The sequence below is a fragment of the Saccopteryx bilineata genome, chromosome 1 (genome assembly GCF_036850765.1).
Source record: "Saccopteryx bilineata isolate mSacBil1 chromosome 1, mSacBil1_pri_phased_curated, whole genome shotgun sequence".
NCBI classification, from domain to species: domain Eukaryota; kingdom Metazoa; phylum Chordata; class Mammalia; order Chiroptera; family Emballonuridae; genus Saccopteryx; species Saccopteryx bilineata.
In genome coordinates, this window is record NC_089490.1 from 143,369,650 (window position 1) to 143,441,738 (window position 72,089).

The following is a 72,089-nucleotide window of genomic DNA, read 5'->3' on the forward strand; positions in this document are numbered from 1 at the left end:
GTAAATGAGGATGTAACCTCCCAGTTCTAAGTTAGGACAGGTTTCAGTCCTAATATAAGAGTTGTCACAGACAGCAGGAACATAGTGGGCAGCTCACTCTGTGGCTTTTCCTTGAAATGCAGAGTGCACGAGAGGCCTCTGACAGCAATGGCTGCTAGACTCTGGTTATGAATTTGTGCCCAGTTAACCACAGGAGTCCTTCTTGGCAGATATTCCTTCTTGAGCTTTACATTGTAAAACATTCTCTGCATTTTACCATGGTGGACTTTGCCTGGGATCGTAAGCCTCTGGCCTTACCTTACCCATGGTCAGTGGTCTCTGTCCCCCAATGTGCTCCTATGGAGCTGGGTATAATGCTTTTCTAGGGCTGCATGACGAAGTACCACAGAACGGTAGCTTAAACAGCAGAAATTAATTGCCTCATAGTTTAGGAGACTGGAAGTCTGAGATCCAGGTCTCAGTAGGGCTGATTTCTTCTAAGGCTTCTCTCCTTAGCTGGTAGGTGGCTGTCTTCTCCCTGTGTTTTCATATGGTCAATGGATTTTTATATATTTATTTTCTATTCGTTAACTTTAATTTTACATAACCTCAGAAATCATCTTGTAAATGACTTTTGCAGGGCAACACTTCCAAATAGGTTCACATCCCATCACTTCCAAGGATATATTTTATTTATCTTTTATTTTGACAGAGACAGAGCAGAGAGAGGAACAGAGAGACAGACAAGAAGGGGGAGAGATGAGAAGCATCAATTCTTCGTTGCAGCACCTTACTTGTTCATTGATTGCTTTCTCATATAAGCCCTGACCAGAGGGCTACAGCAGAGCGAGTGACCCCTTGCTCAAGCCAAGAACCTTAGGCTTAAGCCAGCGACCTTGGGCTTCAAGCCAGCGACCTTTGGGCCCAAGCCAGCAACCATGGGGTCATGTATATGATCCCACACTCAAGCCAGCAACCCCACGCTCAAGTTGGCAACCTCGGGATTTAGGAACCTGGGTTGTCTGTGTCCCAGTCCGATGCTCTATCCACTGTGTCACTGCCTGGTCAGGCCTGAGGGTATATTTAAAAAGCATAAGACTTATTATTTTCTTGAGAACTCTATTTTGTCTTTCCTGGTTAATTGATGTCAATTCCAATTTAACCCTAATAACGCTCACAAACTCTTATCAAAAGCAATGTCAGAGGAAAAAGGTTTATCATTACCTCCTTTAATCTTTCAAGGAAAAGAATCTTAAAAGTTAACAAATTTTAAAAAATGTAATCTTACATTTCACTTTGGAAAATCTAAATGTTGGCTACAAGGAGACATGTGGGGAACATGATACATGTAATGAAATGAGGCTTTCTTAACAAGCTACCTGGCAACCAAGGGAACCTAGACATTACAACTGGAGGTTAACGAAGCTGTCCCAGGAGTGATCCTGGCTCGACAGGCACGGCCCTGGGTACAAGCCAGACTCTGTCCCCACCTCCATAACCCTGAACTGCTGTGACCAAGGCAGATCAGAGTCTCCATCTAGGAGATACACTAATAAATCCACGAGACATTTTTTTTTAATCTAAACCATTACTGCGGATAACTGGGAAAACACCAGGTTCTATTCATGTTAAGTTAAAATGACTGGTTATAAAATGAAAAAGAGACTCAGGATATGACCTGAAGAAAAATGGTGAGAGAACAGGGAAGACTCAAGGAAAATTTTGCTTTAAAACATATAAAATTTGGAAAATGAAAGATACTGGACAAAGGAGGCCAGGATTTCTGGTCCTCAGTATTGTGTGTCCAGCTACTCACAGGAATTCTGTCACTGCTTTACCCCTGACAGTTACTGCCCTGAGGATGAGTTCCCCCAAGGCCCTCTTCATGTCCCTGTTCCTCAGACTATATAGATGAAGCATGGAGGTGGCCATGGTGTACATCACTGAGGCCACCAGGCTTGTCCCAGAAGGATGACATAGCTGCAGAACTGAGGTAGACCCCCAAGGCCTGTGCCATAGAACAAGAACACCACTGACAGGTGAGGGCCACAGGTGGAGAAGGTTTTGTACTTGCCCCCTGCTGAGGAAACCCTCAGGATGGAGAAGAAAATCTGAGCATAAGAATAGAGGATCCCAGAGGGAGGGAAACACCTAGAACAATAGTCACAAAATACAACACCATGCTATTGATGAGGGGGTTAGAATAGGTGAGTTTCAGGATTTCAGAAATATCACACACACAAAAATTGTGGGATTTCTATGTTTGTGCAGAAAGACATTCTCAAGGCAGTCAAAGTTTCAAGTGGGGAGCCATGACACAGATGCACCAGAACCCAAGAACAAGCAGTCCACAGAGCCAAGGGTTCATGATGGCCATGTACAATAGCACAAGGCAGGACAGATGGCCACAAAGCAGTCATAGGCCATTAGAGTCAGGAGTAAATTGTCCAAGCATCCAAACACAATGAAACAAATATCTGGGTGATGCATCCTTCATAGGTGATAACTTTCCTGCATCTGCATGTTCAGCAGCATCTTTGGGACGGTGGTGGAGGTGGAGCAGATGTCCACCAGGGACAGGTTGCAGAGGAAGAAGTACATGGGCGTGTGGAGGTGGGAGTCTGAGCTGACGGCCAGGATGATGAGCAGGTTCCTGGTGAATGTGACCAGGTACAAGGACAGAAACAGCCCAGAGAGGAAAGGCTGCAGGTCCAGCTTCTCTGTAAATCCCAGGAGGAGAAAGTTTCTGACTCTTGTTTGGTTTACTCCTTCCATGGAGTTGTTGGGTTTGCCCAGAAGGGAGAACAAAAAAGCAACACAATAATCTGACCTGTGGTGGTGCAGTGGATAAAGCATCAACCTGGAATGCTGAGGTCACTGGTTCAAAACCCTGGGCTTGCCTGGTCAAGGCACATATGGGAGTTGATGCTTCCTTCTCCTCACTTCTCTCTCTTTCCTCTCTAAAATGAATAAATAAAATCTTTAAAAAAATGTTAAAAGCAGCACAAATTTCACTTCAAGTTAAAAATCCTTGTAATGAAGGAAATCATAAAGTCATTCATTTTGGGCAACAGTTGGCCACCTTTGCTGACAAACTGTGGTTACCATTGTTTTCTGGGAAAATGGTTTGTCTCCAGGTTTTGTGGTTCTCAAATTGTGGTCCCTGACCAGCATCGCTTGGGAACCTGTTAGCAATGCACATGTTGGGTCCCACTAGGCTTAGTGAAGCAGATATTCTGGTCATGGAGCCAGTGTCTGTGCTCTAACATGCCCTTTCAGGACTCTGAAGCTCAAAGTTGAGGACTCCTTGCGTAGTGGTTGCCTGCATCCCTACACAGTCATTCCTTTCCCCGCATTCCTCATGGTTGCTCTTGTACTTCTTGCTCAGCACTTGTGGGAAAGGGGGTTTTCCTAACTCTAGGCAGACCTTCCAATAACTGAAAGTTTCCTATATTGTGCTGTGGTTCTTGTATATTAGATCTTTTGGACCTTGAGTTCTTTTTCTGCTAACAAAAATAATAACCAATGTTATTCTTAATCATGGTTTACATTTCATTTATATTACCAATGTTCCAAAATGAAATAAAATAAATTGAATTTCTAAATATAATGTCCTAATATTTCTAAATATTGAGTTTTTATTCACATTAGTTTATCTTTTCTTTTTACCTTTATTGAAGTATAATAGATTTATCAAAAATTGTACCTATTTTTTTTTTGTTTTTTTGTTTTTTTTTTTTCATTTTTCTGAAGCTGGAAACAGGGAGAGACAGTCAGACAGACTCCCGCATGCGCCCGACCGGGATCCACCTGGCACGCCCACCAGGGGCGACGCTCTGCCCACCAGGGGGCGATGCTCTGCCCATCCTGGGCGTCGCCATGGTGTGACCAGAGCCACTCCAGCGCCTGAGGCAGAGGCCACAGAGCCATCCCCAGCGCCCGGGCCATCTTTGCTCCAATGGAGCCTTGGCTGCGGGAGGGGAAGAGAGAGACAGAGAGGAAATAGGGGGTTGGGGGTGGAGAAGCAAATGGGCGCTTCTCCTGTGTGCCCTGGCCGGGAATCGAACCCTGGTCCTCCGCACGCTAGGCCGACGCTCTACCGCTGAGCCAACCGGCCAGGGCCAAAAATTGTACCTATTTAATGTATGTATCTTGACAAGTTTAAACATATGCATACACCCATCGCTGCAATCAAGGTAATAAACATAACCATCACCTTCAAAAATTTTCTTGTATTCTGTGTGTGTGTGTTTGTGTTTGAGTAAGTGGTAAGAACACTTATGATCTATCCTCTTGACATTTTAAGTGCACAATACCATACTAGGTTGAACAACAGATTTCTAGAACTTATCTTGTATATCAGAAGTTTTTATTTATTAAGCAACAATTTCTCATTTCTCCTCCCCCCAGCCCCTGACAATCACCACTCTATTTTTTGTGTCTATGAGTTTGATGATTTTAACTGACTGTAAACAATCAGTTGAGATAACTCACTACCTTTGGACCGGCCAAGTTTGATGATTTTAGATTCCTCATATCAGTGGAACAATGCAGTATTTATTCTTTTTTATTAATTGAGAGGTGGGCAGGCAGAGAGACAGATTCCTGCATGCACCCCAACTGGGATCCACCTGGCAACCTGCTACCAAGGGATGCTCTGCCCATCTAGGGTTGCTGCTCCATTGCTCGGTAATCAAGCTACTTTTAGCACCGAGGTGAGGCCATGGAGCCATCCTCAGTGCCTGGGGCCAACTTGCTTGAACCATTTGAGCCATGGCTGCAGGAAATGAGGAGAAGAAAAAGAGAGAGAGATAGAGGGAGGAAAGGGTGGAGAAATAGATGGTTGCTTCTCCTGTGTGCTGTGACTGGGAATCAAACCATGGACATCTACATGCCAGGCTGATGCTCTACCACTGAGCCAACCAACCAGCCAGGGCCAGTATTTATTCTTTTGTTTCTGGCTTATATCACTTAGTATAGTGTACTCCAGGCTCATCCATGGTTTTGCAAGTGGCAGGATTTCTACGCAGTATTTTCATGCATATTAAGTTTAATGTGATTAAGAATAATGCTCCTCTACATTATATCTCTGATATTACTATTTTAGGCAAGTTTTTAATTTTTCTGCATTTGTAAGGTGTCATGTTTATTTTCTGAATTTTCTTATTAATTTTAAGATTTAAAAAATTTTAAAATTTTTCAATTACAATTTACATTTAATATTATTTTGTATTAGTTTTAGGTGTACAGCATAGTGATTAGATAATCATGTACTTTACAGAGTGTCACCCCTAATATTTCCAGTACCCACTGACATCACACATAGTTATTACAATATTATTGCTATATTTCCTATGCTGTTCTTTAAAGATTTTTCCCTAATATTGAATATTTATCTACTTTCTCTAAATAATATTAATTTACAACACCTATTTATCTTTAGGTCTTATCACATTGATATGAAATCTTAGAGCACTTCAAATTTATGGTAAGAGTTGGAATTCTTATTCTTTCTTTCATGAAAATAATCTTAGAGTTTTGTGATTTAATATCACATTCACCATAATTTAGGATATGTAATTTTTAAAATCAAGTCAATGTGTAATTTTTTTTGGCTTTATGAATTGCTACATTTATTTCTATGGAATAAATTACCAACAGTGAATTTGATCAGTTGAAGGGTTTACAAATCTCTTATTTTAGTAGGTGCTGTTAGATTACCTTCTAAAGAAGCTAACACTTCACATTTCTTTCATCAATATAGGCAAATACCTGTAAGAGTCTGAGTAGACTCAATCTTGCTGCAGCAACTAACAGTCCCAAAATTCCAGGAGTTAATATGATAAACGTTTTTCTTTTTCTTTTTTTTTTCACTTATGCAAAATCAGATTTAAGCACAGGCAATTCTCCTAGCCAATTGACCTTTGGGAAGAAACTCAGACTTCTTTGAATTTTGGGCTGTCATCTCAACAGCCATCTGGAAGCCTTAATCATGTGAAGTTTCATCCATAGCATTAGAGCAGGTGAAAAAGGGAAACAGGCTCAGCAATGACACACACTTTGACAGAATTCACACATATTTTGATTGCCCATTCATTAGCCAGAGCTAGTGACATCGCCACATCTAATCGCAAAGGGGCGAGGGAGTGCAATCCTGCGTGTCTAGCATCAACTTGCAATTTTTATCCCTAGATAAGGTATCTAGGGTTACCTTAGCAACTTTTAAAGGTAAAAATAGCCTGACCGGGAGGTGGTACAGTGGGTAGAGCATTGACCTGGGACATTAAGGACCCAGGTTCAAAACCTTGAGGTTTCTGGCTTCAGTGTAGGACCATAGACACGACCCTATGGTTGCTTGCTTGAAACCCAAGGTCATTGGTTTGAGCCCAAGGTCGTTGGCTTGAGCAAGGGGTCACTGGCTCAGTTGGAGCCCCACCCCCAGTCAATGAATGTATGAGAAAGCAATCAATGAACAAATAAAGTGCTGCAACTATGAGTTGATGCTCTTCATCTTTCTTACTTCCTGTCTGTATGTCTCTTGCTTAAACAAACAAACAAACAAATTTAAAAGTGGGTGTAAGAGAAAAAAAATCAGTAGTGTTAATGTCATGTTAAATCTCTCAGAAAATAGATTATAATTATTTCCCATATTAACAAAAATATAAATGTCTTGAAACAGGGCCTGAAAACTTGAAAATCCACAAAAATATGAGTGATAAATTTTCTAAATTAGTTAAAGTTTCTTGAGAATCTATACATGTTGAGTACTTCTGCTATATTTTATTTATTCATTTTTTTTTTTTTTTTTAGAGAAGAGAGACAGACAGACAGAGAGAGAGAGATGGAGAGAAAAGGAGGGAGATGAGCAGGAAGCATCAACTCCCATATGTGCCTTGACTGGGCAAGCCCAGGGTTTTGAACCGGTAACCTCAGCATTCCAGGTCGATGCTTGATCCACTGTGCGACTACAGGTCAGACACTTCTGCAATATTTTATATGTCTTGGCTTATTTTATCATTACTATTTAAATTTTTTTTTCTTTTTTAATTATAATTTTATTTTTTTAATGGGGCGACATCAATAAATCAGGATACATATATTCAAAGATCAACAAGTCCAGGTTATCTTGTCTTTCAATTATGTTGCATACCCATCACCCAAAGTCAGATTGTCCTCTGTCACCTTCTATCTAGTTTTCTTTGTGCCCCTCCCCCTCCCCCTTTCCCTTTCCCTTTCCCCCCTCCCCCTGTAACCACCACACTCTTATCAATGTCCCTTAGTTTCACTTTTATGTCCCACCTACGTATGGAATAATGCAGTTCCTGTTTTTTTCTGATTTACTTATTTCACTTCGTATAATGTTATCAAGATCCCACCATTTTGCTGTAAATGATCCGATGTCATCATTTTTTTTTAATATTAATATTTTTTATTAAATTTAATGCAGTGACATTGATAAATCAGGGTACATATGTTGAGAGAAAATATCTCTAGATTATTTTGACATTTGATTGTGCTGTATACCCCTCCCGCAAAGTTAAATTGTCTTCTGTCACCTTCTATCTGGTTTTCTTTGTGCCCCTCCCCTCCCCTAACCCCTCTCTCCTTCTTCACCCCCTCCCCCCTCCCCCAACCCCCCCGCCCCTGTTGCCATCACATTCTTGTTCATGTCTCTGAGTCTCATTTTTATGTCCCTTCTATGTATGGATTCATCTCAGTTTTTTTTCTGATTTACTTATTTCACTTCGTATAATGTTATCAAGATCCCACCATTTTGCTGTAAATGATCCGATGTCATCATTTCTTATGGCTGAGTAGTATTCCATAGTGTATATGTGCCACATCTTCTTTATCCAGTCGTCTATTGACGGGCTTTTTGGTTGTTTCCATGTCCTGGCCACTGTGAACAATGCTGCAATAAACATGGGGCTGCATGTGTCTTTACGTATCAATGATTCTGAGTTTTGGGGGTATATACCCAGTAGAGGGATTGCTGGGTCGTAAGGTAATTCTATTTTCAGTTTTTTGAGGAACCACCATACTTTCTTTCATAATGGTTGTACTACTTTACATTCCCACCAACAGTGTATGAGAGTTCCTTTTTCTCCACAACCTCTCCAACATTTGCTATTACCTGTCTTGTTAATAATAGCTAATCTAACAGGTGTGAGGTGGTATCTCATTGCAGTTTTGATTTGCATTTCTCTAATAACTAAAGAAGATGAGCATCTTTTCATATATCTGTTGGCCATTTGTACTTCCTCCTGGGAGAAGTGTCTGTTCATGTCCTTTTCCCATTTTTTTATTGGATTGCTTGTTTGTTTGTTGTTGAGTTTTATGAGTTCTTTGTATATTTTGGATATTAGGCCCTTATCTGAGCTGTTGTTTGAAAATATCATTTCCCATTTAGTTGGCTTTCTGTTTATTTTGTTATCAGTTTCTCTTGCTGAGCAAAAACTTCTTAGTCTGATGTAGTCCCATTCATTAATTTTTGCTTTCACTTCTCTTGCCATTGGAGTCAAATTCATAAAATGCTCTTTAAAACCCAGGTCCATGAGTTTAGTACCTATGTCTTCTTCTATGTACTTAATTGTTTCAGGTCTTATGTTTAGATCTTTGATCCATTTTGAGTTAATTTTAGTACAGGGGGACAAACTGTAATCCAGTTTCATTCTTTTGCATGTGGCTTTCCAGTTTTCCCAGCACCATTTATTGAAGAGGCTTTCTTTTCTCCATTGTATGTTCTTGGCCCCTTTATCAAAAATTATTTGACTATATATATGTGGTTTTATTTCTGGACTTTCTATTCTGTTCCATTGGTCTGAGTGTCTATTTTTCTGCCAATACCATGCTGTTTTGATTGTCGTGGCCCTATAATAGAGTTTGAAGTCAGGTATTGTTATGCCCCCAGCTTCATTCTTTTTCTTTAGGATTGCTTTGGCTATTCGGGGTTTTTTATAGTTCCATATAAATCTGATGATTTTTTGCTCTATTTCTTTAAAAAATGTCATTGGAATTTTGATGGGAATTGCATTAAATTTGTATATTGCTTTGGGTAATATAGCCATCTTGATTATATTTATTCTTCCTAACCAAGAACAAGGAATATTCTTCCATCTCATTATATCTTTCTCGATTTCTCTTAACAATGGTTTATAGTTTTCATTATATAAGTCCTTTACATTCTTTGTTATGTTTATTCCTAAGTATTTTTTTTTTGTTGTTGCAATCGTGAAGGGGATTATTCTTTTGAGTTCCTTCTCAGTTGTTTCATTGTTGGCATATAGAAAGGCTATTGACTTCTGTATGTTAATTTTGTATCCTGCGACCTTACTGTATTGGCTTATTGTTTCTAGTAGTCTTTTTGTGGACTCTTTGGGGTTTTCGATGTATAGGATCATATCATCTGCAAAAAGTGATACCTTTACTTCTTCTTTTCCGATATGGATGCCTTTTATTTCTTTGTCTTGTCTGATTGCTCTGGCTAGAACCTCTAGTACCACATTAAATAAGAGTGGAGAGAGTGGACAACCCTGTCTTGTTCCTGATTTAAGGGGGAAAGCCTTCAGTTTAGTGCCATTTAATATGATGTTAGCTGATGGTTTATCATATATGGCCTTTATCATATTGCGATATTTTCCTTCTATACCCATTTTGTTGAGAGTCTTAAACATAAAGTTGTGTTGTATTTTATCGAATACAACACAATAGATGCCTTTTCTGCATCTATTGATAAGATCATGTGGTTTTTGTTTTTTGTTTTGTTGATATGGTGTATTACGTTAACTGTTTTACATATGTTGAACCATCCTTGAGATTCTGTGATGAATCCCACTTGATTATGATGTATTATTTTTTTAATATGCTGTTGTATTCGATTTGCTAGTATTTTGTTTAGTATTTTAGCATCTGTATTCATTAGAGATATTGGTCTGTAGTTTTATTTTTTTGTGCCATCCTTGCCTGGTTTTGGTATGAGGGTTATGTTGGCCTCATAAAATGCGTTTGCAAGTATTGCTTCTTCTTCAATTTTTTGGAAGACTTTGAGTAGAATAGGAACCAAGTCTTCTTTGAATGTTTGATAAAATTCGCTGGTATAGCCATCAGGGCCTGGACTTTTATTTTTGGGGAGGTTTTTAATGGTTTTTTCTATTTCTTCTCTACTAATAGGTCTGTTTAGGCTTTCTGCTTCTTCTTGATTCAGTCTAGGAAGGTTGTATTGTTCTAGGAATTTATCCATTTCTTCTAGATTGTTGAATTTAGTGGCATAAAGTTTTTCACAGTATTCTACAATAATTCTTTGTATATCTATGGTGTCCGTGGTGATTTCTCCTCTTTCATTTTGGATTTTGTTTATATGAGTTCTTTCTCTTTTTTCCTTGGTAAGTCTTGCCAAGGGTTTGTCAATTTTGTTGATCTTTTCAAAGAACCAGCTCTTTGTTCTATTAACTTTTTCTATAGTTTTACTGTTCTCTATTTCATTTATTTCTGCTATGATTTTTATTATCTCCTTTCTTCGGCAGGTTTTGTGTTGTCTTTGTTCTTCTTTTTCTAGTTCCTTAAGGTGGGAAGTTAAGTGGTTCACTTGGGCTCTCTCTTGTTTGTTCATATATGCCTGAAGTGATATGAACTTCCCTCTTATCACTGCTTTTGCTGCATCCCATAGATTCTGGTATGTCGTATTGTCATTTTCATTAGTCTGTATATATCTTTTGATCTCTGCACTTATTTCTTCTTTGACCCATTCATTTTTTAAAAGTATGTTGTTTAGTTTCCACATTTTTGTGGGATTTTTTCCCTCCTTTTTGCAGTTGAATTCTAGTTTCAAGGCTTTATGATCAGAAAATATGCTTGGTACAACTTCGATTTTTCTGAATTTGCTGATGTTGTTTTTGTGGCCCAACATATGGTCAATTCTTGAGAATGATCCATGTACACTGGAGAAAAATGTATACTCAGTCGCTTTGGGATGAAATGTCCTGTAGATGTTTATCATATCCAGGTGCTCTAGTGTTTTGTTTAAGGCCACTATATCTTTGTTGATTCTCTGTTTGGATGACCGATCTAGAGCCGTCAGCAGTGTATTGAGGTCTCCAAGTATGATTGTATTTTTGTCAGTTTTTGTTTTAAGGTCAATAAGTAGCTGTCTTATATATTTTGGTGCTCCTTGGTTTGGTGCATATATATTAAGAATTGTTATGTCTTCTTGATTCAGTGTCTCCTTAGCCATTATGAAATGGCCATTTTTGTCTCTGAGTACTTTTGTTGTCTTGTAGTCAGCATTATCAGATATGAATATTGCTACGCCTGCTTTTTTTTGGATGTTATTTGCTTAGAGTATTGTTTTCCAGCCTTTCACTTTGAATTTGTTTTTATCCTTGTTACTTAGATGAGTTTTCTGTAGGCAGCATACAGTGTGATTTTCTTTTTTAATCCATTCTGCTACTCTGTGTCTTTTTATTGGTGAGTTTAATCCATTTACATTTAGTGTAATTATTGACACTTGTGAGTTCCCTATTGCTATTTTATAGATTGCTTTCTGTTAGTTTTGTGTCTTGTTTGATCCTTCTCTTTCGTTTTTCTATCTTTTGTTTTTATTTGGTTGTATTCCATACATCTTTCCTCTGTTGCTATCTTTTTTATCTCATGTGCTTCTGTGGTGGTTTTTTCAATGGTGGTTACCTTTAAGTAATGAAAAGGGTTCCTACCCTGTTCATTGTAGCACACTATTTTGTGAGTACTTTTGCACTCCATCGTCCTTTGCTACTGTTAATCTCCATCCTCTCCTCCCTTTCTTTTTGTTGTCACAGTTTAAATTTGGTTTTATTGTGTTCTTCTTGGAGCTTTTACTTGTGGCTTTATTTTTTTTTTTGTTCTTTGTATCTGATTGGAGAACCCCCTTTAGTAATTCCTGGAGTGGGGGTTTTCTGATGATAAATTCCCTCATCTTTTCTGTATCTGTGAATGTTTTTATTTCTCCTTCATATTTGAAAGATAGCTTTGATGGGTATAGTATTCGTGGCTGAAAGTTCCTCTCTTTCAGGACTTTAAATATTGGGTCCACTCTCTTCTAGCTTATAGAGTTTCTGCTGAGAAATCTGATGATAATCTAATGGGCCTTCCTTTATATGTTGTATTCTTCTTTTCCCTGGCTGCCTTGAGAATTTTTTCTTTGTCATTGGTTTGTGCCAATTTCATTATGATGTGCCTTGGAGTACGTTTGTTGGGGTTAAGAAAACTTGGAGTTCTGTTTGCTTCATGAATTTGAGGCTTTAGTTCTTTCCACAGGCTTGGGAAGTTCTCATCTATTATTTGTTTGAGTATGTTCTCCATTCCATTTTCTCTCTCTTCTCCCTCTGATATACCTATTATTCTTATGTTATTCTTTCTGATGGAGTCAGATAATTCTTGTAGGGCTATCTCATTTTTTTAAATTTTTGAGTCTCTTTCTTCTTCTCTTTGTTGTGCCTCAAGTTGCTTGTCTTCTATTTCACTAATCCTCTCTTCTATCTGGCCTGTTCTATTAGCTAAGCTTGTTATCTCGTTTTTCAGCTCGTGAATTGAGTTTTTCATCTCTGTTTGATTTGTTTTTATAGTTTCAATTTCCTTTGACATATATTCTTTGTGTTCATTGAGTTGTTTTCTGAGCTCCCTAAATTGCCTTTCTGTGTTTTCTTGTATATCTCTGAGTATTTTTAGGATTTCCATCTTGAATTCTCTGTCATTTAGCTCCAAGGTTTCCAATATATTAAATTTTTTCTCCATAGATATTTCCTCATCTATCTGTGTTACCTCTCTTTCTTTTGTATCCATGATATTCGATGTTCTCTTCCTTAATGGCATCTGAGGGTGGTTTTGTTGATAGTATTAATGAGATTTAATAAAGAATAAAAAGTTAAAAAAATAAAAAATCGAAAAAAGTTGTGTTTTTTATAAAATTAATAATGAAATAAAGAAAAATAAAGTAAAATAAAAATTACAAAAAAAATTAAAATAAAGGAAATTATCCCCCCCCTCCTTTTTTCCTCTCCTCTCCTCTCCCCTCTTTCTTGAGAAAATCTTGTGGTGAACTGTGAGTTATATTGTATTTAATAGAACAAACAATGCCTGTAATGGAGGGCCTGAATTGGGGAAAAGTAATAAAGGGGCAAGAAAAAAAATAAAATAAATAAAATAAAATAAAAAATTTTAAAAAAGGGGGGGTATGGACCCACAAAAAGCAAATAATAAAAAAATTTGAATCAAGAATAAAATGATTTGCGTTTAGGTGTTGGTTGACTAAGAGTTATGATGAGAGGAATAAGAGGGAAACAGGAAAATGGGGGGACAAATTAAAAAATTACTATTGTATTTAGTGGAACAAGAGCTTGATAAAATGGAGAGCCAGGGATGGGAGCACTGCTAGTGATTTAAAAAGGTGAAGTAAAAACCCCCCAAAATGCCACAAACATAAGTTTGAGTCCCAGATAAGATAATTTGTTCATTATTGAGGTTTGAATGAGAGGAGACGTAAAGGAGAAAGGAAGAAACTAATATAGAGGGAGAAAAGAAAGAGAGAGAGAGAGAGAAAAAGAGGAAACCACTAAAAGAAGAAAAAAGAAAAAAGAGGAGAGAGAGAGTTACGGGTTTTGGAGTGGAACCCTCATAGAGAGAAAGGACGAGGAAAGAAAAGATAATGGGAGTGTTACCCATTATGTAACACTTATGGGTAGTGTAGTTCAAGGAGAGGAGAGATTAAGACCGGTAGAGAGTTAAACGACCAAATTGGAGGGGGAGAAAAAAAATCAAGGATGAAGATAAGAGAAACAAACGAACAAATATAATAAAATGGGATAGGTTATAAAGTCTGCGGATTATTCTTGATTTTGAGAGGTTATCTTCTTGCTTTTTCTGTTCTCTCCCTCTTCCTGGTTGGTGACTCTGTACCCCGGGTTCTGCCCCTTTGGCACGCTCAGGTAGAGGTTTGCAGTTGATAAGTCTCTATGGCGATGTATGTATTGTGCTTCAGTCTTGTTGGCAGTCGAGGCTCATTAGCATTTATAGGCTCCAACAGTGAGAGAGTCTGTGTTCCTGGAGCCTCTCTCCTAGTCTTTCCTTCCTCAATTAGTAGCCTGATAATCCAGCTATGGGGTTGCTGCTGCCTCTGCCTGGATAGTAAGAGGCTCAAAGAGCTGGCAACTCCCCACTCTATTCCCACTCAGCGCAGGGCTCTGGGTAAGGCTCAGTCAGTCAGAGCCGCTAGCATAATCAGGCGGGGCTTCTGCCCACTCAAAGACCTCTGGCTCTGCCACTCTGTCCGGTAACACGGGCGGGCACCCACTTCCAGGGCACTTGGAGGAAACTCTCGCTCACTATCTGCGTGCGCAGACCAGGATGTCAGTCCAGAAGTCTCGCCCTCTGAGTGAAACTGCCCGCCCACACTGAAAGGTTCCAGCGTTGGAATTGGCTCTTGCTCCGTCCCCGTGCATGGCTTTTTCAAGGCGCTGGGGTGGCCCGAGATTCCGCTTTTTGGCCCACACAAAGGCCCCTGACTCTGCCCTTCTGTGGGATAACACGGGCAGGCAATGCCGAGGCACTTGGAGGAATCTCTCGCTCACTATCTGCACACGCAGACCAGGATATCAGACCAGAAGTCTTGCACTTTGAATGAAACTGCCCGCCCGCACTGAAAGGTTCCAGCGTTGGAATTAGTTCTCGCTCCCTCCCCGTGTGCGGCTCTCCCAGGGCGCTGGGGCGGCCCAGAGGCTTTCAGCCCACACAAAGGCCTCTGACTCTGCCTCTCTGTGGAGTAACACGGGTGCACCCTCCTGGGGCTTTGGAAGGAATCTCTCGCCCACTATCTGCGCGCGCCGACCAGGGGATCAGGTAAAATGGCTGCCCCGCTTTTCTTTCTTTGTCTGGGTTTGGCACGAGTGTTAGCTGTATTGCCTGGGTTGCCACAGGAACAGTTTTTCCTCGGCTTGGATCTCCGTGCCACAGCCTGGTTCGGCCGTTTGTGCCGCGGCCTGGATCTATTCACCTCCTTTGCCCGCCTTAGTTTCTATATTCTCAGTTTCCAGTGAAAGCCGCCCTGTTTAGGTTAGTGAGGAAGGCGGAGCATTTCTTACTCCCTATTTCCTTCGGGGTTTGGTTATATATTTAGCCAATTTTTCGCTCGATCATACCTTTGGGTGTATTGCGAAACATCTGGAGGCTCCAAGGATAGGTTTTTCTGTTTCTGGTTGAAGATCTTGTTGAGTTTTGAGGGAGATTTATCAGTATCGCTTCCTACCCCACCATTACTCTGACGTCATCGCCCTTAAAATTTTTTTTAAAATTTTTTTATTTAGATGATTAAATTTAACAGGATGACATTGATCAACTAGAGTACATAGATTTTGTGTAAATATCTCCATATCATTTGAACAGTAGATTATGTTGTATACCTGTCACCAAAGTCAAATCATTCTTCGTTACTTAATATTTGTCCCTCTTTATGTCCCTCCCCCTCCCCCCCTCCCCTTCCTTTTCCCCACTTCCCTCTCCCCCTGGTAACCACTGCACTACTATTTATGTCCATGAGTGTCAATTTTGTGTCCCACCTATGTATGGAATCATACAGTTCTTAGCTTTTTCTGATTTACTTATTTCACTCAGTATAATGTTGTCAAGGTCCATCCATGTTGTTGTAAATAATATTATGTCATTGTTTCTTATGACTGAGTAGTAGTATTCCATTATATATATGTACCACATCTTATTTATCCAATCCTCCATTGAAGGGCACTTTGGTTGTTTCCATGTCTTGGCTACTGAATAATGCTGTGATGAACATGGAGGTGCATGTGTCTTTCCAAACCATTTTTTAATTAATTTTAATTTATTGTGTTTACATGAATTCACGAGTCCCACTGAATAAATTACCCTCACCCCCCACCCTTGTATCCCTGTTTATACTCCTTTGTTTTCTCCCCTTTACTTCCTCCCCCTTCCCTCTGGGATTTGCTGTCCTGTTGTCTGTATTTCTGTGTTATGTATATATTATATAATTTCACTAATCCCTTCACCTTCTCTGATACCACCCCTTCACCCCCCTTTTTTCTGACAACTGTCCCTCTGTCCCTTTGACCCTGTCTCTGCCTCTCTTCCATTTCACAGTTCACTTTGTTCATTAGATTCCACATATAAGTGAAATTATATAATATTTTTCTTCCGCTGCCTGGTTTATTTCACTTAGCATAATAATCTCCAGGTCCATCCATGCTGTTGCAAAAGATAAGATTTTCTTTTTTTTTCACGGCCACGTAGTATTCCATCATGTATATGTAGCACAGTTTTTTATACACTTGTTCACTGATGGACACTTGGACTGTTTCCAGATCTTGACTATTGTAAAAAATGATGCAATAAACATGGAAATTAAAATCTTCTTTTGAATCAGTGATTTGGTATTCTTAGGATATATTCCTAAAATTGAGATAGTTGGGTCAAGAGACAGTTCCAGTTTTAATATTTTGAGGAAACTCCATACTGTTCTCCATAGTGGCTGTACAAGTCTGCATTCCCACCAGCAGTGCAGGAGGGTTCCCTTTTCTCCACACCCTTGCCGGCACTTCCTGTGTGTTGATTTGTTAATTAACACCATTCTGACAGATGTGAGGTGGTATCTCATTGTGGTTTTAATTTGCATTTTTCTGATAAGTAGTGATGTTGAACATTTTTTCATGTGACCATTGGCCATCTGTATGTCTTCTTTGGAGAAGTGTCTATTCAGTTCTTTTGCCCATTTTTAAATTGGATTGTTTACTGTCCTGGTGTTGAGTTTTAGAAATTCTTTATAAATTTTGGTTATTAACCCCTTATCAGATATATTGGTGACTATGTTCTCCCATTGTGTGGGTTGTCTTTTTATTTTGTTAATAGTGTCTTTTGCTGTGCAAAAGCTTTTTAGTTTGATATAGTCCCATTTGTTTATCCTGTCCTTTATTTCACTTGCCCATGGAGAAAAATCAGCAAAAATATTGAGATATTGGAGAGTTTACTGCCTATGTTTTCTTCTAAGATGCTTATGGTTTCATGACTTACATTTAAGTCGTTTATCCACTTTGAGTTTATTTTTGTGAATGGTGTAAGTTGGTGGTCTAGTTTCACTTTTTTGCGTGTACCTGTCCAATTTTCCCAACACCATTTATTAAAGAGACTGTCTTTACTCCATTGTATGCTCTTACCTCCTTTGTTAAATATCAGTTGTCCATAAATGCATGGGATTATTTCTGGGTTCTCTGTTCTGTTCCATTGATCTGTATGCCTGTTATTATGCCAATACAAAGCTATTTTGATTACAATGGCCTTGTAGTATAACTTAATATCAGGAAGTGTGATATCTCCCACTTTATTCTTCATTTTCAAGATTGCTGAGGCTATTTGTGTTCTTTTCTGGTTCCATATAAATTTTTGGAATATTTGTTCTATCTCTTTAAAGTATGCCATTGGTATTTTAATAGGAATTGCATTGAATTTATAGATTGCTTTAGGTAATATAGACATTTTAATGATGTTTATTCTTCCTATCCATGAACATGGTGTATTTTTCCACTTGTTTGTATTTTCCTTGATTTCTTTTTTCAATGTCTTATAATTTCCTGACTTTTACCTCCTTGGTTAAATTTGTACCTAGCTACTTTATTATTTTTTTATTGCAATAGTGAAGGGAATTGTTTTCTTAATTTCTCTTTCAGACAGTTTGCATTTGATGTATAAAAATGCCACTGATTTATGAATATTAATTTTATATCCTCCCACTTTGCCAAATTTATTTATCAGGTCTAGTAATATTTTGACTGAGACTTTAGGATTTTCTGTGTACAATAGCATGTCATTAGCAAATAATGATAGTTTTACTTCTTCTTTTCCAATTTGGATGCCTTTTATTTCTTCTTGTCTGATTGCTATGGCTAGGACTTCCAGAACTATGTTGAATAAGAGTGGTGAAAGGGGGCACCCCTGCCTTGTTCCTGATCTTAAGGGGATTGCTTTTAATTTTTGCCCATTGAATATGATGTTGGCTGTAGGTTTGTCATAGATGGTCTTTATTATGGTGAGGTATGTTCCCTGTATTCCCACTTTGCTGAGAGTTTTGATAAAAAATGGATACTAGATTTTATCAAATGATTTTTCTGCATCTATTGATATTATCATGTAATTTTTATCCTTCCCTTTTTTTTAATGTGATGAATAACATTTATTGATTTGTGAATAGTGTACCAGCCTTGCCTTCCCAAAATAAACCCCACTTGATCATGATGTATGATTTTTTTATGTATTGCTGGATCTGGTTTGCTAATATGTTGTTGAGAATTTTAACATTTAAGTTCATCAGGGATATTGGCCTATAGTTATCTTTCTTTGTAGTGTCTTTACTTGGTTTTGGAATAAGGTTTATGCTTGCCTCTTAAAAGGAGCTTGGAAGTCTTTCCTCTTAAATTTTTTGAAATAGCTTGAAAAAGATAGGTGTTAGCTCTTTTTGGAATATTTGGTAAAATTCACCTGTGAAGCTATCTGATCCAGAACTTTTGTTTGGTGGAAGTTTTTTTTGTTGTTGTTGTTTTTTTGTTTGTTTGTTTTTTTTGACAGAGACAGAGAGAGGTACAAATAGGGAAAGATAAACAGGAAGGAACAAAAAGGGAGAGAGATGAGAAGCATCAATTCTTTGGTGCAGCACCTTAGTTGTTCATTAATTGCTTTCTCATATGTGCCTTGACTGAAGGGCTACAGCAGACTGAGTGACCACTTGCTCAAGCCAGCGACCTTGGACTCATGCTGGTGAGCCTTGTTCAAACTAGATGATCCCACACTCAAGCTGGTAACCTTGAGGTTTTGAACCTGGGTCCTCCATGTTCCAGTCCAATGCTCTATCCACTGCATCACCACTTGGTCATGCTGGATGTTTTGTAATAACTGTATCAATTTCATTTGTTGTAATTGGTCTGTTTAGGTTTTCTGATTCTTCCAGATTGAGTTTTGGAAGATTGTATGTTTCTAAAAATTTATCCATTTCGCCTAGGTTGTCCAACTTTTTAGCATACAGATTTTCATAGTATTTTTTTTACAATCCTTAGTATTTCTGCAATGTCAGTTGTTACTGCTCCACTTTCATTACTAATTTTATTTATTTGAGTTCTCTCTTTGTTTCTTGATGAGTCAGGTTAAAGGTTTGTCAATCTTGTTTACCTTTTCAAAGAGCCAGCTCTTGGTTTCATTGATCTCTTGTATTTTTTTTATAGCCTCTATGTCATTTATTTCCACTCTGATCTTTATTATTTCCTTCCTTCTACTTCCTCTGGGCTTTATTTGTTGTTCTTTTTCTAGATCTTTTAAATGCAGGGTTAGGTTGTTTATTTGAGCTTTTTCTTGCCCAAAGTTCTAAACCAAATAAAGGGTGGAGTTTTCATCGGAATTCTGTCAGGATGCTTTCAGTTCTCAACCTTGGGACATGCATCTCAAACAGAAACAATAGCCCGGGGATATTTGGCAAAATCTGAAGGGATGCTGCAAAATCTAAAGGGTAGCACCCAGTCGAAAGAATTATCTAGGCTCAAATGTGAATAGTGAGAAAGTGAGAAGATCTAGTTTAGACAAGCACTTCTCCCACGTCAGTGTACCTAGGAATTCAGAAGGATCCTTCCAGAAATGCAACATCTGACTCAGCAGGTCCTGGTGGGCTCAGAGACCCTGCATTTCTGACACACTCTCAGGAGGGGGCGGTGCTGCAGTTCCTGGTCTGTGGACCAGTCTGTGCAGCAAGGCTGTGGCCCTATGCTAGAGTCAGGTGTAGGTAGTTTGAGGTCTTCTGAACCGATTATCATCTTTGCATGGAGTTTTGAAGGAATAGTGTATCCATTGACTCATTCCAGAAGCTGTAATAAACTCTGTTTGTTTCTTTACTATAAGGACCATTGAGTGACACAAAACAATACACTTCTGAAAAAGATTCTGTAGCAGGCAGATAAAGGACTTCTAAATGTGTTCACATCCTAATCACTAGTACCTTGCAACGTGACATTATTTATAGTAAGGAGGGTTAGAGTAGCAAATGGAGCAGGGCTGCTAATCAGCTGACTCTACGTTAGAAAGTGAACCAGGATCACCCAGATGGGACTAAGGTAACCACAGTGCTCCCCCAGATGCTGCAGAAGAGGACAAGAAGAAAATGCTACAGTGCAGGCTTTGAGGAAGGAGAGTGGGCCCTGAGCCTAGGAATGCAGGCCAGCAATACAAACTGGAGTTGGAAAGAACCAGACTCTTCCTTGAGTCTCTAAAAGGAACTGAGCTCTGTAGACATCTTGATTTTAGACCAGTAAGATTCATTCAAGCTTCTGAAATCCAAAGCTGTAAAAGTATATCTTTATCTTAAACAACTAGTGTGGAAATACTTTAGAGGAACAATAGAATCTAATATTTATTCAATAAAATTTGTTGAGGAAACTGAGGTAAACCTCTCAATTTGTTCATTAGTTTTCTTTGGGTAAGGACATTGTACACTCAAGGCCCACATTAAGTAAAAGAAAATTTAAATCAGTATGGAGATAGTCTACGCCATTGGCTGGTACAGTGGAGAGAATCTCATTGCATAAATGTAAAGTGACGGTGATGGCTGTGTGGCATTAAGATGAGAAAAGTAATTCAAAATCACATTTAAGGTCACCCGTCCTACTTAATATTTGTGTTTATATTTCTGCATTCTTTTATTTCACATTGAATCAGACATTCATTTTTTTCCATTTCCAGTGCCTCTGTCTCTCAAGTTTCACCATAAGACTGGAGTCACACCTGCATCTGTGTGTGTGTACAGATGTGTACATATATCACACCTGCATCTGTATGTGTACAGATGTGTACATATAGGTACCAGTGTGCTTATTTTTTTTCAGTGTGCTTATTTGAACAAATAAAATATCGTATATAAACACACATGCACATATAGAGAGGAACAACCTTTACCACTGAATATTTTTCGGGGAACTAAAAAATGCCTTTCCACACATTTCATTCATTCCTTACAACACCCATTGCCTTTACATCTAGTATCTCACATTACCTTCAGAAATACGGAACCCGGTGATTACATTCTTAACAATTATGAAACAAAGCAGTTAAGGTTTAGGTGCACTGTTTTAAATCATAAATGGAACTATGCAGTATGCACTCTTAATTTTTGTATGGATCATTTAATCCATCCAATTTCCACTTTAAACAGTTTATTGTGTGTAACTGCCTTCCCGCAATTGAATTAAATGGGAGGATTCTAACAGTGCATAGACCAGGGTAGGATCCAGAGCATGAGTAGCTGGTTCTCACTCAGTGGGATGGAAGGTATGTCATGCAACTGGGAATAAGTCAAGTGTCATATATAGAGGTAGGGACAGTGAAGATTAATTTTTAGAAATTCACATTATCAACTCATTTTTTTTTTAAATGTTTACTTTATTGATTTTAGAGAGAGGAAGGGGGAAGGAAGAGATGGAGACAGAGAGAGAGAGAGGGAAGGGAGGGGGAGAAGAGAGAGGGGGCAGAGGGGGGAGAGAGAGAGAGACAGGAACATTCCTGTATGTGCCCTGACCAGGGATCGAACCAGCAACCTCTGTGCTTCGGGATGATGCTCTATCAACCAAACTATCTGGCAAAGGCCCTATTTCTTATGCAACTTGTGTGGTGGGAGGCAGTAGGGGCCCTTTTCTCTTTACAGGCCTGGGCCACGTCCAGCGAGCCTTGGAGCAGGGGTCCCACCTTCAGCCCTCACAGGCTGAGAACAATAACAGTGGCTGAGCGATAGCCATTTCCACGTGCCAGGCACCAGAGGGGGTGTTTGTGACGGCAACCCGTGAGAGTGGTACAAGTATACCCATTTCACAAGCAGGGGAACTGAGGCTGCAGAGGTTAAGTAAAGGCCCCGGACTTACTTAGAAAGGGAACAGTTAGAATTTAAAGCTGAGGTGTTTTTTTGTGTGTGTGTTTTTTTGGGTGTATGTGTGTGTGTGTGTGTGTGTGTGTGTGTGTGTGTGTTTAACTCCAAAGACCAAAGACCATAATGAAAATTGTTACACTCTGTTCTTTTACGGGCAGCTTACCATTTAACAGGCGTTTATTAAGTGCCGGACCCTGCCATGCATTTTGCATATATTTCTTTCCCTTAGTCTTTGCTCCTTTGTAAAATGGGAATGAAAAAACTCTTTCATAGGATTGTTTGAAAAGTGGGGCTCAGGAAGGGGAAGGTGTGTGTGGAAATCTACCCAGACAGTGAACGGAGGAGCGGGTCTCACAGTCCAGCCTGGCTGGATTCCCAAGGTGGGTCTTCTTTGGAATCTCACTTCCCAGAACCAGTTCCGGGGGCCCCTTCCCAGAGCCCGGGGCTCTCCTGGTGCGCGCTTGCTTCTAAATCCATCCAGTTGCCTAATACCAGCTTCCCCACAGCAGCCCGGGGCGCCCAGGCCAAATCCAGGCAGATTTTTTTGGGAACGGCTGCCACCTTGTGGTCAAACTGCAAACCTACCATTTACTACAGGACGCGATGGCTTGGGGAGAGAGGGGCTTTGGGAACAGGTGAAGTCAGTTTCTGGGAATAGACCCCAGCTGGAGCTTGCTTTCCAAACGCTGCCTCACAGCCAGAGTGCCAGCCAGTTCTGGTCTTCAGAGGGAGGGTTCGGGCTGCCCAGGTGCCTCAGGACAGAAAGTGGGGCTTGGGTGTGAGCATGGTGGGTCTGAAGTTTCCTGGCAAGTCCTGCAAGTGACTCAGCTAGACTTCTCCCTTTACCTTCTCTCCAGGTGCCTGTCCCTTCTCCCGGGTGGGGTGGGGAAGAAGCCACGTTGGGACTAGGAGGCTTTTCCTGGAGAAGCCTCCAGATTCTGCCCCCAGTGTCTAGACGCTGTCCCCCACTCCAAGGGACTCCCGGGAGCCCGTCCTCACTTCCCAAATCTTAACCGCGTGTGAGAAGCCGGGGACCCACCTCCGTCCGGGCTGTTCCATCCGGGCTGTCGCAGTCTCCCGGGCTCTTGGCTCTGTCTCCTTCTCTCTCCACTTCACTCATCGAAGGGTTAGCCAGTGGGGCTTCTCCCCAGTTATGAGGAGAAGTCAACTCATTTTTTTGTAAATAGGAGATGAACCTAGACAGAGAAATGTACTAAACTGACCATAAATTTGTTCAAGACAGTACACTACCATCAACAGAACATCATGAATGAGAGTTAGAAACACATGGAGAGACAGATAGCAGACTGAGGGCTCATGAGGAGCCCAGAGGAGATCAGAATTACTCCCCAGTATATAATTCCAGTTGACAATAAAAGTATCTATTATAGTGTCCCATTCGACATAGGCTAACTTGTTATGCAGCAATAGGTAACTGATACAATAATCAATGTAAATAGAATTGAGGGCAACTATAATAATCTTTTTTTTTTTTTAGCACATGTTCTGATATTTGAAGAGTACATTCATGATCATTTTGTTATTCAAGTTTATTTTTTTAAAATTATTCTATTAAGTGAGTGGTGGGGAGGCAGTGACAGATTCCCACATGAACCCCAATGAGGATCTACACTGTAAGCATCCTATGGACAATGTTCTGCACATCTGGGGCTGCTGCTGTGTTGCTCGGCAACTGAGCTATTTTAGCATCTTAGGCTAGGCCAGTGGTAGTCAACCTAGTCCCTACCGCCCACTAGTGGGCGTTCCAACGTTCATGGTGGGTGGTAGCGGAGCAACCAAAGTATAAATAAAAAGATAGATTTAGGCCCTGGCTGGTTGGCTCAGTGGTAGAGCGTTGGCCTGGCGTGCGGGAGTCCTGGGTTCGATTCCTGGCCAGGGCACACAGGGGAAGCACCCATCTGCTTCTCCACCCCTCCCCCTCTTCTTCCTCTCTGTCTCTCTCTTCCCCTCCCACAGCCAAGGCTCCATTGGAGCAGAGATGGCCCGGGCGCTGAGGATGGCTCTGTGGCCTCTGCCTCAGGCGCTAGAATGGCTCTGGATGCGACAGAGCGACGCCCCAGAGGGGCAGAGCATCGCCCTCTGGTGGGCATACCGGGTGGATCCTGGTCAGGCGCATGTGGGAGTCTGTCTGACTCTCTCCCCGTTTCCAACTTTGGAAAAATGAAAAAAAAAAAAGATAGATTTAACTATAGTAAGTTGTTTTATAAAGATTTATTCTACCAAACTTAGTGAAAATCCAACATAAAGTACTTGGTAAGTAATTATTATTATATGCTTTAACTTGCTGTACCTCTGCTTTATAAATTTTATATAGTAAAGTTACTTCTCTACTTTATAAATCACCATTACTGTGGAACCAGTGGGTGGTTAGAAAATTTTACTACTAACAGAGATACAAAAGTGGGTGGTAGGTATAAAAAGATTGACTACCCCTGGGCTAGGCTGTGGAGCCATCTTCAGCACCGGAGGCCAATTTTGCTCAAGCCATTCGAGCCATGGCTACAGGAGGGGAAGAGAGAGAGAGAGATTGAGAGAGGGTGGTGGGGTGGAGAAGCATATAGGCACTTCTCCTGTGTGCCCTGACCCATAATTGAACCCAGGACTTCCACATGCCAGGGGGACGCTCTGCTGCTGAGCCAACTGACCAGAGCCTATTCGAGTTTACTTGAGATAAATTTATGAACAAGTGGCTGTATTGAGGTTCCCTTCCAGGGAACTACGAGAGCCTGGAAGGACATGCATGCTTGTGCAGAAACACTACTGACCCTGAATCATATGACTTGGTGGAATATCTGCCTCTCTTGTGAGTCACCCTCTGATCCTCTAAAGATGAAAGAGATTCCTGAGCATGAAGGAGACCTGAGTGGATGATATTGACATTGTTTATTCACAGTCCTTTAGTACCTATAAACCTCTATTTTATTTTTATTCTTCAATTACAGTTAATAGTCAATATTATTTTACAATACTTTCCGGTGTACAGAATAGTGGCAAATAAGGGGTGTCATTGTCTGGTCTAATGCAGTGGAGATGACTAGTAGTAAAGGAAAAATAGTGTGATCAGTTTTTACACAAATGATCATTACTAGCACAGTTGAAATGCTATAATTATATTCTACAGTAAAGTACTCGATATCTAATTTTTATATTAATCATCCTCTTTAAAGCACCCCTCCCATGACAGTTCTGATTAGAAATCCCTGTCCCCTTTAGACCTTTTCCCCAAGAAGTCCTGGATGACACAGTGTAGATGAAAATTTCTTACAGGCACTTAAGGACTACATGTTGAGTCCTGCCCATCTCTAGACAAAGAGTATAGCATGCTGAGAAACCAAACCCCTAAAATATAATTGTGAGGACCCTAATAGAGAACACCAGATGTGAGCTCTGGTTCTCATGAAAATATTTAAATAGCTCCAGCTCTCCTGTGTTGGGCAGCCCACCTGGGTGCCAGCACCCCCGCATATTAGGGTTAGTTTAACCTTGATTCCCAGGTGCTTTTAGGTCAGGCGCCCGGGAGACTGCCTTTTAGAGCACGGGCTAGCTAACACAGCAGGCTGACATCATCACACTGATGTAATGGTTGATGTAATGTTGGTACCTAGCCACTATTGTCTGTAAGCCCTCTATATACCTGTACTTGTATTGCTAGCCTAGGAGCACATATAGTCCTGGCCGGTCGCTCAGTGGATAGAGTGTTGGCCTGGCATGTGGACATCCCGGGTTCCATCCCCACTCAGGGCACATAGGAAAAGCAACCATCTACTTCTTTTGCCCTATCTCTCCTCCACCTTCCCCTCTCTCAGCCAGTGGCTTGACTGGTTCAAGAGTCAACCCTAGGCACTGAGGTAGCTCGGTTGATTCAGGCGTTGGTCCCAGACAGCAGTTACCGGGTGGATCCTGATCGGGTACATGCATTGTTTATCTCCCCTTTCCTCACTTAAGGCAAAGGGAGAAACTGTCTATATGATAGACAAAGCAGAAGGTTTAATAAAATGGTTACTAAATTGTATAAAGAAGTCAAAACTAACAAAGGTAATTCCAGGATAAAACTAAAAGGAGCAAGTTTGAAAACCATAGTCTGGCCTGACCAGTGGTGCCGCTGTGGATAGAGTGTCAACCCGGGAGACTGAGGGCCCCAGGTTTGAACTCTGAGTTCACTGGCTAGAGCATGGGCTCAATGGCTTGAACCTGGGGTTGCCAGCTTGAGAAAGGTCGCTGGTTTAAGCCCAAGGTCGTTGGCTTGAGCCAGGGATCACTGGCTCACATTGAGAACCACCCTTCCCGTACACTTTGGTTAAGACACCTATAAGCAGCAATCAATAGAAAACAACTAACAGGAGGCAACTACGGGTTGTTGCCTTTTTCTTCTAACCACCCTCTTTCTTACTCTCTCTCTCTCTCAAAATTAACAAACCAACAGCCTGATTATGAAATCTCAATTTCTGGATTTGAGTCTTGAAGCCGAGAAATCAGAGGGCACTTTTTCAGGCTGAGGATGTTTGTTTCTTTTGTAGCCACCATCCCAAAGAATCTTTACGGTGCCCTCTTTATGTCCTTGTTCCTGAGACTGTAGGTGAAGGGGTTCAGCATGGGTGTGACCACGGCGTACATCACTGAGGCTGTTGCACTTGAGTGTGAGCTGTGGGTGGCAGCAGAGCTGAGGTACACTCTTAAACTTGAACCATAAAATAAGGACACAACTGAGAGGTGAGACACACAGCTATAAAATGCTTTATGTTTCCCCTGACATGATGGGATTCTACATATGGAGGACACTATCTTAGAGTAAGTGTAAGGACCACCTGCCAGCAGGAAAACTGCAACATAAATCACCATGTTATTAAGAAAACAGAGCAGGCAGGCAAGTTGGATCATTTGGCTGAGTTCACAGAAAAAGTGGGGGATTTCCAAGTCTGGACAGAAGGACAGCTGCAACACCATTAAGCTTTGTTTCAAGGAATTCAGAATACATATGATACAAGAAATCAGAACCAGCAGTCCACAGAGCCTGGGGTTCATGATGACTATGTAGTGCAGGAGGTGACAGATGGCCACAAAGTGGTCATAGGTCATCACAGTCAGGATAAAGTCATCCAACACTGTAAAGAAAATGAAAAAGTACATCTGGGTGATGCAGCCTTCATAGGCTATGACTCTGCTCTGAGTCTGCATGTTCAGCAGCATCTTCAGGATGGTGGTGGAGGTGGAGCAGATGTCCACCAGGGACAGGTTGCAGAGGAAGAAGTACATGGGCGTGTGGAGGTGGGAGTCTGAGCTGACGGCCAGGATGATGAGCAGGTTCCCCAACACAGTGATCAGGTACATGGACAGGAAGAGCCCGAATATGAGGGGCTGCAGTTCTGGTGCCTCTGACAGTCCCAGGAGAAGAAAGTCTGAAATTCTTGTGAGAATTCAAGTTCCAGGAGGTAGTGGTGAGTGTAAGAAAAAAATATATAGCATGATTAGTTTTTACGCAATTGGCCATCAGTAGTATAGTTGACATACTAGAACTTTATTTTGTAGTAAAGTGATCAATATCTATTTTTTGTGTGAATCATCCTCCTTAAGGCACCCTGCCCATGACATTTCTAATTAGAAATTCCTGTCTCCCACAGACCTCTCCCCCCAAGAAGTCCTGGATGACACAGTTTAGATGAGAAATGCTTGCAGGCAATTGAGGACTACATGTTGAGTCCTGACTATCTCTAGGGAAAAAGATATAGGCTGCTGAGAAACCAAATCCCTACAATATAATGATGGGAAGGAATACATACAATATATATATATATCACACAGCATGTTAGATGGTGTCAGACTAAGAAAAATAAAGTAGGCATAGAAGAGAGTAAATGGGGGGGTGTTATTCTTATTGGGAGTTCAGGGAGCCCTGCAAACAAGGTGATGTTTGAACAGAGACCTCAAGGAGGACAGGGTGGGAGACAGTGTTATTTCTGAATCTGTGGGGAGTCAGTGCAAAAGCCCTGAGAGGACACTGTTTTAGATGTGCAGAACTCTCACGAGACCAGCATGGCGGCATGGGGAGGGATGAGCTAGAGAGGATGCAGCACTGGGAGGTGTCGGAGACTGTGGGGGGCCCAGGTGCCTCCCAGCTGCTGCTCAAACTGGAAGACACAGGGAGTTCCTTGTTCACTGTTCTTCCCTGCACTTTATTAACTTTGTTTCTAAATCTTGTAAATAGTAATACATCCTCATTTTATTTTCATGTGCTGGTTAATATTCTGGCATCTGTGTATTAAGGGACACATTGGAGTATGTGGGCTCAGGTCCAGCTGGCCAACCACACACACACACACACACTCACACACACACTCTCTCTCTCTCTCTCTCTCTCTCTCTCACACACACACACACACACACACACATGCACTATGACTTCTTGGGTCCATGTTCTCACCAGGCTCTTCTCACCCTGTTACATTAATTAGAAAAGAAATTATACCAGACATGCTGTCAACATCCAATTACCTTTACCCCAAAGAATATAGACATAGTCCCAAATTCCAGTGTTAATCCTCCCATAGACATGTAAACATGAGAGTCCATTTTCATATGGCCATTTGTGTCCCGTACTTAACCTTAAAAATTGCTTAAACAACAGAGGAAAGAGTGGACCTACGGGGAAGATCTAACAGTTCAGGTGTTTTCAGATTGGCAATGATGAGGCACAGCTCCTGGGCTCTGGCAGAATTCTAAACCCAGGTCTATCCCCCTGATGCCCAGAATAACTAATCAAACAGTAAAAAGCAATCTGTGTAAGAGAAAGAGTGATATTTTGCTGTGTTAAGAGGCTTTACAGATTGAACATTTTACTAGAAAAGTGAATAAAGAAACTTAACCCACAATTTACATCAGCAAATATAATTTACAATGGATTTTAAAAGATGAAATGAGAAACATTTCAAAATGACAAGACATACAAAGCATTTGGAATCAGAAAACAGACTTTTCAACTTCTTATCCACCACATATTAGCTGTTTGAACTTACAGAGCCATCTGTCCATTTGATTTATTTAATTTAATTTTTTGGTACAGCCCACATGGTTTTTATTTGCCTTTAAAGAAAATTATGACAACATTGGTTTATGGCATTAATTAAGTTTAGTTTCAGGAGCACAACATAATAATTGTTAGTACCCTCACCTGACTCGTGGGGGTTGGGGTATCCATCTGCCTATGATGGCGGAAAGATAATCAATATACTGTATATTAAGAGCTTGGTATAGTTCCTTCCTGTTGGCAAATGAATGATTTCCACTGTGATGAGATGAAGCTGACTATTTTTCTTCCACTCCTGAAATGTTCCCATTGCTTCCCCATCTCTGGGTCCCCAATTCCACAGCCGTATTTGCGTTCCTCCTCATCACACCCTCTCATCACAGGCTGGTGCCCCTCTAGCCAGATACTCGTACTGACTCAGAAATAACTGTCAATATTACAAAGCCAATCATTGAACTTTCTAATTGATTGATTGAATGATTTACAAGAGAGACAGAGAAACAGAGACAGGGGCAGGCAGGGACAGCCAGACAGGAAGGGAGAGAGATGAGAAGCATCAACTCATAGTTGCCTCACCTTAGTTGTTCATTGATTGCTTTCCCATACAGGCCTTGAAGGGGCTGCCTTCCACCTGAAGCAGTGACCCTTGTTCAAGCCAGCAACTTTGGGCTTAAGTCAGTGACCTTGGGCTCAATCCAGTGATTACAAGGTCATGTCTAAAATCCTATGCTCAAGCCCATGACCTTGTGCTCAAGTTGAATGACCCTTTGCTCAAGTCTGTGACCTTGGGATTTTAAACCTGGGCCCTCAGCATCCCAGCTGACACTCTATCCACTGAGCATATGATGTCATAACACACTTATTTCATTGTGCTGGGCCTTCTTGTATAATGTAAGTTCAAATGAGCAGGGCACTCATTGGTTATGTTCACTTATGTGGTTTCATAAATGTGTGTTTTTATATAAAAAGATGTGAAGGTATGGAATGGAATGTTCATAATATAAAAAACAGCAAGAAAAATAAAACTTGGTTAAATATTGTGGATTTAAACAATGGTATTAATAAAATTGAATAATATTATAAAATAAAGCCAAAAGAAAAGCTTTTATAAAATATAATCTAATCACTTCAATATCAGTCTCTAATGACAGATAAAGGGGCAAAGAGATAGAAATAAAAACATAAAATATACATTTAAAAGGCCATAGAGAAAGCAGTATATATACAAGTCTAATTTCTACCTATACAAATGTAAATATATAGATTAAAATATGCTTAGAAAAGGGATAGAGAAAATCATTAATTAAATGCAAAAGAATGTCTTTGTCAAGGTGAAGAAGATGTAGAATGTTTTATACTTAAGTAACCGAAGAGACACTCTATGACAGACTGATAGTCTTGACCACACAAAGTTAATAAATTTTCATAATGCCCCTAAATACATCTATACACATATAAAGGAATTCTATGCCAAACAGCAATGATTCTAGAAAGAACTTTGATATACTAAATAAATTATTTATGTATTAATTAGACTACTTAGCAAACAGACATGGCAATCTCTCCGCTCTGAGCTGGCTGGTTATGCTGTCAGGTGGCCTCAGGTGGAAATTCTAGGCTCCATTCTCTCTGACTCTTTCCGCAGCAACTGCTGCATGCTCACCTGGCTGAGGTATCGGAAGGAGGGCTCCTGTAGAAGCCCAAATTCCTCCCGCGATGGCTTATGTTGAAGACTGAAGCTCTGTCATCAACCAAAGAGCAGGAAGGAGCAAGCATTAGTGTCTGAGCCACATTTAGGGCTCTCAAAGAAACAAATAGTCCTGTCCAAGGTTGCACATGCCGAGAATCTGCAGTGAAGAGAGACATTTGCTGCTCCCTTTCTCTGCTCATTAGACACTGTTTTCATTGTTAACTCCTCCTCTGTGTACATCATTTCCCTGTGAGGGACTTGTCTGCACCAATGGGAAATTTTCCTGCTGATTCTCTCTCTAAGCCTTAGAGGGACCAGGTTAGAAGTCAAGTGAATCCTGTTTCTGTGACTCCTTCTCCATGGCTCTCCTGGCCGCCAGAAGCCTCACCTCCCAGCACCTTATTCAACTTTGAGTTCAAGTTTCTTACAAGTCTGAGACTGAGGAAACTGGCTGGACTAGGACCCATGAATGTGAATCTTCATGGCTTTGACTTGTGGTGGAGCACAGTCCCTGGTAGCTCCAGGAAATTGCTATTTCTCACTTCAACAAGGGAGAGAACTGTGTAACTTTGATGTAAGTCTCTGGACACTACACTCCCTGGCTTCATGACACATTTGCCAAATCAGTGAGATTTTGATACTTATATCAGAAGTTGAGAACTGCTACTTAGTGCCACACTATAAAATCTTTGTTACTTTGAGCCATATTCATAAATTTTATGCTATGTAATCTGAGTTTAGTACCTTATAAGCATCGTTTGATTTAATTTTTATAAAAGTCCTTTCTGTGAGGTGGTACATTATGAAGCTCATCCTCCATTGCAGAAATGGGGCTTGCACTCCTTCAGTGATCTCCCCCTAAGCCATAATCTCAGCAAGGAATTAGTGTTGGTTGGAATCTGTCAGGATGCTTCCAGTTCTCAGACTCTGCAGTGCTTCCCAACCAGAGGTGGCTTTTCCCCTCGAGCTACTTGGCAATGTCTGAGGGGAGGCTGAGATATACTTGCAATACCCAACACAGATAGTTATGTCAAATCTAGAAGGTAGAATGACCTAATCAAGACCAGGCATTCTCCAAATTTAAACTGCAAAATTATTGACTGAAAAATAATACCAACTAGGTGTTTTATCACCAAAAAGGTTTTGTTTAGGAACAAAAATTGTTGCAACTCAGTGCATGCGGGCGTGACAAGCCATGTGCACACTTTGGGATGTGAGCCTAGATAGAGGAATATTTATATAAGAAAAAAAGAAGTGAAGAGAAAGGGAAGCTAGAACGATAGAGTTTTATAAACTGAATTCTTCGCTTAGGGTTCTCAAGATTACATATAGTGCGGGAACTTCCATAAGCTCTAGCTCTCCACACAGACCCCACTGACTGCTTCTGTTTGCTTAGTTCCAGTTAGTCTTTACTTATACGAGTCACCCATGATTCTAGTTCAAGTGCGGATCCTGTTTCAGCAGGTCCTGGTGGGCCCAGGGCATCCGCATTTTTCATAATTTCCAGGAAAATGTTGATTTTTGCCGGTGTTTGTCTGAGGACCACTCTTTGTTTTTTGTTTTTTTTTTTTGTTTTTTTTTAATAAATTTTTATTAATGGTAATGGGATGACATTAATAAATCAGGGTACATATATTCAAAGAAAACATGTCTAGGTTATTTTGTCATCAAATTATGTTGCAAACCCCTCGCCCAAAGTCAGATTGGAGGACCACTCTTTGAATAGCAAGCTTTGGCCCTGTTACAGTTTCAACATCTCCCAGAAATGCATTTTCCTTTGCCTTTGTATTCAATTTATTGGGGTGACATAGGTTAATAGAACCATACATGTTTCAAGCGTGCAACTCTATAGCACATCATCTGCATACTGCATCCTGCGCTTAGCGCACAGAGTCAAGTCTTTCTCCACCAGCCAGTGTTTCCCCTTCGCCCTCTTCCACCTCCCTCAAACCCACTTTCCTTCTGGCAAGGATAGCTCTGAGAGCTGCCCATCAGTTCCTCGTGTCCATGTTTCTGTTTCTATTTTGTTCTTCAGTTTATTGTGTTCATTAGATTTCACATATAAGGGAAATCATATGGTCTTTGCCTTTCTCTGACTGGCTTATTTTACTTAGCATAATAATCTCCAAGTCTGTCCATAATGCTGCAAAATTTAAAATTTTCTTCTCTTTCATGGCTGAGAACTATTATATTGTGTAAACATACCACAGCTTTTTTATCCACTCAACTATTGACAGATACTTGGAATGTTTCCAGACCTTGGCTATTGTAAATAATACTGCAATAAACATGGGGGTATATGTATTATTTTGATTTATTGTTTTGGGGTTCCTAAGATATATTCCCTGGAGTGGGATAGCTGGGTCAAAAGGCAGTTTCATTTTTAATTTTTTGAGGAAACCTTTTACTGGTTTACACAGTGGCTGCCTGGTTCTGCATTCCCACCAGAAGTGCAAGGAGGATTTCTTTTTCTCCACATCCTTCCCAGCACTTGTTTGTTGATTTGTTGATGAGCACCATTCTGGAAGGTGTGATGTGATAACTCACTGTGATTTTAATTTGCATCCTCTGATGACTAGTGACATTGAGCATTTTTTCATATGCCTATTGGCCATCTGTATGTCCTCTTCGGAGAAGTGTATTTTTGGGCCCTTTACCCATTATTTAATTGGATTGTTTGTCTTTCTGGTGTTGAATTTTATAAGTTCTTTATAGAGTTTGGTTATTAGCACCTTATTAGATGTATCAACAAATATGTTCTCCGATACAGTGGGTTGTCTTTTCATTTTGTTGATGGTTCCTTTTGCTGTGTGAAAGCATTTTAGTTGGATGTGTAGCCCCATGTGTTTATTTTTCTTTATTTCATTTGCCTGAGAAGATATATCAGCAAAAATATTGCTACCAGAGATGTCTGAGATTCTATTGCCTATGTTTTCTTCTAGGATTTTACGGTTTCAAGATTTACATGTAAGTCTTTTATCCTTTTTCCATTTATTATTGTGTATGGTGTAAGTTGGTGTTTAGTTTCATTTTTTTTTTTGCATGTTCCTGTCCAATTTTCCCAACATCATTTATTAAGTTGGATATCTTTACTCCATTGTATACTCTTGCCTCCTTTGTCAAATATTAATTGACCATAAAGACATGGATTTATTTCTGGGTTCTCTGTTCTGTTTCATTGATCTATTTGCTTGTTCTTATGCCAGTACCAGACTGTTTTGATTACAATAGCCTTGTTATAGCTTGATATCAGGTAGTATGATATCATTGACTTTGTTCTTCATTTTTAAAATTGTTGAGACTATTCTAGTTTTTTTGTTTTTGGTTTCATATAAATTTTTGGAATATTCTAGATTTGTGAAGTATGCCATTGTTATTTCAATGTTCTATAATTTTTTTAGTATACGTCTTTTACCTCCTTGGTTAAATTTATTCATAGGTACTTTATTTTGTTGTTGTGACAGTAAATGGGATTCTTTTCTTTTTGTGTGTGTGTGACAGTGACGGAGAGACACAGAGAGAGAGACAGACAGGAAGAGAGAGAGATGAGAAGCATTAATTCCTCATTGTGGCTCCTTAATCTCCTTAGTTGTTCATTTATTGATGTCTCATATTGTAAGGACCAAGAGAAGATCAGAAAATAAGCAGGGCACTAATGGAACAGGGAACTTAAGGGTTACAGGCAGGTCCTGCTCCTGTTCTGTTAGGAATAACATGCCCAAGGTCGTTCAAGAAGCAGAGACAGATAGGGACTCTGGGAGGCTGAAAGAAAGAGAGAGAAAAAAAGGAAAAAGAGACAAATGTTTGCATTCTATTGGTTAAGAGACCCTTATCAGAAGTTTATGTTTGAAATTCTCCACTGAGTAATACCCCCCCCCGTAACTGCGCACGACCTCCCTAGCCAATGACTAACAGCCACATCAGCTTCTGTATGATGCTTGCTCATCCTAGATAGCCACCCTATAAAAAGGAGCCATTTTAGAAGCTCGTGGCTGCAGTGCTCCAGTCTCTTCGGAGGCGTGGGTTGCCTGCAGTCCCTGTGCAGGTTTGGGGGTGCTGCAGTCCCTGCGCAGTTTGTTGGCTGCGCAGGTTTAGTTGGCTGCAGTGCTCCAGTCTCTTCAGAGGCGTGGGTTGCCTGCAGTCCCTGCGCTGGTTTAGGGGGCTGCAGTGTTCCCCTGTGTGGGTTACCTGCAGCCCCTGCACAGGTTTAGGGGGCTGCAGTGTTCCCTTGCATGGGTTGCCTGCAGTCCCTGTGCAGGTCTGCAATAAAACTTATAAAATTTACTTTGCGTCTGCTGTGGCCTATCTCGCTAGGATGTAACACAAACAAATGAAACTAGATCACCAACTCACACCATTTACAAAAATAAACTCTAAATGGATAAAAGACTTAAATGTAAGCCGTAAAACCATAAGCATCTTAGAAGAAAACATAGGCAGTAAGGTCTCTGACATCTCTCACAGCAATATATTTGCCGATTTGTCTCCACAGACAAGTGAAATAAAAGACAGGATAAACAAATGGGACTATATCAAACTAAAAAGCTTTTGCACAGCTAAAGACAATAAGAACAGAATAAAAAGACAAACTATACAATGGGAGAATATATTTGACAATGCGTCTGATAAGGGGTTAATAACCAAAATTTATAAAGAACTTGTAAAACTTAATACCAGGAAGACAAACAATCCAATCCAAAAATAGGCAAAAGAAAATAATAGACACTTCTCCAAAGAGGACATACAGATGACCAATAGGCATATGAAAAAATGCTCAACATCACTAATCATTAGAGAAATGCAAATTAAAACCACAATGAGATATCACCTCACACCAGTCAGAATGGCGCTCATCAACAAAACAACACAGAATAAGTGCTGGCGAGGATGTGGAGAAAAGGAAACCCTCCTGCACTGCTGGTGGGAATGCAGACTGGTGCAGCCACTGTGGAAAACAGTATGGAGACTCCTCAAAAAATTAAAAATTGAACTGCCTTTTGACCCAGCTATCCCACTATTAGGAATATACCCCAAGAACACCATAGCACTGTTTGAAAAGAAGAAATTCACCCCTATGTTTATGGCAGCATTGTTCACAATAGTGAAGATCTGGAAACAGCCCAAGTGTCCGTCAGTGGACAAGTGGATTAAAAAGCTTTGGTACATATATACTATGGAATACTACTCAGCCATAAGAAATGATGACATCGAATCCTTTACAACAACATGGATGGACCTTGATAACATTATACTTAGCGAAATAAGTAAATCAGAAAAAACTAAGAACTATATGATTCCATACATAAGTGGGACATAAAAATGAGACTCAGAGACATGGACAAGAGTGTGGGGGTTATGGGGTGGGGGGGAGGAGAGGGAGGGGGTTGGGGGACGGGAGGGGCACAAAGAAAACCAGTTAGAAGGTGATGGAAGACAATTGGACTTTGGGTGATGGGAATGCAGCATAAGCAAATGTCAAAATAACCTAGAGCTATTTTCTCTGAACATATGTACCCTGATTTATCAATGTCACCCCATTAAAATTAATCAAAAAAATTTGTCTCAGGGCTAATTCAGGCAGATAGAAGAATAGTATAAGGATGCTAATTCTGCTTCTCAGGCCACATCCTGCTAAAGGGGCCCCAAGAAAATTGGCGATTTGGATCCTCTAATTTTGCCAAATGGATTTAAAAAAATAGGTCAGGAATGCCCTGAAATGGAACTAACAATACAAGGGCATAAATTTAAAGGACTTTTAGATACTAGAGCTGATGTATCTGTTATTGCTAAGCTACATTTGCCTCCTTCTTGGCCCACTCATGCAGCAGTTACAGAATTACAAGGTATAGGGCAGAGTAAATCCCCTCAACAAAGTTCTAGTTTTTTACATTGCGAAGATTAAGAAGGTCATTCTGGATTTTTTTAAGCCTTATGCGCTCCCTGGATGGCCAGTTAATTTGTGGGGTAGAGATGTTTTGAAAAATATGAGAGCGTTGCTTGTCAGTCCTAATAGTTTAGTCAGTACTCAGATGCTTGATCGGGGATTTTTGCCCACCAAGGGACTAGGGAAAGAACAGTGAGGAATTCTCACCCCCATAAAAGTGGCACCCAATACCAGAAGGTGTGGATTAGGATATCAAAATTTAGTATAGGGGCCTTGGTAGCTCCTGCTATCCCAATAATGCATTGTGCAGACCCAATTACTTGGAAATCAGATAATCCCGTATGGGTAGGCCAATAGCCCCTTTCTCAGGAGAAACTTAGGGCAGCTGCTCGATTGGTACAAGAGCAGCTACAGCTTGGGCACATTGAACCATCTAATAGCCCATGGAATATACTTCCATATTTTGATCTTGTCACCTCTTTGATTATCAAGGGGCATAGGCGCCCCTTACAGCTTATAGGTTTTGAGCCTCAAAATTATTGTTGTTCAGAGAGAAGATGGCAGCGGAGTAGGCGGATGCACAGACACCCAGCTCTCAACACCAAACTGGAATACAAATCAATTTAGAAAAAATCAGCATGAAAAACCAACACTGAACTGCAAGAACAGCTCTCAAAAACCAAGGAGCAAAGAGGAAGCCACAATAATCCTGGTAAGGAGTGCCTGAATCTCCTCTGCTTACAGGAAGGGAAGGAGGGGGGTGAGGCTGAGAGCCCAGAGAGGATTTCACAGAGGAAAAAGAGCAGAAACTACTGCTCACAGCCACTTACCTGGCGGCCAGGGAGCAAGGTGGGTTGAAAAGACCAGCTTATCTCCCAAGTGGAAAAGACAGGGAGAGGGACAGACTGTGAGGGGCTAAGGTATGCAAGAAACAAAATTAAAAAGCTGACTCATTCGTGCTGGAGGCGGCCATAGCTGGGGGAGGGACTGAACCTTTCACAAAACAGAGCTGAAGTGCTTCCGGATCAGAGATCTCCGGACATCTATCCAGCTCCAATCAGCACAACAAGACACAGCTGAAAACAAGAAGTGGGGAGGAGGGGCAGTAACTCAGGTCTCCATGGAGATCTGAGATACACCTCCCCCTACTGAAGCTGAGAGAAAAAACCCTGCCCCCAGTGAGATTAGTTGGAGGAAGAGACCTTCAGCGTCTCAGGTTACACCCACAGCATTCCTGGATACAGTTTCAAGGAAGCCCCCTGCTGAGATCAGTTAACAAGACTATCACCTGTTAAGAAAACAAATCAAGACTTCAAAGCTGCCTAAATCCGAAAGTGGATTACAAATAATAGCTGATACCAACCCACGAAGACCTAAAAATAACACAACTGAAAACTGGAGGCAGACAACACCAAGCCTAGACTCAATCAACTCTACAAATAAAAAAAAAAAGAAGAAGAAGATGAGAAAACAAAGGAGTGCAATCCAAATGAAACCACAAGAGACACTTTCAAGAGATGAACTGAGTGATATGGAAATAATCAAACTTCCAGATGCGGAGTTCAAAATAATGATTGTAAGGATGCTTAGGGATCTTAGAACAACAATGGAGGGGGAGTTTGAAAACCTAAATAAAGAAATAGCAAGTATAAAAAAGAATCAGTTGGAGACGACAAATACAATATCAGAAATAAAGTCCACAATGGAAGGAATTAAAAACAGGATAGATAGAGCAGAGGATCGAATCAGCGAGTTAGAAGACAACTGGAATGAAGGCATGAAAGCAGAGAAGAAAAGAGAAAAAAGACTCAAAAAGTCAGAGGAAACTCTTAGAGAGCTCTGTGACAACATGAAGAGAAATAGCATCCGCATCATAGGGGTTCCTGAAGAAGAAGAAAAAGAACAAGGGATAGAGACTTTGTTCAATCATATCATAGCTGAAAACTTCCCTAAATTAATGCAAGAGAAACTCTCACAAATCCAAGAAGCACAGAGGACTCCATTAAAGAGAAACCCAAAGAAACCTACACCAAGACACATCATAATTAAAATACCAAAGCTAAGCGATAAAGAGAAAATATTAAAAGCTGCAAGAGAAAAAAAATTATCACCTACAAAGGAGCCCCCATAAGGATGACATCTGACTTCTCAACAGAAACACTTGAGGCCAGAAGGGAATGGCAAGAAATATTCAAAGTAATGCAGAACAAGAACCTACAACCAAGACTACTTTATCCAGCAAGGCTATCGTTTAAAATTGAAGGAGAAATAAAAAGCTTCCCAGACAAAAAACAACTCAAGGAATTCATTACAACCAAACCAATGCTGCAGGAAATATTAAGGGGCCTGGTGTAAAGAGATAAAGTGGGAAAAGAATACAGAAAAAAAAAAGAAAAAGGAATACACCTTTAAAGAAGAAAATGGCAATAAACAACTACATATCAATAATAACCTTAAATGTAAATGGATTAAATGATCCAATCAAAAGACATAGGGTAGCTGCGTGGATAAGAAAACAGGACCCATACATATGTTGTCTACAAGAGACACACCTTAGAACAAAAGACACACACAGATTGAAGGTAAAAGGATGGAAAAAAATGTTTCATGCAAACGGAAATGAAAAAAAAGCTGGGGTAGCAATACTTATATCAGACAAATTGGACTTTAAAACAAAGGATATAGTAAGAGATAAAGAAGGCCACTACATAATGATAAAGGGAGTAATCCAACAGGAAGATATAACTATTATAAATATCTATGCACCTAATATAGGAGCACCCAAATATATAAAACAGATTTTGATGGATTTAAAGGGCGAGATCAACAGCAATACTATAATAGTAGGGGATTTCAATACCCCACTAACATCACTAGATAGATCCTCAAGAAAGAAAATTAACAAAGAAACAGCAGACTTATTGGAAACACTAGATCAACTCGATTTAATAGATATCTTCAGAACCTTTCACCCTAAAGCAGCAGAATATACATTCTTTTCAAGTGCTCATGGTACATTCTCTAGGATAGACCACATGTTAGGGCACAAAAGTGCTCTCAACAAATTTAAGAAGACTGAAATCATATCAAGCACTTTCTCCGATCACAACGGCATGAAACTAGAAATGAATCACAGCAGAAAAGCTCAAAAATTCTCAAACACATGGAAACTAAATAGCAGGGTGTTAAATAATGAATGGATTAAGAATGAGATCAAAGAAGAAATAAAGAAATTCCTAGAAACGAATGACAATGAGCATACAACAACTCAAAATTTATGGGACACAGCGAAAGCAGTGCTGAGAGGGAAGTTCATAGCACTACAGGCAGAAGCTAGAAAAAGCTCAAATAAACAACTTAACCCTGCATCTAAAAGAATTAGAAAAAGAACAGCAAGTAAAGCCCAAATGTAGTGAAAGGAAGGAAATAATAAAGATCAGAGCAGAAATAAATGACATAGAGGCTAAAGAAACAATACAGAGGATCAATGAAACTAGGAGCTGGTTCTTTGAAAAGGTAAACAAGATTGATGAACCTTTAAGTAGACTCACCAAGAAAAAGAGAGAGAGGACTCAAATAAATAAAATTAGAAATGAGAGAGGAGAAATAACAACTGACACAACAGAAATACAAAATATTGTAAGAAAATACTATGAAGAACTGTATGCCAAAAAACTAGACAACCTAGATGAAATGGACAAATTCCTTGAAATGTACAATCTTCCAAAAATCAATCTGGAAGAATCAGAAAACTTAAACAGACCAATTACACCAAAGGAGATCGAAACAGTTATCAAAAAACTCCCAACAAAGAAAAGCCTGAGGCCCGATGGCTTCACAATGGAATTCTACCAAATATTCAAAGAAGAACTAACTCCTATCCTTCTCAAACTATTTCAAAAAATTCAAGAGGAAGGAAGACTTCCAAGCTCCTTTTATGAGGCGAGCATAATTCTGATTCCAAAACCAGGCAAAGACCACACAAAGAAAGAAAATTATAGGCCAATATCTCTGATGAATATAGATGCTAAAATCCTCAACAAAATATTAGCAAACCGGATCCAACAATATATGGAAAAAATCATACACCATGATCAAGTGGGATTTATTCTGGGGAGGCAAGGCTGGTACAATATTCGTAAATCAATCAATGTGATTCATCACATAAACAAAAAGAAGGAGAAAAACCATATGATAATTTCAATAGATGCAGAAAAAGCATTTGATAAAATCCAGCACCCATTCATGATCAAAACTCTTAGCAAAGTGGGAATACAGGGAACATACTTCAACATGATAAAAGCCATCTATGAGAAACCCACAGCCAACATCATACTCAATGGGCAAAAATTAAAAGCAATACCCTTAAGATCAGGAACAAGGCAGGGGTGCCCCCTTTCACCACTCTTATTTAACATAGTCCTGGAAGTCCTAGCCACAGAAATCAGACAAGAAGAAGAAATAAAAGGCATTCAAGTTGGAAAAGAAGAAGTAAAACTATCATTATTTGCAGATGATATGATATTGTATATAGAAAACCCTAAAGTCTCAGTCAAAAAACTACTGGACCTGATAAATAAATTCAGCAAAGTGGCAGGATATAAAATCAATACTCAGAAATCAGAAGCATTTTTATACACCAACAATGAACAGTTAGAAAGAGAAATTAAGGAAACAATCCCCTTCACAATTACAACCAAAAAAATAAAGTACCTAGGAGTAAACTTAACCAAGGAGACTAAAGACTTGTACTCGGAAAATTACAAAACATTGATAAAAGAAATCAAGGAAGATACTAACAAGTGGAAGCATATACCGTGCTCATGGTTAGGAAGAATAAACATCATTAAAATGTCTATATTGCCCAAAGCAATTTATAAATTCAATGCAATACCAATTAAAATACCAATGACATACTTCAAAGATATAGAACACATATTCCAAAAATTTATATGGAACCAAAAAAGGACACGAATAGCCTCAGCAATCTTAAAAAAGAAGAATAAAGTGGGAGGTATCACACTTCCTGATATCAAGTTATACTACAAGGCCATTGTACTCAAAACAGCCTGGTACTGGCATAAGAACAGGCATATAGATCAATGGAACAGAACAGAGAACCCAGAAATAAACCCACAGTTCTATGGACAACTGATATTTGACAAAGGAGGTAAGGAAATACAATGGAGTAAAGACAGCCTCTTTAACAAATGGTGTTGGGAAAATTGGACAGCTACCTGCAAAAAAATGAAACTAGATCACCAGCTTTCACCACTCACAAAAATAAACTCAAAATGGATAAAAGACTTGAATGTAGGCCATGAAACCATAAGCATCTTAGAAGAAAACATAGGCAGTAAGCTCTCCGACATCTCTCGGAGCAATATATTTGCTGATTTATCTCCACGGGGAAGTGAAATAAAAGACAGGATAAACAAATGGGACTATATCAAACTAAAAAGCTTTTGCACAGCTAAAGACAACAAGAACAGAATAAAAAGACAAACTACACAATGGGAGAACATATTTGACAATACGTCTGATAAGGGGTTAATAACCAAAATTTATAAAGAACTTGTAAAACTTAATACCAGGAAGACAAACAACCCAATCCAAAAATGGGCAAAAGAGATGAATAGACACTTCTCCAAAGAGGACATACAGATGGCCAATAGGCATATGAAAAAATGCTCAACATCACTAATCATTAGAGAAATGCAAATTAAAACCACAATGAGATATCACCTTACACCAGTCAGAATGGCGCTTATCAACAAAACAACACAGAATAAGTGCTGACGAGGATGTGGAGAAAAGGGGACCCTCCTGCACTGCTGGTGGGAATGCAGACTGGTGCAGCCACTGTGGAAAACAGTATGGAGATTCCTCAAAAAACTGAAAATCGAACCGCCTTTTGACCCAGCTATCCCACTTTTAGGAATATACCCCAAGGACACCATAGAACGGCTCGAAAAGGAGAAATGCACCCGCATGTTTGTGGCAGCATTGTTCACAATAGCGAAGATCTGGAAACAGCCCAAGTGTCCGTCAGAGGACGAGTGGATTAAAAAACTTTGGTACATATATACTATGGAATACTACTCAGCCATAAGAAATGATGACATCGGATCATTTACAATAACATGGATGGACCTTGATAACATTATACGGAGTGAAATAAGTAAATCAGAAAAAAAACTGAGATGAATCCATACATAGAAGGGACATAAAAATGAGACTCAGAGACATGAACAAGAATGTGATGGCAACAGGGGCGGGGGGGTTGGGGGAGGGGGGAGGGGGTGAAGAAGGAGAGAGGGGTTAGGGGAGGGGAGGGGCACAAAGAAAACCAGATAGAAGGTGACAGAAGACAATTTAACTTTGCGGGAGGGGTATACAGCACAATCAAATGTCAAAATAATCTAGAGATATTTTCTCTCAACATATGTACCCTGATTTATCAATGTCACTGCATTAAATTTAATAAAAAAATATTAATATTAAAAAAAATTATTGTTGTTCCTTTTTTCAAAGGATCAACAACAATGGCTCTGGGGAAACTTCCACTAAATGGCAAATTGCTTTTGCAAATCAATGGATAACTTTATACTGAAACAGTCAACCTAAAATCAGCTCAAAGACTAGAATTATATGCCATTATCATGGCTTTTCAGCATTTGCCATATTCCTCCTTTAATCTATATATATACAGACAGCAAATATTTACTTATGGTTGTTTCCACTATAAAGACTGCTGTCTTAGGGACAACTGCAGATGAACTATTTCAGCAGTATCTCCTTCTTCAAAGACTTGTATGTCAACATAGAGCTCCATGTTTTATAGGACATACTTGAGCTCACTCCATGCTCCTTGGAGCTTTAGCACAAGGGATGCCCTTGTTGATCAAGCTACCCAAAAGAAAATTATTTGGAGCAACCATGACAGATCAAACAATTCAGTCTCATACTATTCATCACCAGAACTCTGCAGCCCTGTGTAAACAGCTTCAACTTTCCCAGGAAGCAGCACGGCAGATTGGTAAATCCTGTCCAAGGTATCCTATACTACAATCTTCCCCTTCATTTGGAGTTAACCCTCAAGGACTACTACCAGGACAACTCTGGCAAATGGAGGTTACTCATATACTTTCATTTGGCAAACAGCCTTATGTCCATGTTACAGTGGATACTTATTCTGGATTTATATACATAGTAGCCTCTGCCAGAACAGGAGAGGCTGCTAAGCAGGTTATAGCTCATTGTCTGTATGCATTTTTCTATTATTGGATTTCTTAAACTGGTTAAAACTGACAATGCTCCTGCATATGTAGCAAAAGCATTTACTGTATTTTGTCAAACCTTTCGAATTATGGGTATTTCTTACAATCTTAAAAGTCAAGGTATTATTCAAGCATACCCAGCAAATATTTTAAGGTCAATTTAAAAAAATTTAAAAGGAGGGAGTCATATTCTGGAACTCTTATGGGTCTACCATATCATGCTTTTTACTTAAAATTTTTAAAATTTATTTTGAGTGCTGATGAACAGGAGATGCCAAATTTTCTTCTCCTGCAAACTTTTACCTTCTTTTACTTGATCCAGCTAATAACACTGTTTTGTCTTTTTCCAAATAGCTCCAGATATATGGAAAAGGTTTATATAGGCAGATGGGGATCCTCAAACCCCTCAGTGAGATCTTCTGAGCATGGCTTTTAAGGTACAAAGAGGCAAAAAAAAGCCGAATAGAGATCAGGTGAACTACCAGCTTTTAGGATATGCCCTTAAAGGTTCCAATGCCCCAAAGGGGTCTCATAGGAATCCATCTGGGTCCTGCTTCAATAGTGGAAAGGAAGGTCATTGAGCTAAAGCCTGCCAGGCTTACATGCCTTTACTATGAGGAAAAAGGACACTGGAAGGTAGGCTTCCCCCTCGCTCCTCTAAGGGAGGGTTCAGTCTCTTCTAGCCCTGCTCCAGTCACCTATGACCTAACCTTGTCCACAATGCTGGGGTTTGCCACTGAAGGCTGAAGGTGCCCAGGGCCATCGGCCTCATCTACGATACTGTGGACAAGCCTAGGGTATTTCTTCCAAGAAGCAGGTAGAAAATGATCTCATTTGCACAAGGGCCACTTAACTATGCCTTGCCTGAATAGTCAGGTTTTTTATTCTTCCCTCAAAGATCTCTGTTGTGGGTGTTGATAGTCCTATTTTCTGCTGCTTTGCTTAATATATAGTGTTTCCTTTATTCCTCCTACCTCAATGCCCCACTCATATTTCAGGCTGGGACCTACTCCTAATTTAGAGCTCTCTCTCCCCTTTTTGCCAACTTCTATTGTGAATTTACCTTTGCCACCCAGCTTAGTGTATCCCAAGGTTCTCTTTACCACGCCACAGTTGCAGAGCTCTTGGTAAAAGCACTCTGTTCTCATCTCTCCAGGCAGAGGAGAACAGAGGCTCCATCTCCACACATGCTGCAGATGGCTTTTCCAATCTACCTGAATTATTACCAGCTAGAAGCAGCGGTCATTGGGACTTGGACATGAGCTGCAAAGTATAGAATTGTGACAACAATTCCAGTGCCATGTGGACTTTTCCTGGATGTGGACTTTTTCTGGACTCCTGCTCCTTGTGATAGCTTCTAATGGACTGAACTGGGGTTGGGTTGCATTTGCAAGGATTTGGCATGGTGTTGGTGCCAACTTGGACTTGGTGAACATGTTAAGGACACCACTCTTTTATGGATTCTTGTTGTATTGGCCAAGAGTTTGCTTAGCAGGGGTCTCAAACTCACGACCCGCGGGCCATATGCGGCCCGCCGAACAATTTTGTGCGGCCCACAGACTAATCCACGAAGTTCAAAATATTTTGGATAAAATTAAGCCTGTGGATTAGTCTGCGGGCTGCACAAAATTGTTCGGTGGGCCGCATGCGGCCCGCGGGCCGCAAGTTTGAGACCTTGGCTTAAAGGCTTTAATCACTGTAAAAAATATATATAGAAGACTAGATAAGGAAGATGTGGCACATATACACTAAGGTATACTACTCAGCCATATGAAATGATGACATTGGATCATTTACAACAAAATGGTGGGATCTTGATAACATTATATGGAGTGAAATAAGTAAATCAGAAAAAACCAAGAACTGCATGATTCCATACATTGGTGGGACATAAAAACGAGACTAAGATACATGGACAAGAGTGTGGTGGTTATGGGGGGGAGGGAAGGAGGGAGAGGGGAAGGGGGAGGGGGAGGGGCACAAAGAAAACTAGATAGAAGGTGACAGAGGACAATCTGACTTTGGGTGATGGGTATGCAACATAATTGAATGACAAGATAACCTGGACATGTTTTCTTTGAATATATGTACCCTGTTTATTGATGTCACCCCATTAAAATTAATAAAAGTTTATTTCTTATAAAAAATCAAATGATTCTCTTTTTTATCTCTTCATATTGTTTTTGAAATATCCCCTAATTTTTGTGAGAAGTGTATATGCCCTAAGTCAGGGGTCCCCAAACTTTTTACACAGGGGGCCAGTTCACTGTCCCTCAGACCATTGGAGGGCCACCACATACAGTGCTCCTCTCACTGACCATCAATGAAAGAGGTGCCCCTTCTGGAAGTGCAGTGGGGCACTGGATAAATGGCCTCAGGGGGCTGCATGCAACCCATGGGCTGTAGTTTGGGGATGCCTGCCCTAAGTAATAAAACAAGAGAAATCCCCAGAAAAAATAAGTTTTATACCAAAGCAACCAAGATATTTGATGCAGAGTTTAAAACATCTCTCAAGGAAATTAGGGGAAGAATGGATGATCTCAGTGAGAAATTAGAGATAATAAGCATTAAAAAGGACATAGAACCCATAAAAGGCCCTGGTCGGTTGGCTCAGCGGTAGAGCGTCGGCCTGGCGTGCGGGGGACCGGGGTTTGATTCCCGGCCAGGGCACATAGGAGAAGCACCAATTTGCTTCTCCACCCCCAACCCCCTATTTCCTCTCTGTCTCTCTCTTCCCCTCCTGCAGCCAAGGCTCCATTGGAGCAAAGATGGCCCAGGCGCTGGGGATGGCTCCTTGGCCTCTGCCCCAGGCGCTAGAGTGGCTCTGGTAGCGGCAGAGCGACGCCCCGGAGGGGCAGAGCATCACCCCCTGGTGGGAAGAGCGTCACCCCTGGTGGGCGTGCCGGGTGGATCCCGGTCGGGCGCATGCGGGAGTCTGTCTGACTGTCTCTCCCCCTTTCCAGCTTCAGAAAAAATACAAAAATACAAAAAAAAAAAAAAAGAACCCATAAAAAATACCATTCAGAAATTAAGAATACAACGTATAAGAGTGCACCTATTGCACCCGTGCAGATCGCAGGAGATAAAGCTTGAAAAGACCAACCTGGAGGCTTTGCAGAAGAAGCTGGAGGAATTGGAGCTGGAAGAGCAGCAGAGGAAGCGCCTTCCTTACCCAGAAGCAGAAGGTGGGGGAACTGAAGGATGATGACTTTGAGAAGATCAGTGAGCTGGGTGCTGGCAATGGTGGAGTGGTGTTCAAGGCCTCCCACAAGCCGTCTGGCCTGGTTATGGCTATAAAGCTAATTTGCTTGGAGATCAAATCTGCAATCCGGAACCAGATCATAAGGGAGCTGCAGGTTCTACATGAATATAACTCCCATACATTGTAGGTTTCTATGGTGCATTCTACAGTGATGGCAAGATCAGCATCTGCATGGAGCACATGAATGGGGGTTCCTTGGATCAAGTTCTGAAGAAAGCTGGAAGAATTCCTGAACAAATTTTAGGAAAAGTTAGCATTGCTGTAATAAAAGGCCTGACATATCTGAGAGAGAAGCATAAAATCATGCATAGAAATGTCAAGCCTTCTAACATCCTAGTGAATGCCTGTGGGGAGATCAAGCTCTGTGACTTTGAGGTGAGTGGACAGCTCATCGACTCCATGGCCAACTCCTTCATGGGCATAAGGTCCTACATGTCACCAGAAAGACTCCAGGGGACTCATTACTCAGTGCAGTCGGACATCTGGAGCATGGGGCTCTCTCTGGTTGAGATGGCAGTTGGGAGGTATCCCATCCCTCCTCCAGATGCCAAGGAGCTGGAGCTGATGTTTAGGTGCTAGGTGGAGGGAGATATGGCTGAGACACCACCCAGGCCAAGGACCCCTGGAAGGCCCCTCAGCTCTTATGGAATGGACAGCCGACCTCCCATGGCAATTTTTGAGTTGTTGGATTACATAGTCAATGAACCTCCTCCTAAACTGCCTAGCGGAGTATTCAGTATGGAATTTCAGGATTTTGTGAATAAATGCTTAATAAAAAACCCTGCAGAGAGAGCAGATTTGAAGCAACTCATGGTTTATGCTTTTATCAAGAGATCTGAGGCTGAGGAAGTGGATTTTGCAGGTTGGCTCTGTTTCACTATCGGCCTTAACCAGCCCAGCACACTGACCCATGTGGCTGATGTCTAAACATATGGCAAGTAGCAAAGAGCGAGTCTCCTGCCTGGTGGCATGTCACATTGCTTTCAGGTCTCTTTCCCATGCCTCTGTTCAGACATGCATTTCACCTATGAAAAAGGATGAAGAATACTTTAGAAAAAAATCAACAACAAGTTGAATGAAGTGAAGGATCAAGTCAGCAATTTAAAGGATAAGATAAGAGAAAACACCCAAGCAAAGCAACCATAAGAAAAAAATTTAATGAGAAAAGTCTAAGGAGTCTCTGAGATAACAACTATAACATTTGCATCATAGAGTACCAGAAGAAGACAGTGAACTAGGGATTGAGAATCTGTTTGAAGAAATAATGACTGAAAACTTCCCCAACCTGCTGAAAGAGAAAGGCACACAAGTCCAGGAAGCACTAAGTGTTGTATCGGAACAGCGAGAAACAGACGTTTGCCATACCAGTTAAGTAACCAAATTAAGGGGTCTTTGTTTAAAGCCAGCAACCGCACAGTAACCTAAGTCTTCAAATCATGCAGCTCCAAACTGTGTTTTGGGCCAGCTTTTAAAGACGAAAATCACATACTAGTTGGGGTGGGGAGGAGGGGGAGCATGGTACAAAAGTCTCTAATCTCACTAATGAGCCCACTGAATATTACTGTCTTGTTACAACATTTATCTATAAGATCCATTAAAAGGAAGGAAAAAACCCATTTCTACATACTAAGACTATAGTAGTGATAAATGTTTTACTTATCTAACAAAAAATATTCCTAAACATTCTAGGATTTACAACCTATCCCTGATACCACAATAGTGAGAAATGTTTAATTTAACATAAGGAAAGAAGCTAAATGAAGTTACTTTTGCTAAGAGCCTTTAAATTACCTATTTGCTAAAAAAAAAAAAACCTTTCTTTTCTATATTTTATAAGCTCCCAAAAAGCTGAATCCAAAGAAGCCCACACCAAGACACATGATTATTAAAATGGCAAAGCTTAAGAACAAAGAGAGAATCTTAACAGTAGCAAGGGAAAGACAGCTACCTGTAAGGGAGTTTCCATAAGGCTATAGGTTGATTTCTTAACAAGATCTTTTCAGGCCAAAGGGATTGGCAGGAAATATTCAAAGTAATGAAGAGCAAGGACCTATGACCAAGACTACTCTGTACATGAAAGCTATTATTTAAAATTGAAGGCAATAGAAAGAGCTTCACAGACCAAAAATAGACAAAAAGCTATAGGTTTTAATTACCACCAAAACAGTATTGCAAGAAATGTTAAAAGGCCTTCTCTAAGAAAAAGAAAGAAAGAAAGAAAAAAAGAGGGAGGGAATATAGATAAAGAATAAAATGGCAATAAATAAGTACATATCAATAATAACCTTAAATGTAAATGGATTAAATGCTTCAATAAAAAAACATAGGTTAGCTGACCTATATGTATGCTATCTACAAGAGATCGATATCAGAACAAAAGATACACACAGACTGAAAGTAAAGGGATGGTAGAAAATATTCCATGCAAATGGAAATTAAAAATAAGCTTGAGTAGCAAATATTTATATCTGACAAAATAGTCTTTAAAACAAAGGCTATCATAAGAAACAAGGCCATGACTTAATGATAAAGAAAACAATCCAACAGGAAGATATAACCATTATAGACATTTACACACCCAATATAGGGTCACCTAAATATATAAAGCAGATTTTGATGGACAAAAAGGAAAAAGCAACAGCAATACAGTTATAGTAGGGGATTTGATCACCCCACTGACATTAATGGATAGATCCTGCAGAAAAAAAATCAACAATGAGACAGTGGCCTTGAATGACACACTAAATCAGCTGGATTTAATTGACATCTTCAGAGCACTTTACTCCAAAGCAGCAGAATATACTTTTTTTTCAAGTACACCAGTACATTTTCTAGGATAGACCACATATTAGGACACAAAACAGGTTGCAATAAGTATAAGAAGATTGAAATCATATAAAGAATCTTCTATGACCACAATGGTATGAAACTAGAAATCAACTACAGTTTTAAAAAAGCTAAAAAACACTTAAACACTTGGAGGTTAAATAGCATGTCATCAAACAATGAATGGGTTAACAATAAGATCAAGAAACAAACAATAAATTTCCTTGAAACAAACAAAAATGAACATATAACAACCCAAAATTTATGAACACAGTGAAAGCAGTCCTGAGAGAAAAGTTCATAGTATTAAAGGCCTACCTCAAGAAGCAAAAAACAAAATAAAACAAAACAAAAAACTCAATAAACAATTTAATTCTACACTTCAAAGAACTAGAAAAAAATAAACAAAACCCAGAGGAAGTAGAAGGAGGGAGATAATAAAGATCAAAGAAGACATAAATGACATAGACACTTAAAAAAATACAAAAGATCAATAAATCCAAGAGCTGGTTCTTTGAGAAGATAAATAAGATTGACAAACCTATTACTAGACTCATCAAGGAAAAAAAAAGAGCACTCAAATAAATAAACTTAGAAATGAAAGAGGAGAAGTAACAATTGATACAACAGAAATATAAAGGATTTTAAGAAAATACTACATGTGAAGAGCTATATGCAAATAAATAAGACAACTTGGGTGAAATGGATAAATTCCTAAGAAAATACAATTTTCCAAAACCAAATCTAGAAAATATCAGAAAACCTGAGCAGACCAATTCCAACCAATGAAATTAAAACAGTAATCAAAAAACTCCCAGCAGTGAAAGTCCTGGACTGACTGGCTTTACAGGCAAATTTTACTAAACATTCAAATAACTAACATCTATTCTAAAACTATTCTAAAAATTCAAGAGTCCCAGAGAGACTTCCAAACTCATTTTATGAGGCAAGCATTATCATAATTCCAATAGCAGATAAAGACAATACAAAGAAAGAAAACTGTAGGCCAATCTTCCTGATGAATATAGATGCTAAAATTCTCAACAAAATATTAGCAAACTGAATTCAGTAATGCATTAAAAAGATCATAGACCATGATTAAGTGGGATTTATTTCAGGTATGCACAGCTGGTACATTATTTGCAAATCAATAAACATGATATATCACATAAACCTAATGAAGGTTAAAAATCATATGATCATATCAATAGATGCAAAATAAACATTTAAAAAAACCCAGTACACATTTCTGATAAAAACTCTCAGTAAAGTGTCAACAGAGGAAACATCCCAATGTAATAAAAGTCACACATGACAAACCTACAGCCAACATCATACTCAATGGCAAAAACTAAAAGCAATCCTCTTAAGATCAGGCACAAGACAAGAGTACCCACTTTCACCACTCTTATTCAACATAGTGCTGGTTGTTTTAGGTGTAGCAATCACACAAGAAGAAATAAAAGGCATCCAAATTGGAAAGAAAGAAGTAAAACTTTTATTATTTGCTGATGACATGATATTGCATATAGAAAACCCTAAACTCTCCATGAAAACTACTAGACTTAATAAATGAATTCAGCAAAGTAGCAGGATACAAAATTAATATTCAGAAATCAGTAGCACTTTTATACACCAATAATGAACTATCAGAAAAAGAAATTAAGAAAACAATTCCATTGCCTGACCAGGCAGTGGCGCAGTGGATAGAGAGTCAAACTGGGACGAAGAGGACCCAGGTTTGTAACCCTGAGGTCACCAGATTGAGCTCAGGCTCTTTCAGCTAGAGTGCGGGTTCACCAGCTTGAGCGTGGGATCACAGACATGACTGCATGGTGGCTGGCTTGAAGCCCAATGTCGTTGGCTTGAGCCCAAGGTCTCTGGCTTGAGCAAGGGGTCACTCACTCTGCTGCAGCTCCTTGGTTAAGGCACATATTGTTACATCCTAGCAAGATAGGCCACAGCAGACGCAAAGTAAATTTTATAAGTTTTATTGCAGACCTGCACAGGGACTGCAGGCAACCCATGCAAGGGAACACTGCAGCCCCCTAAACCTGTGCAGGGACTGCAGGTAACCCACACAGGGGAACACTGCAGCCCCCTAAACCAGCGCAGGGACTGCAGGCAACCCACGCCTCCGAAGAGACTGGAGCACTACAGCCAACTAAACCTGCGCAGCCAACAAACTGCGCAGGGACTGCAGCACCCCCAAACCTGCACAGGGACTGCAGGCAACCCACGCCTCCGAAGAGACTGGAGCACTGCAGCCACGAGCTTCTAAAATGGCTCCTTTTTATAGGGTGGCTATCTAGGATGAGCAAGCATCATACAGAAGCTGATGTGGCTGTTAGTCATTGGCTAGGGAGGTCGTGCGCAGTTACGGGGGGGGGGTATTACTCAGTGGAGAATTTCAAACATAAACTTCTGATAAGGGTCTCTTAACCAATAGAATGCAAACATTTGTCTCTTTTTCCTTTTTTTCTCTCTCTTTCTTTCAGCCTCCCAGAGTCCCTATCTGTCTCTGCTTCTTGAATGACCTTGGGCATGTTATTCCTAACAGAACAGGAGCAGGACCTGCCTGTAACCCTTAAGTTCCCTGTTCCATTAGTGCCCTGCTTATTTTCTGATCTTCTCTTGGTCCTTACATTCCCTACTCCTTTTAGGGCATAAATCAAATCCTTGATTCTTCATCAGTGGGGAGAATGGTATAAGTCTGGGGCTTATGAGAATTTTCTACTTTAGCTGTAGCTATAAGCTAATTAGGTCAGGGGTCCTCCCTAGTATGTGCTGGCACGCTGATAGTGTGCCCTTAGTACTACAAGCTTTACAGACTAATTTCTTTCTGCCTTGTATTTTTCTTCTCTGTACTAACTTCTTACAACTTGCACAAACCTTCTGCAACTTACACAAACCTTCTGCAACTTTTATGCACTTTCTTATCCAGAAATAACTGGCTTTCATAACAACTTGCTTTTCCTTTTCTTTTCAAAAGTACCTCTACACTTCATACCTTCTATTATTAAAACCATACAATTCCTTTTTAATTTATCAGAATTCTTAATTCCTAAAAACCTTAACCTTCAGCAAAGACTAAGTTAGTACTAAGTAATCCTCTTTTAAAGATTGCTTTTTGGAGGTGTCCTTTTCCTAAGTAGCCTATTGGACACATGACCAATATTCACAGATTATTCTATAGTGGTAGCTATGAGCACATACATAACTTTTATTTACCTTGTAGCTTCTCTCTCAGCCAAGGGACTTACACCCCCTTTCTGTATGACTCATAGCAGTGCATGCATCAAACCTCTTAAGATGACTTACTTGGCTTTCCTTTACTTTAGTTTCCCTCCCTTCCCAAAGTCTCTATGTGTGGACCAGTTAACTTCTGGTTTGTGGCTGAAGCAGGGCATGCTGTCCTTCTCAGGGTCAGCTTAGTTGATGAGGTCAGTCTTCGCTGTCCACAAAGGTGTTTCTGCTGGGACTGCAAGCTTTAGCCGGCTGCGGTGGACCCAGGCGAATATGCCTTCTACCTTGGCAGTAGTGGGAGTTGTCAGGATCATGGTGTGTGGACCTGTCTACGTGGGAGTCAGTCCTTGGGTGATGTACTGCTAGAAGTGCCTCTTGGACAGTCTTTGAACAGTTTGCTGAGTAACCTATAAAACCTGTAAGTACTTAGGGAAAGGGTGTTACATTTCTACACATTGCAGTTAGAGTTTAAGTCCTAGTGACTACTGCTTCTAGCTGGAATTAGCAGCAGGTCCCAGCCTATAATAGGCATGGGGCATTGAGATAGGAGGATCAAAGGAGATACTAAACATAAAGCAATAAAACCAGACTGTCAATACCCACAGTAGAGATCTTTGAGGGATAAATAAAACTTAAATATTCAAGTGAGGCATAGTAGATGGCCCTTGTGTTATTAGCTTATTTGCTACTTGGAAGAAATACCTTAGGCTCCTGAACGATGTCCTTGGGCCTTCAGTGGCAATTCCCAGCACGCTGGGCAAGGTCAGGTCACAGGTAGCTGGAGCAGGACTAGAAGAGACTGAACCCTCCCTCCATGGAGCAAGGGGGCAGCTTACCTTCTCATGTCCCTCTTTCCACAGCACAGATGTGTCCCTTGATGGGGCCGGGAAGCCTGGCAGGCTTCAGTTCAATGACCTTTCTTTCCACTCTGGAGCAGAGCCTTGATGAAATGCTATGAAGCAAACCCCTTAGGGCGCTGGAGCCAAAATTGGTATTTCCTGACTTCTTTTGGGCCTTATTTGCCTTTTCTGTTACTTCCTTGGTCACTATAGACCTTAAAAGCCATGCTCAGAAGATCTCACTGAGGGGCTTGACAAACAGTCTCAAGACTCTAAATGTTTCGAATCAGCCAAATTCAGTTTCCAAACGGCAACTGCCGGAGGCTGGCCAGCTACCAACGTCTGCTGCAGCCCACTCTGTGAGGAGGGGTCTTACATGGCCAATCTCACTGGGGGCCTCCATCTGTTACATCCTAGCGAGATAGGCCACAGCAGACGCAAAGTAAATTTTATAAGTTTTATTGCAGACCTGCACAGGGACTGCAGGCAACCCATGCAAGGGAACACTGCAGCCCCCTAAACCTGTGCAGGGGCTGCAGGTAACCCACACAGGGGAACACTGCAGCCCCCTAAACCAGCGCAGGGACTGCAGGCAACCCACGCCTCCGAAGAGACTGGAGCACTGCAGCCAACCAAACCTGCACAGCCAACAAACTGCGCAGGGACTGCAGCACCCCCAAACCTGCACAGGGACTGCAGGCAACCCACGCCTCTGAAGAGACTGGAGCACTGCAGCCACGAGCTTCTAAAATGGCTCCTTTTTATAGGGTGGCTATCTAGGATGAGCAAGCATCATACAGAAGCTGATGTGGCTGTTAGTCATTGGCTAGGGAGGTCGTGCGCAGTTACGGGGGGGGGTATTACTCAGTGGAGAATTTCAAACATAAACTTCTGATAAGGGTCTCTTAACCAATAGAATGCAAACATTTGTCTCTTTTTCCTTTTTTTCTCTCTCTTTCTTTCAGCCTCCCAGAGTCCCTATCTGTCTCTGCTTCTTGAACGACCTTGGGCATGTTATTCCTAACAGAACAGGAGCAGGACCTGCCTGTAACCCTTAAGTTCCCTGTTCCATTAGTGCCCTGCTTATTTTCTGATCTTCTCTTGGTCCTTACAGTTTGCAGGTAGCTGTCCAATTTTCCCAACACCATTTGTTGAAGAGGCTGTCTTTACTCCAATGTATGCTCTTACCTCCTTGGTCAAATATCAGTTGTCCATAAAGGTGTGGGTTTATTTCTGGGTTCTCCGTTATGTTCCATTGATTTATATGCCTGTTCTTATGCCAGTACCAGGCTGTTTTGAGTACAATGGCCTTATAGTATAACTTGATATCCAGAAGTGTGATACCTCCCACTTTATTCTTCCTTTTCAAGATTGCTGGGGCTATTCGTGTTCTTTTTTGGTTCCATATAAATTTTTGGAATGTGTGTTCTATCTCTTTGAAGTAAGCCATTGGTATTTTAATTGGTATTGCATTGAATTTATAAATTGCTTTGGGTAATATAGACATTTTAATGATGTTTATTCTTCCTAACTGTAAGCACGGTATATGCTTCCACTTGTTTGTATCTTCCCTGATTTCTTTTATCAATGTTTTATAATTTTCCGAGTACAAGTCTTTAATCTCCCTGGTTAAATTTATTCCTAGGTACTTTATTTTTTGGGGTGCAATTGTAAAGGTGACTGATTCCTTAATTTCTCTTTCTGACAGTTCATTGTTAGTGTATAAAAATGCCTCTGATTTCTGAGTATTAATTTTATATCCTGCCACCTTGCTGAATTCATTTATCAGGTCCAGTAGTTTTTTTCTGCAATTTTAGGGTTTTCTATATACAATATCATATTATCTGCAAATAATGATAGTTTTACTTCTTCTTTTCCAATTTGAATGCCTTTCATTTCTGTTTCTTGTCTCATTGCTGTGGCTAGGACTTCCAGAGCTATGTTGAATAAGAGTGGTGAAAGGGGGCACCCTTGCCTTGTTCCTGATCTTAAGGGGATTGCTTTTAATTTTCACCCATTGAGTATGATGTTGGCTGTGGGTTTGTCATAGATTGTCTTTATCATGTTGAGGTATGTTCTCTGTATTCCCACTTTGCTAAGAGTTTTGATCATGAATGGGTGCTGGATTTTATCAAATGCTTTTTCTGCATCTATTGAAATTATCATGTAGTTTTTCTCTTTCCTTTTGTTTATGTGATGAATCACATTGGTTTATTGGCAAATATTGTACCAGAATAAATCCCACTTGATTATGGTGTGTGATTCTTTTCATATATTGCTGGATCTGGTTTGCTAATATTTTGTTGGGGATTTTAGCATCTAAATTCATAAGGGATATTGGCCTATAATTTTCTTTCTTTGTGTTGTCTTTGCCTGGCTTTGTAATCAGAATTATGCTCGCTTCATAAAAGGACCTTGGAAGTCTTCCTTCCTCTTGAATTTTTTGAAATAGTTTGAGAAGGATAGGAGTTAGTTCTTCTTTGAATATTTGGCAGAATTCACTTGGGAAGCCAACAGGCCCAGGACTTTTCTTTGTTGGGAGTTTTTTGATAACTATTTCTATCTCATTTGTTGTAATCGGTCTGTTTAGGTTTTCTGATTCTTCCAGATTAATTTTTGGAAGATTATATGTTTCAAGGAATTTGTCCATTTCATCTAGGTTGTCTAGTTTTTTGGCATACAGTTCTTCATAGTATTCTCTTACAATATTTTGTATTTCTGTTGTATCAGTTGTTATTTCTTCACTCTCGTTTCCAATTTTTTTTCTTTATTCATTTTTAGAGAGGAGAGAGAGAGGGAGAGAGAGAGAGACAGAGAGAGAGAAGGGGGGAGGAGCTGGAAGCATCAACTTCCATATGTGCCTTGACCAGGCAAGCCCAGGGTTTCGAACCGGCGACCTCAGCATTTCCAGGTCGACGCGTTATCCACTGCGCCACCACAGGTCAGGCCTCGTTTCCAATTTTATTTATTTGAGTCCTCTCTCTTTTTTTCTTGGTGAGTCTGGTTAAAGGTTCATCGATCTTGTTTACCTTCTCAAAGAACCAGCTCCTGGTTTCATTGATCCTTGTATTGTTTCTTTAGCCTCTATGTCATTTATTTCTGCTCTGATCTTATTATTTCTTTCCTTCTACCAGTTCTGGGCTTTACTTGCTGTTCTTTTTCTAGTTCTTTTAGATGTAGGGTCAAGTTGTTTACTTGAGCTTTTTGTAGCTTCTTGAGGTATACCTGTAATGCTCTGAACTTCCCTCTCAAGACTGCTTTTCCTGTGTCCCATAAATTTTGAGTTGATGTATGCTCATTATCGTTCATTTCTAGGAATTTTTTTAAATTTATTTTTTGATCTCATTGTTTACTCATTCATTATTTAATAACGTGCTATTTAGTTTCCAAGTGTTTGAGTATTTTTCAGTTTTTCTATTGTGGTTGATTTCTAGTTTCATGCCATTGTGATCAGAGAAAGTGCTCAATATGATTTCAATCTTCTTAAATTTGTTGAGACCGCTTTTGTGCCCTAACATGTGGTCTATTCTAGAGAATGTACCATGAGCACTTGAAAAGAATGTATATTCTGCTGCTTTAGGGTGAAAGGTTCTGAAGATATCTATTAAATTGAGTTGATCTAGTATGTCCTTTAAGTCTGCTGTTTCTTTGTTTTGTTTTGTTTTGAGGATCGATCTAGTGATGTTAGTGGGGTATTGAAATCCCCTACTATTATAGTATTGCTGTTGATCTCACCCTTTACATTCATCAAAGTCTGCTTTATATATTTAGGTGCTCCTATATTAGGTGTGTAGATATTTATAATGGTTATATCTTCCTGTTGCATTGCTCCCTTTATCATTATGTAGTGACCTTATTTATCTCTTACTATAGTCTTTGTTTTAAAGTCCATTTTGTCTGATATAAGTATTGCTACTCAAGCTTTTTTTTCATTTCCATTTGTGTGAAATATTTTTTTCCATCCTACAAAGGAGCCCCCATAAGGATGACTTCTGACTTCTCAACAGAAACACTTGAGGCCAGAAGGGAATGGCAAGAAATATGTGCCATTCTATGTGCATCTTTTGTTTTAAGGTGTGTCTCTTGTAGACAGCATATGTATGGGTCCTGTTTTCTTATCCACACAGCTACCCTATGTCTTTTGATCAGATTATTTAATCCATTTACATTTAAGTGTATGATTGATATGTAATTGTTTATTGCCATTTTATTCTTTAAAACTGTATTCCTCTTTTGCTATATTCTTTTTCTCCTTGTTCTGTTTACAACAGGCCCCTTAGCATTTCTTGCAGCCTTGGTTTGGTTGTAGTGAATTCCTTGAGTTTTTTTTTTTTTTTGTCTGGAAAGCTTTTCATTTTTCCTTCAATTTTAAATGATAGCCTTGCTGGATAAAGTAGTCTTGGTTGTAGGTTCTTGTTCTGTATTACTTTGAATATTTCTTGCCATTCCCTTCTGGCCTCAAGTGTTTCTGTTGAGAAGTCAGAAGTCATCCTTATGGGGGCTCCTTTATAGGTGATAGTCTTTTTTTCTCTAGCAGCTTTTAATATTTTCTCTTTATCACTTAGCTTTGGTATTTTAATTATGATGTGTCTTGGTGTTGATTTCTTTTGGTTTCTCTTTAATGGAGTTCTCTGTGCTTCCTGAACATGTGAGATGTTTTCCTGCCTTAATTGAGGGAAGTTTTGAGCTATGATATGATTGAACAAAGTCTCTATCCCTTGTTCTTTCTCTTTTTTCTTCAGGAATCCCTATGATGCAGATGTTATTCTCTTCACGTTGTCACAGAGCTCTCTTAGAGTTTCCTCAGGCTTTTTGAGTCTCTTTTCTTTTTTCTGCTCTGCTTCTGTGCCTTTATTTATCATATCCTCTAACCTGCTGATTTGATTCTCAGCTTCATCCATCCTTCTTTTAATTCCTTCCATTGTGTTCTTCATTTTTGATATTGTATTTGTCATTTCTGACTGGTTCTTTTTTATTATTTCAATGTCATTTTTTATATTTGCTATCTCTTTATTTAGGTGTTCATAATGACCATCTATTGTTGTTCTAATATCTTTGAGCATCCTAACAATCTTTATTTTAAACTCTGCATCTGGTAATTTGGTTATATCTGATTCATTCAGGTCCTTTTTTGGTGATTTCTCTTGATTCATTTGTGTTGCATTTCTCTGCCTTCTTATCTTCTCTGTGTAAAAGAAGGTCTTGGCCACTGGAGTCCACTGGGTGTGACCTCTGTTCCCTAGGTGTGGTCTGTCTGCAGGCCCACCACCCCCTCTGCTGTTGCTGCCTAGGGTGTTTGGGTATGGGCACTGCCAGTGCCTGCCCACTGGGGCTGTTGCTGTGGTTTCTGCCTCTCCTTCACGGGAGTGGCTGTGATCACATGCTCGGGTGTACAAGCTTTGGTGGACTTGTCCTTTGCCCTGCCCCCGTTAGTGGCATTATGCTCGGCCCTGAGGGCAGTGGCGAGCACCTTTGCTCAGCTGCAGGTCTCTACCGGTTTCCAGGCTTCTGCCTCGCCCTTGCAGGAGAAGCCCACTCATGGGATGGCTGCAAGCCTTGGCTCCACAGGCCAGGTGGGGCTGTGTGCCCATGCTCAATAGTGGGACTCTGCCTGTTCTGGGATTTTGGCTCCACCCCCACTGGAGGGGCCAGCTCCCAAATCAGGCCACAAACCTCAGTTCCGTGGGTGGGGCAAGGCTATGTTCCTGAGCCCTTGTTCAAGGGCGGGTCTCCACACCTTCCAGGGTTCCCGCCCTTCCTCCCCACCCCCCGCAGGCTGGATTACAGGCAGCCCGCAGCTGGGCTTGACCACTTTTGCACGCCCCCAATTCCCCAGCCAGGCAAGACTGAGCTCACACTTGGACCCAGTGGTGGCCACCCGGCTTCTGCCCTTGCCGACAGAACCGTGCTTCCGCATCCCACTGCTGCCCAACCTTGGGCGAGTCCTGAGCCATGTGAGTGGGGGCGCTGCCGCTCAGACCCTAAGACTCACTACTGTAGCCCCGAAAGCTCCCTTCTTCTAAGTGACTCTGCTCTGAGTGCCATGGGAGAGCTTCTTTGGCTGGTGTCCTGCTTCCCTTTGCTGGTATTGCTGTTTTCAGGGGAATATTCACTTCAGATTTGGGGAGTGACTCGTCCCAGGGGTTGGGGTGGCTGTCACCCAAAATGTTTCTCCCTGTGCCTCCTAGATTACACTCTCTTCCGGCTACTCTGGTCCTCTCCTCTCTCCCTGACCCCTGGAGCCCCAGGTGAGTGGTTGTGAGAGAGATTTTCTGTGCGGTCCCTTTAAGAAGAATCTTGGGGCCCTGGCTGGTTGGCTCAGTGGTAGAGCATTGGCCTGGCGTGCAGAAGTCCCAGGTTTGATTCCCGGCCAGGGCACACAGGAGAAGCGCCCATCTGCTTCTCCATCCCCCCCTTCCTCTCTGTCTCTCTCTTCCCCTCCCGCAGCTGAGGCTCCATTGGAGCAAAGATGGCCCGGGCACTGGGGATGGCTCCTTGGCCTCTGCCCCAGGCGCTAGAGTGGCTCTGGTCGCAACAGAGCGACGCCCCAGAGGGGCAGAGCATCGCCCCCTGGTGGGCAGAGTGTCACCCCCTGGTGGGCGTGCTGGGTGGATCCCGGTCGGGCGCATGTGGGAGTCTGTCTGACTGTCTCTCCCTGTTTCCAGCCTCAGAAAAATACAAAAAAAAAAAAAAAAGAAGAAGAATCTTGGGTCTGAGAAATCAGTCTCTTTCTCACAAACAGTATCCTGTCTTGTTTCCAGTTAAATACTGTCCATACACCTCTTCTAGGCTCTGGGGCTGCAGGCTGGGGCTTTGTTCCTGGGGCTCAGGACCCTCTCCTCTCTGCTAAACTCATTTCCCGCCACGCGAGTCTCTCCCGCCTGCCGTTCGCTCTGGGGAGCTGGGCAGCCCTCTCCACATTTCCACTTTTCCTACCTGTCTCGGTGTGGCTTCTTCAGCATTCCTTGGTTGAAGAGTCCTCTTAGTTTAGTCCAAAGTTGGTTTTTCCAGATGATAGTTCTTAAAATTAGTTTGTAATCCACTTTGGTTCTGGGAGGTGGGAGTTGGTACGTCCGCCTACTCCATTGCCATCTTGTCTTTCCTGATTTTTTTTATTAAAAAAGAACATCAGAAAAGCAAGTGACAAGTCAAAGAAAGTTGTTTGATTATCAAATGAGATGCAAACTCAATTATCATGATTGAGTAGCAAGTGACATATTGGTGGAGGTGAACAGAAGCATGTCAAACTGGATGAGAGTACCACACATTGACTGTTCAGTAGAGTATATGGTAACCTAAGCCTGCCAAAACACACTGACAGCAATGAGGCATGGACAGGATCAGATTGTCCAGCAGTTCTTGTGGGATCCTCTGCCACTCTTGCTCCAGGGCAACTTCCAGCTCAAGAAGTGCTGTGGGAGTCATTGGATGGTTTGCCAGACATCTTCCCAGTGCATCCCAAGCATGTTCCATGGGATTCAGGTCTGGAGAACGTGAAGGCCAGTACATGCATTTGATTCCTGCCTCCTGAAGCATGTTGTTGATGAGATGTGCACGGTGGGGCCTTGCATTATTGTCCATGAAAAGAAAGTTGTTTCCAACTGCTCCAGCATAGAGTACTATTATAGGGTACAGGACCTCATCTTGATATCTGACAGCAGTAGTCAGCCATCTGTTTGTGATGACGTGGAGGTCAGTATGACCACCAATGCTGATGCCAGCCCACACCATTATTTTACCACCACCGAAGGAGTCCCTCTCTCCCATGAAACATGGATTCTCCTGTGTTCCTTGTTCATGCCAGATAAGGAAACAATGAACTGTGCAGCCAGAGGGTTAGAGGTAAGTAGTCCTGCAAGTCCATGGGCAAGGGAGGCAGGATCTGGGGATAAGCCTGAGATGAGCTGCCACTGCTCACTGCTCCCCGGGCTGCAGACATCACTCTTCCCATGGTCAGGGTTAGAACCCTGAATAGTCTCTGGCACACACACCTCCCAGTTTTGGCACTATTCAAAGAGTGGTTGTTGGGCAACAAGTGTGTTAGTCTTGCTTGCTTGTACTTTGCCTGATTGGTGCATGAGCATGGGGTAGCACCACATGTGTATAGTCTATGTAAGGCTGCAGGTACTTGCTCTCAGAGTGACAGATTGTAGGTTGAAGATTGCCTGCCACCATTGGGAGAGGCCATTTGTGCAATTGTTTGCTAGAGGGTTTTTTTTTCCCCTCCGGTCTGTTTACTCATCAGCCCTGAGAGAGAGAAGTGGTTTTCCCTGCCTGCTTGCTTGTCTGCCATTGTGAGACTCTAATAAATGGAATGGCCCACCATCCTCCGCCTCCACAGGTTTTTTACCGTCTGCACAAATCCAGTGTGAACCAGCATGGCCATGACCACGGCCACCAGACTTATATCTGGCATAGTCATCAGGATTTGAATCAGACTGGTATAGAGCCGCCAACATCCTTGAAGGGTGCAATAGAGGAGTGGTCATTGCTCTCCAGTGTATGGTTCCTCATGGCTGTCCTTTTGGGGATCACTGCCTGGATGTTTTCTACAGCCCTGCAAGAGGAAACCAAGAATTCTGTGTGAGAAGCTGCCCAAGGTCAAAAGCCCCAGGATGAGCTGCAGACCAAGCAGCAACAACAACATAAGCTGGAATGGTCACTGGAGAAAAGAGCTGCAGGTGCAAGAACTGCAGATCAGACTACAGGCTGAGAATCAGTGATGGCTTCAACTAGAGTGAGTGCTGGAGAAGGAGGCCAACTGCTCTTGAAAGCTGCAGTGTGAGATGCTGGCTGAACACCAATGGTGCCTGGAACTGGAGTGATCTCTGGAGAAGTAGTTACAGGCTCATGAGCTCCAGTTTGCCTTGGAAGCAGAACACTGGCACCAACAGTTGGCAGAGAAACAACTGTGGGTTCAAGAGCTTGAATCTCAGCCTCAGGCAGAGAGCCAGCAGTCACAGGAGCCAAAGCAAGCACTAAAGATGGAGCTGTATTCAAGCCAGCAGAGTGGCTCTGAGCCAGTGGAAGCAGATGTTTCCAACTCTTCAGAAGAAGAAGAGGTTTGGGCTGAAGCTGCCATTCGCAGACTCAAAGCCCCACCAACGGTCACCCAGAAGGTAAAAACCCAGCAGCCAAGAGTCCCTCAGGGGCAGGCACAACCCCCTAAACAGGTGGTGGAGTTCTCTGTGGTCCATCCTTACACCCAGGCAGAGCTTATGGAGTTGGGGGGGTGCAATTCAGGCAGAAACCCACCGAGTCCCTGGTAGCCTGGTTGCTGTGGTTGTGGGACATAGGGGGGTGGATGGCATCATGCTCTCTGCAACAGAAATGGAGAAATTGGCTGCCATTACCATGCACTGCTCCTTAAGGCAGTGTCTTCAGAACTGTCATGATAACCCAAGAAGTCATAGCCTGTTAGAATGGGTGATGGTTGCCATGCATACAGTCTGGCAGAATGCCAGAGACTCGACAGGAGCATTGAGTAGGTGGCATTGCTGTGTGAGCTAGTAAAGGTCCTTTGGGAACTAGGTATAAAGAACGCTGCTTTCAACCCGAGGTCCTGTGGGCCAGATGAGGAAGTTTTTACAGCAAGGATGAGGGGCTTTATCCTCTGCAGTGCCCCAGCAGACCTTTATGGGTCACTAGTGGCTATCTTGGGCCCCTATGTGGGGCAGCTCATCAACACAGTTACACAGATGGTAGCAGATTTGGGAGAGCTGGAGGCAGCATGGGATAATAAAGCAGTGAGGTCTTCTGCCTGTACTGACCCCCTCCACACACAACTAACAAGGGCAATGAGCCTGTAAAGGTAACCCAAACCCAGACGTGGGTAGATTTTATTCTGGCTAGGGAAGATAGGGAGAAATTGGATGGAAGGTCTAATAAAGTCCTTTTAGAGCTTTGGTAGCAGCTTGAACCAGAACAGAAGTTCCAGCTGCTGAAGATGTATGCAGCCCTGTCAGCTGCCAAGAAAACAGCTGGTGTTCAGTTTGCATGGTTGCATGATTACTTGTTGGAGACAGCTGTGAGAGAGGAGGATCCTCCCCAAGACCCATTGTTCCAGTTTGAATAAGGGAAAGGCCAAGAGACTCACCTAACAGGGAGGGGCGGGAGGCCTGAGGTCCCATGTAAAATTGACAATTCAATGATCACCTTCTAATGTGCAGCAGTTGTGGGCATTAGAAGAGAATAAGTGGGGGCGGGGGGGTTGCAGCAGCAGCAACAAATAAGAGAACGAGAACTATCAAGGCGGCATAGGCCTGCATAGGCCTTGAATGTGTTTGATCCTGCCAGGCCCTGTAAGCTTGCTGAGGGGTAGGGAGTAGAGATAGGCCTCCAGTTAGTGTGTTGGACAGAGTGCTCAGGGAGACATTGTGAAGGGCACCTTTGTAATTACTGTAATTGTGTAACTTATGCTATTGCTGTAGTCTGTTTGTTTATGTAATGTACTTTACTCCTTGCACAGGGACTGTCACAGAAGACACCTGTCTTATAGATTGTGGAGCAAGCAACTCTAAAGAGGTGGAATGTTGGGCAAACAAATGTGTTAGGTTTGCTCACTCGCACTTTGCCTGATTGGTGCATGAGCACAGGCAGCACCACATATGTATAGTCTATGTAAGGCTGCAGGTGCTTGCCCTCAGGAAGGCAGACTGTAGATTGCAGACTGCCTGATGTCATTGGGAGGAGGTATTTTTGCAATTGTTTGCTGGAGAGGGGGTTTTTCCCCTGGAATGTTTATTTGTCAGTCCTGAGAGAGAGAAGCAGTTTTCCTTGCCTGCTTGCTCATCCACCATTGCAAGACTCTAATAAATGAAATGACCCACCATTTTCTGGCTCCACAGTTCCTTTACCATCTGCCCGAATCCAATGTGAACCTGCATGGCCATGACCACCGGCCTTACAGAGGTCCTCAGACAAACACCTGCAAAATCAACATTTTCCTGGAAATTATAAAAAATGCAGATGCCCTGAGCCCACTAGGACCTTCTGAATCAGGATCTGCACTTAAACTAGAATCGTGGGTGACTCGTATGTGTAAGGTATTTTTCCCCGCCAAGAGGAAGGAACAGGGCTCGGAGCCACCAAGTATATTAAGTTCAAAAGGTTTTATTCAGTATAGAGCATTCCTCGGATGAGACTCACTGGCCTGGAAGATGGTCAGGAAAATCACGCACGGAGAGACTGCGTGGGTATATTTAAAAAAAGGGGTCTCTCTAGGGAAGTCGGGCTAATATGACGTAGTAAAATCTCACTGGCTGACAGTCAGTTGCTTTTTTTCCAAGGATTCCTAGGAAGTTTCCTTTGGCGCACTTGGCTGTGGGCGGTCCTAGCCAAAGTTCGGGGGCCTGGGTTCCCCATGTGACCATCCCTCTATCCACCGACCTTACAGTATGGATAAAGACTAACTGGAATTAAACAAACAGAAGCAGTCAGGAGGGTCCGTGGGAGGAGCTAGAGCTTATGGAAGTTTCTACACTGTATGTAATTATGAGAACCCTACAGGAAGGACTCTGCTTATAAAACTCCATGATTCTAACTTCCCTTTCTCTTAACTTCTTTTTTTCTTATGTAAATACTCCTCTTTTTAGGCTCACAGGCCAAAGTGTGCACATGGTTTGTTACGCCTACATGCACTGGGTCACAACCCTTTATTTTTCTGAATAAAATCTTTTTGGTGATGAAACACCTAGTTGATATTAATTTTCAGTTGTGGTAAGGTACCAAAGAATTGCAAAAACTAATATTTTAGGAAAAAGAGCCAGGTTTCTTGTCCTCTCCTTCTATAGAGAGTGAGGGGAGAGAAATGTGAAAGTTTCCTGACTTGCCAAGACATACTGTGTAGGAAACCCCCTTTTACTAGGAAGCTTAAAGGGCATTTTATAATTTGGGAAAAGCATACAGAAAGATTTTGTAAATATAATTTTTATACTTGTGTGTAATCTGCACCAACTCAGGATGAACGACAGCATTGTGTTATAAATAGAGAAACTTTGTGCTGAGTTTTGAGTGGAAGTAGAGAGGAAACTTGGATTCCCTCTCTTACCCTGCACCTGTGAGGAAGAGGATAAACACCTAGCCAGGTGTAGGGGAAAGGGAAGAAAGATTAAGTGAGCCCTTTTTCTCTCCTTTCTTTCCTTCTTTAATGGGCCATTCACAAACACTCACCCCCTGGCGCCATGTAGGCTCCTCCTCCCACCCTGAAGGCAAATAGTTCATGTATAAACCTCTAGACCAGTGGGAGTCAACCTGGTCCCTACCACCTACCTCTACTAGTGAGCGTTCCAGCTTTCATGGTGGGCGGTAGCAGAGCAACCAAAGTATAAATAAAAAGATAGATTTAACTATAGTAAGTTGTTTATAAAGATTTATTCTGCCAAACTTAGTGAAAACCCAAAATAAAGTACTTGGTAAGTAATTATTATTATATGCTTTAACTTGCTGCAACTCTGCTTTATAAATTTTATAAAGTAAAGTTACTTCCCTACTTTATAAGTCACCATTACTGTGGAACCGGTGGGCAGTTAGAAAATTTTACTAGTAACAGATACAAAAGTGGGCGGTAGGTATAAAAAGGTTGACTACCCCTGCTCTAGACAAAGGGATGGCAGATGAACACTGAAAGATTTGGGAATATCTTTTAATATGTAAAACAACATTTTCACTATTGTGTTATCCTATAAGTTTTTTTTATTTTGAAATTAATGTATTTTTTATTCTTAGTTTATAATTTTGTTTGTTTGTTTGCATGAGTTTAATTTTTCATTTATTTATTTTTTTATAAATAAAATTTTATTTTAATGGGGTGACATCAATAAATCAGGGTGCATATATTCAAAGAAAACATGTCCAGGTTATCTTGTCATTCAATTCTGTTGCATACCCATCACCCAAAGTCAGATTGTCCTCTGTCACCTTCTATCTAGTTTTCTTTGTGCCCCTCCCCCATCCCCTCCCCCTGCCCTATAAGTTTTAATATGTAGAAATATTTTTATAAATCTTATAGATGAATGTTATAAGCTTGCTAATAATTATGTCATCTTCCCCTCCTCCTCTTCCTTTTCCCGCCAACCTGTATGTGATCAAGGGTATATACTCAACCTCAAGGCTGTATTCAAGACAGCACAATTTGGGTCAGCTATGTCCCATGTTAGTCATATGCGGCCGGCATATTAATAAATCTCCTCCTTTTAATAAAACTCCTTAAAAATTCATTTGGACTTGGTGTCTCTACATAAACCTGGTGGAACAGTTACTTTACAACACAGTCAATAATTTTCAGTTTAAATTTGGAGAATGCCTGGTCTAGACTAGGTCATTCTACCTTCTAGATTTGACATAACTATCTGTGTTGGGTATTGCAGGTATATCTCAGCCTCCCCTCAGACATTGCCAAGTAGCTCGAGGGGAAAAGCCACCTCTGGTTGGGAAGCACTGCAGAGTCTGAGAACTGGAAGCATCCTGACAGATTCCAATCAACACTAATTCCTTCCTGAGATTATGGTTTAGGGGGAGATCACTGAAGGAGTGCAAGCCCCATTTCTGCAATGGAGGATGAGCTTCATAACGTACCACCTCACAGAAAGGACTTTTATAAAAATTAAATCAAATGATGCTTGTAAGGTACTAAACTCAGATTATATAGCATAAAATTTATGAATATGGCTCAAAATAACAAAGATTTTATAGCGTGGCACTAAGTAGCAGTTCTCAACTTCTGATATAAGTATCAAAATCTCACTGATTTGGCAAATGTGTCATGAAGCCAGGGAGTGTAGTGTCCAGAGACTTACATCAAAGTTACACAGTTCTCTCCCTTGTTGAAGTGAGAAATAGCAATTTCCTGGAGCTACCAGGGACTGTGCTCCACCACAAGTCAAAGCCATGAAGATTCACATTCATGGGTCCTAGTCCAGCCAGTTTCCTCAGTCTCAGACTTGTGAGAAACTTGAACTCAAAGTTGAATAAGGTGCTGGGAGGTGAGGCTTCTGGCGGCCAGGAGAGCCATGGAGAAGGAGTCACAGAAACAGGATTCACTTGACTTCTAACCTGGTCCCTCTAAGGCTTAAAGAGAGAATCAGCAGAAAAATTTCCCATTGGTGCAGACAAGTCCCTCACAGGGAAGTGATGTACACAGAGGAGGAGTTAACAATGAAAACAGTGTCTAATGAGCAGAGAAAGGGAGCAGCAAATGTCTCTCTTCACTGCAGATTCTCGGCATGTGCAACCTTGGACAGGACTATTTGTTTCTTTGAGAGCCCTAAATGTGGCTCAGACACTAATGCTTGCTCCTTCCTGCTCTTTGGTTGATGACAGAGCTTCAGTCTCCAACATAAGCCATCGCGGGAGGAATTTGGGCTTCTACAGGAGCCCTCCTTCCGAGACCTCAGCCAGGTGAGTCTGAGCGTGCAGCAGTTGCTGCGGGAAAGTCAGAGAGAATGGAGCCTAGAATTTCCACCTGAGGCCACCTGACAGCATAACCAGCCAGCTCAGAGCAGAGAGATTGCCATGTCTGTTTACTAGGTAGGCTAATTAATACATAAATGATTTATTTAGTCAGAGTTTATTCTAAAATCATTGCTGTTTGGCATAAAATTCCTTTATATGTGTATAGATGTAATTTGGGTGTTATGAAAATTTATTAATTTTGTATGGTCAAGACTATCAGTCTGTCATAGAGTGTCTCTTCGGTTACTTAAGTATAAAACATTCTACATCTTCTTCACCTTGACAAAGACATTCTTTTGTATTTAATTAATGATTTCCTCTATCCCTTTTCTAAGCATATTTTAATCTATTTACATTTATATAGGTAGAAATTATAACTGCTTTCTCTATGACTTTTAAATGTATATTTTATATTTTTATTTCCACTTTTTTGCCCCTTTATCTGTCATTAGAGACCCATATTGAAATAATTAATTATATTTTATAGCTTTTCTTTTAGTTCCAGTTTTATATGACTATTTCATACCTTAACATCTTTTCTGTATAAAGCACACATTTATGAAACTACATAAGTGAACAAAACCAGTGAGCTCCCTGTTCGTTTGTTATGCAAAGATGCCCAGCACAATGAAATAAGTGTGCTATGAAATCATATGCTCAGTGATAAATAAGTGAAGAATAATTGTGGTAAAAGCACAATTTTATAAAATACATCAGAAAGGACTTTGCACGTCGACAAGGAACAGAACCAGGACTACTGTACCCATCAGATGTGTCACAAAAGAGGTCAAAACTCAAAGCCAGGAATAACAAAGGAAAGATGCCACAAAGACAGTAAAAGAAGGACCAGCCTCATCCTTTATTGCAGTGTAGAAAAACGAGCGTGGCTCTGGCAGATAGCTCATTTGGTTACAGCATCCTCCCGATATGCCTAGGTTAAGGATTCAATTTCTGGTCAGGGCACATAGAAGAATCAACCAAGGAATGCATAAATAAGTGGAACAACAACTTGGTGTTACTTTATCTATCTATCTCTATCACTCTGTCTGTCTCCCTTCCTCTTTCTCTAGAAATCAATACATTCAAAAATTAAAAAAATAAAAAAGGAGAGTGACCAAATATACAAGGAATATGTGCAGGAACAACAATTAGATCAGAAATGAGGGGATGCAGTGATGAGGCCATTGGCCAGTGAAGGTCCAGTCAGTGTGTGGTCCCTTGATCCAGCACCACACTGGCTGCCTCTTTTCTCTCCACCTGGCTCTCTGCTGGGCTCTTCACACTTATATTTATATATTTTTTTTATTTATTTATTTTTTTTTAAAGACAGAGGAAGAGAGAGAGAGAGAGCAGCATCCATTTGTTGTCCCACTTAGTTGTAAATTCACTGGCTGCTTCCCATGTGTGCCCTGACAGGGAATCAAACCTTGTGGTTTCTGGACTACACTCTACCAACTGAGCTACTTGGCCAGGGCCTGGGCTCTTTGCTCTTATTGGCTTTCCTTCTTTAGCAGGAACTGGCCTTTTAAACTGTTCTTGCATTTACTGCATTGAATGCCATATCATTTTGACTGTGTCCCAAAATGACATGCCTTTTATATTGTGATCCAGCATTTTGGCACACAACCACAGAAATACACACACAGATGAACACTCAATACACACACATGTGTGAACAAAGAGACCATGGCACAATTATGTATGTACCTCACTATGCATAATACATTCTAATATTTTCTTTTGTGTCTTCTTGATTTTGTTGTATTTTGTTCTTTTTTTAAGTGTTTTCTTTTCTTTTTTTAGATTTTTATTTATTCATTCTAAAGAAGGGCAAGAGAGAGAGAGAGAGAAGGGGGAAGGAGCAGGAAGCATCAACTCCCATATGTGCCTTGACCAAGCAAGCCCAGGGTTTCAAACCAGCAACCTCAGCATTCCAGCTCAATGTTTTATCCACCATGCCACCACAGGTCAGGTGTATTTTATTCTTACAAACCATGGTCTGACACCCTAGTGGGTGCTGATCTTAGAATACGGACAGTGTTCCTCCAGCACGTCTTCCATACCTTGGTAGGTAGAAAATACATTCTCTCATTCTGTCATGGAATACATGTTTATTCAGCTACTCTAAACTAGGACTAGTGAGCAAGGACATATTTGCATAACATGCTACATGGCTTAAGTACTCACAGTCTAGCAAGGAACAAAGATGCACAATTCAATTAAAATCACACCATGGGGGCCCTAACACCTAAATCAGGGACTTGAGAACGTGTCCTTACCCTGAGCTAATATTAGGAGAAAGAAAAGTCTCATGACAGAGAGGATTCAGTGTCTCTGAAAGAGGAGGTGAAGTTTGGAGGGTAGAGAGGGGGTGAAAAGTTCTAAAAAGACCAGTGGGGAGACTCCAAGCCGGGGAAACAAGTACATAAAGGCCCTGAGCCCAGAAGATGCGGTGTCAGGTGAAGCTGAGAGTCAAGTTCAATGTTTAGATCAGTGTGGGTCAGAGTAAAGCCCTGTGAGGGTGAAGCTGGCAGGAAAGTCTCAAAGACTTGACCCTTGTATCTGAAGCTACAACATTTTGACTTCTAACTCCATTGAGGAGTCAGTAGGGGAAGAATTTAAATTAGGGAGTTCGATGATCAGCTTTGTAATATCGAGAGTTCTCTCTGAGTCTGTATGAGTATCTGGCTAGTGGGGCGCCAGCCTGTTAGATTGAAAAGATGGCAGGGAACTGAAATATGGTTGTGGAATTGGGGACCTAGAGGTGGGGAAGCAATAGAGACATTTGAAAGGCAGAAGAAAACAGCCTCATCCCATCACAGTGGTGATCATTTACCAGCAAAAAGGCACTATACCACGCTCTTTACATACAGTATATTGATTATCTGTTCACCACCCTAGGCAGATGGACTATACAATCTCCACTATTCAGATGAGGATATTAACACTTATAATGTTGTACACCTGAAACTTATAAAATGTCATAAACCAATGTTACCGCGTTTAAAATTAAATGGCAAAAATACCCATGTAGGCTATACAAAAAAAATACAATTGAAAAAATAAAATGGTTCAGATGGCCTGCAAATTCAAACAGGTAGTATGTGGTAGAGAAATTGAATAATTGGTTATTTAATTCCAAAAGCTTTGCATGTATGATTATTTAGAAACGGTCTCCATTTCATCTTAAACACCACCCCCCTACTCCATTGCATGTTGTAGTTATGGATATAGATTGTGGGTTTGTTTCTTTTGCTTATTTTTCTTGAGAGATGTTCAATCTGTATGGTGTCTTGATGATGTAAAATATCACACTTTCTCTTCTTGCACAGATTGCTTTTTGCTGTTCCATTAGTTATTCTGGGCATCAGGGGGATAGTCCTGGGGTTGGAATTCTGCCAGAGCCCAGAAGCTGTGCCTCATCACTGTCGATCTGGGAACACCTGATCTTTCCCCCACAGGTCCACTCTTTCCTCTGTTGTTTAAGCAATTTTTAAGTTGCTTTAAGCATGGGACACAAATGGCCATATGAAAATGGAGTCCCATGTTTACATGTCCATGGGAGGGTTAACAACTGGGATTTAGCACTATGTCTATATTATTCAGGGAAAAGATAATTGGATGTTGACAGCATGTCTGGTATCATT

The 72,089-nt window shown here is 40.9% G+C and overlaps 1 protein-coding gene, 1 long non-coding RNA gene and 2 pseudogenes across 2 annotated transcripts; 2 read left to right on the forward strand and 2 right to left on the reverse strand.

The window, feature by feature from the left end:
• Positions 1-1,791: 1,791 nt before the first annotated feature.
• Positions 1,792-2,754, reverse strand: LOC136319351 (olfactory receptor 7C2-like; annotated as a pseudogene).
• Positions 2,755-26,479: 23,725 nt separating this feature from the next.
• LOC136320144 (olfactory receptor 7A17-like) lies at positions 26,480-27,271 on the reverse strand. Its single transcript, XM_066253309.1, has one exon. It carries the CDS (start codon positions 27,269-27,271, stop codon positions 26,480-26,482), a length of 792 nt encoding a protein of 263 aa, XP_066109406.1.
• A 7,004-nt stretch (positions 27,272-34,275) lies between these two features.
• On the forward strand, positions 34,276-51,991 carry LOC136332108 (uncharacterized). The gene is made up of 3 exons (XR_010730595.1): positions 34,276-34,699; positions 34,860-34,971; positions 51,835-51,991. It is a non-coding gene; the product is annotated as an uncharacterized lncRNA (long non-coding RNA).
• LOC136321011 (dual specificity mitogen-activated protein kinase kinase 1 pseudogene) lies at positions 44,432-48,122 on the forward strand (annotated as a pseudogene).
• Positions 51,992-72,089: the final 20,098 nt, after the last annotated feature.

Coding starts and splice junctions, on each gene's coding strand:
- LOC136320144 (XM_066253309.1), bottom strand. CDS start 27,271: ATGTACCTGATCACTGTGTTGGGGAACCTGCTCATCATCCTGGCCGTC.